The 70,445-nt window shown below is 39.3% G+C and overlaps 11 protein-coding genes across 17 annotated transcripts; 6 read left to right on the top strand and 5 right to left on the bottom strand.

Moving 5' to 3' along the window:
- Positions 1-3,673: 3,673 nt before the first annotated feature.
- On the top strand, positions 3,674-5,544 carry RB195_013789 (uncharacterized protein; the record flags this gene model as incomplete). 2 transcript variants are annotated; one of them, XM_013451102.1, is made up of 3 exons in its annotated part: positions 3,674-3,758; positions 3,904-4,056; positions 5,477-5,544. In XM_013451102.1, the coding sequence occupies 3 exons, from the start codon at positions 3,674-3,676 to the stop codon at positions 5,542-5,544; spliced, it is 306 nt and encodes a 101-aa protein (XP_013306556.1). The 2 variants fall into 2 exon arrangements, with proteins under 2 accessions (XP_013306556.1, XP_064059660.1); XM_064203779.1 differs by lacking the exon at positions 5,477-5,544 and adding an exon at positions 4,232-4,302.
- Positions 5,545-10,528: 4,984 nt separating this feature from the next.
- Positions 10,529-19,012, top strand: RB195_013788 (uncharacterized protein; the record flags this gene model as incomplete). Its single annotated transcript, XM_064203778.1, has 3 exons — positions 10,529-10,593; positions 17,615-17,668; positions 18,922-19,012. 3 exons carry the CDS (start codon positions 10,529-10,531, stop codon positions 19,010-19,012), a joined length of 210 nt encoding a protein of 69 aa, XP_064059659.1.
- A 458-nt stretch (positions 19,013-19,470) lies between these two features.
- RB195_013787 (uncharacterized protein) lies at positions 19,471-19,814 on the bottom strand (the record flags this gene model as incomplete). The annotated part of the gene is made up of 2 exons (XM_064203777.1): positions 19,471-19,664; positions 19,796-19,814. 2 exons carry the CDS (start codon positions 19,812-19,814, stop codon positions 19,471-19,473), a joined length of 213 nt encoding a protein of 70 aa, XP_064059658.1.
- A 1,825-nt stretch (positions 19,815-21,639) lies between these two features.
- Positions 21,640-29,880, bottom strand: RB195_013785 (uncharacterized protein; the record flags this gene model as incomplete). 3 transcript variants are annotated; one of them, XM_064203774.1, is made up of 10 exons in its annotated part: positions 21,640-21,717; positions 21,817-21,846; positions 21,920-21,971; positions 22,471-22,541; positions 24,472-24,590; positions 24,643-24,775; positions 24,856-24,953; positions 27,968-28,070; positions 29,248-29,330; positions 29,804-29,849. In XM_064203774.1, the coding sequence occupies 10 exons, from the start codon at positions 29,847-29,849 to the stop codon at positions 21,640-21,642; spliced, it is 813 nt and encodes a 270-aa protein (XP_064059655.1). The 3 variants fall into 3 exon arrangements, with proteins under 3 accessions (XP_064059655.1, XP_064059656.1, XP_064059654.1); XM_064203775.1 differs by lacking the exon at positions 29,804-29,849 and adding an exon at positions 29,434-29,482; XM_064203773.1 differs by lacking the exons at positions 24,472-24,590; positions 29,248-29,330 and adding an exon at positions 29,690-29,775 and having other exon boundaries at positions 24,629-24,775; positions 29,835-29,880.
- Positions 26,847-27,287, top strand: RB195_013786 (uncharacterized protein; the record flags this gene model as incomplete). Its single annotated transcript, XM_064203776.1, has 1 exon — positions 26,847-27,287. One exon carries the CDS (start codon positions 26,847-26,849, stop codon positions 27,285-27,287), a length of 441 nt encoding a protein of 146 aa, XP_064059657.1.
- Positions 29,881-30,117: 237 nt separating the features above from the next.
- Positions 30,118-33,745, bottom strand: RB195_013784 (uncharacterized protein; the record flags this gene model as incomplete). 2 transcript variants are annotated; one of them, XM_064203772.1, is made up of 16 exons in its annotated part: positions 30,321-30,415; positions 30,495-30,527; positions 30,559-30,607; positions 30,673-30,755; positions 30,922-31,038; positions 31,099-31,231; positions 31,401-31,499; positions 31,852-31,935; positions 32,027-32,092; positions 32,198-32,288; positions 32,360-32,477; positions 32,534-32,637; positions 32,736-32,845; positions 33,061-33,151; positions 33,455-33,520; positions 33,636-33,745. In XM_064203772.1, 16 exons carry the CDS (start codon positions 33,743-33,745, stop codon positions 30,321-30,323), a joined length of 1,449 nt encoding a protein of 482 aa, XP_064059653.1. The 2 variants fall into 2 exon arrangements, with proteins under 2 accessions (XP_064059652.1, XP_064059653.1); XM_064203771.1 differs by lacking the exon at positions 30,321-30,415 and adding an exon at positions 30,118-30,154 and having other exon boundaries at positions 30,495-30,607.
- A 932-nt stretch (positions 33,746-34,677) lies between these two features.
- Positions 34,678-42,500, bottom strand: RB195_013783 (uncharacterized protein; the record flags this gene model as incomplete). 2 transcript variants are annotated; one of them, XM_064203770.1, is made up of 16 exons in its annotated part: positions 34,678-34,706; positions 34,816-34,926; positions 34,986-35,136; positions 35,307-35,480; positions 35,551-35,622; positions 36,009-36,168; positions 36,278-36,363; positions 36,423-36,524; positions 36,785-36,856; positions 36,961-37,093; positions 37,209-37,328; positions 37,398-37,546; positions 38,412-38,546; positions 39,335-39,422; positions 40,870-40,937; positions 42,381-42,500. In XM_064203770.1, the coding sequence occupies 16 exons, from the start codon at positions 42,498-42,500 to the stop codon at positions 34,678-34,680; spliced, it is 1,770 nt and encodes a 589-aa protein (XP_064059651.1). The 2 variants fall into 2 exon arrangements, with proteins under 2 accessions (XP_064059651.1, XP_013306560.2); XM_013451106.2 differs by lacking the exon at positions 34,678-34,706 and having other exon boundaries at positions 34,763-34,926.
- Positions 42,501-43,599: 1,099 nt separating this feature from the next.
- Positions 43,600-48,536, top strand: RB195_013782 (uncharacterized protein; the record flags this gene model as incomplete). Its single annotated transcript, XM_064203769.1, has 13 exons — positions 43,600-43,677; positions 44,479-44,616; positions 44,687-44,816; positions 45,015-45,091; positions 45,420-45,482; positions 45,539-45,648; positions 45,762-45,852; positions 46,768-46,847; positions 46,914-46,974; positions 47,031-47,189; positions 47,952-48,024; positions 48,249-48,341; positions 48,517-48,536. 13 exons carry the CDS (start codon positions 43,600-43,602, stop codon positions 48,534-48,536), a joined length of 1,173 nt encoding a protein of 390 aa, XP_064059650.1.
- A 487-nt stretch (positions 48,537-49,023) lies between these two features.
- RB195_013781 (uncharacterized protein) lies at positions 49,024-54,074 on the bottom strand (the record flags this gene model as incomplete). Of its 2 annotated transcripts, XM_064203767.1 has the most annotated exons (7): positions 49,024-49,140; positions 49,197-49,311; positions 49,420-49,541; positions 50,184-50,284; positions 50,338-50,393; positions 50,450-50,594; positions 53,897-54,074. In XM_064203767.1, the coding sequence occupies 7 exons, from the start codon at positions 54,072-54,074 to the stop codon at positions 49,024-49,026; spliced, it is 834 nt and encodes a 277-aa protein (XP_064059648.1). The 2 variants fall into 2 exon arrangements, with proteins under 2 accessions (XP_064059648.1, XP_064059649.1); XM_064203768.1 differs by lacking the exons at positions 50,184-50,284; positions 50,338-50,393; positions 50,450-50,594; positions 53,897-54,074 and having other exon boundaries at positions 49,420-49,559.
- Positions 54,075-55,937: 1,863 nt separating this feature from the next.
- On the top strand, positions 55,938-57,532 carry RB195_013780 (uncharacterized protein; the record flags this gene model as incomplete). The annotated part of the gene is made up of 3 exons (XM_064203766.1): positions 55,938-56,012; positions 57,264-57,318; positions 57,375-57,532. The coding sequence occupies 3 exons, from the start codon at positions 55,938-55,940 to the stop codon at positions 57,530-57,532; spliced, it is 288 nt and encodes a 95-aa protein (XP_064059647.1).
- RB195_013779 (uncharacterized protein) lies at positions 57,295-57,554 on the top strand (the record flags this gene model as incomplete). The annotated part of the gene is made up of 2 exons (XM_064203765.1): positions 57,295-57,318; positions 57,375-57,554. 2 exons carry the CDS (start codon positions 57,295-57,297, stop codon positions 57,552-57,554), a joined length of 204 nt encoding a protein of 67 aa, XP_064059646.1.
- Positions 57,555-70,445: the final 12,891 nt, after the last annotated feature.

Genomic DNA, 70,445 nt, shown 5'->3' with positions numbered 1-70,445 from the left:
GTGTCCATTTTTTCCCCTTTTAAACTTTCTTGCGATTTCTTTTTTCATCTCATTTAATTCCACACAAATAAATCAAAAGTTTATTCCATACGCATTAAAAAGTACGAATTTAAGAAACTCACACTGACATAGTAAAGTCACGGTAAAACCTACGGCAATCTTATGTGCGACCTCGTACATCCATCGTTAATAGCGAAAGATTTTGAAAAAAAAATCGAACTGAAATTGAATCTTACGATAAAATTTGTAAAATATCAGATCTTCACAGCCTTTTGGAATATTGAAATTCTGAGCATTCCTTGGTTTTATCCCTGCAATTGGTAGTTTCGAAGGAAACTCACGGCATGCGACCGGCATGGGCTCGAGGAGCGTCTAACGTAACTTGCTGCAAAAAAAGTGCAACTTTCAGGTGCGATCCGGTGCTGAATGTTGCCAAATGCCGCATTGAGTGGCTTGATACTAATTCGTATCCTTAAAATAAGAGCGAAAAAGTGAACGAAGATGAGAATGTAATGAATAAAGACGAGAAGATAAAACTTTCATTTTTTTCTCTTCCTTGGTTGTTTGACGAGCTCTCAAATTGTTCTTGCCGCAATAAAACGTTTCTTTCAATTGAATTCTGGTTACGCATGCAATTCCGAACTCTGGAACACACTCAAAAACATCAAGTACGCCCTTGTCACTTTCACATGACCACCTCATGAAGCTGCCGGTTTTTCTTTTGAAAAAGTCGAAATACTATTGGTTTCATGAGGTCATTACGTGATGTTCGTCTCTATTTCACGTGAAATGCGGATTTAATTACGCGATAACTTTTTTTCGAACGGTCTTAAAAAACGAATAGTCGTGAAGTACATAAAGATATCGCCTTCTAGCAAAGGAAACTGTTTCCTTGGACTATTCTATTTGATTCGGCTTCACAGTTATCGTCCGTAGTCGAGGGCCTCACGAAATTCCCCTTTATAATTGCTTGCTGGCCAGCTCTTATTTCAGCACTACTACTGTAATGACCGATTTCTATCAATTTGATAATTATAATATTATAAACACGAACACATATCTATTAGGTTGAGGAATAAATTTTTCATTTTTCTTAAGTTTCAGTTGAACGTAGAAAACATAGAAAACGTTTCTAATAGACTTCTCATTCTACAAAATGATTCGTTTAATATAGCAGTAATAAATAAATAAACGAATAATTACAAGTTAATATAAAAAACTCTATTCACGTATTTACTTATAAAGCCACAAAATCTTTTCGTTTTTTTTAACTAAAAATTTCCGCTTCCCGTTGCGTTTCCGGTGAGCTCTCACTAGTTCCACATAGCGAGAATCTCCCCGAACTCCGCTTTACTTTGTACCTTTCATAATCAAAGAAATCTGTAAAATTGTGAAATATTTTTCTGTAATCGAGTTCCATTAATAGGCAGGCGACCACGTCACCGTCGATGTAGGGGTAAGTTGTTACGAGCGACAATCACGAGCACATAATTAATCAACAAATTCTTTTTGTCAGCATGGCCTTATTGAGAATTGAAGTTCGTTTCAGATAGACACATCCATCACCGTAAATTTAGTCTTTAGTCTTTAGTCTAAAATTCCCTTTCACAACGTTATAAAATGTTCTTGATCTTCGTTATTACTTGGAATAAAGAAGGAAGATTTCAAATGCTGAGCTTTTGTATAATTTAATGAATTTAAGAATAACGAAAATAAATGGTAGATAGGAAAATAAAACTACCAGAGCGAGGAAAAGTTAGGGATCTTTCTTCCCCCTTACAAGGAAATATTAGCTCTCAACTTTCGACGACAAGATCAAATGTGTAAAGTCCTACACAAATGACTATCACTGAGGTCACCGTACAGGAACAGGTTTTGAACAGTGTTTGTGAAGAAACCGATGCACTTTCATTGTCGAATCTCGACACAGTCACATGTCTACGGAAATTTTCTTCACATCACGTAGAGGTTTCTGTTACTTTTCTGATTCTTCTTGCCTTACTGACGCCCATTTTTCTCATAACTTCGACTATTCGACTATGCGATCTGTCATGAGTGAATTCACTCCCAACCGCGCTCTTCAAATCTGTTATTTTCATATTATCAAAAATACGACCGCTTATGCACTGTATCCAAAAGTCATGTTATTCGTCCTAAAATTTACGGGGCGAAATCTCTTGTCTTGTTTTTTTTTCGTCCAGACTGTGTTCGGATTGCAGGTATTGTTAGAAAAGAAGACAAATATTAGGGGAAAGCTACAAGAATTACTTTCAAGACTGTGATAAAAAGTAACTCGAGATTAAAGTCATAGTCATATTAAGTTATAATAAATATGCTTTGAATCGTCTACTTTAATTTCGACAGTTATCTAAAATTACCTGACCACTCTGATAGTATGTCCTGACAAGAAAGTTTGTTAGTGAACGAGCAGCAACGTTGAGTGGAAGCACCTCATGGACGTTCCACAACCTCACACCTCCTAGCCTCTCGCATTTAAAGGCATCACCCAACAAATCTGGGGTGGTGCGGATTTCATTTTTTCTGGAGAGTTCGCATATAGGGTGGTATGGAGAGAAGGGTGATTCCGTCCATTTCTTCCTAATTGCCGTAAAAAATGGCCCGGAAGATGCGGCGCGTGCGCAAGGCTGGCGCGCTCCAATCGAACTTGTTTTAGAAAATACCGCTCCGGAAAGCTCGAAGCCGTATTTTCCAGGCCGTTTTTTACGGCAATTAGGGGGAAATGGACGTAATCACCCCTCTCCATGATCTACGACTCCGTATACGAATACTCCACGTGAAATACGTGCAACCTCAGATTCATGGGGTGATGCCTTTAATGATCCGACATGGTCGCGGGTGAGATAACTCGAATTCGAAGGTTTTCAGAAAGTAGAAAGAATTTTCGGAAATGTTGTAAAAAAATGAATAATCTAGTAATAAACAGTGATGTTACTCATTTAACCGTAATTTGAGGGCATATAGTTGATCTTCAAAGACATTTAAGCATGGATGAGATGGAAAATGTAATGATGAATGTAATAAGTTAGTAATATAATTAAACAAATAATGGTACTACGCAGAAAACGTGTCAATCATTTCGTGCTTCTCATTTTCACGTGAAATGAACTAATCTGTAGTTTGCTTTTTTTTTCTTAGCAATTAGAAGAAGATTAACGAGTGATTAGTTGCTAATCATTGCCGCTTATATTTTTTTCTGCTTTTGATTATTGGCTCTGATCTGTTAAAACTGATCTGATCGGCATGTAGTTATTCTTAGAAAAGATACAGTCACAGCCATTCGTCCTACATATGTCTCAACATCACTTCATCAGAACAGATGGCTCTCGTCGTTAGTGAAAATTATTTGAAGTAACTCGATACGACAAATTCATTTCCTTTTACTTTCGGCCATAGAACCGATGTGTGTAATGAGTGTCATTTTTCATTACAATGCTCTTTTCTTTTACAAAAATAGGGTAAAAAAATCACTTTCTTATCCGCACGCCGTCCTTTTGTTTTAGCTGCGAGAACTCCTTAGAATCTTTCCTTCTTTTTTTGTTGGGAGTCTTCTGCTTCTACGCTCCATATCTTCCATCTGCCGCTGTTCATTCTCATTACGAACAACTCCTGTACATTCTCTTGATTTTTTTCTCACAAATTCCCGAATTTCCAGATGCCATTCGAATTTCTATTGAGCAATCACAACATCACACGTGATGACGTGATGAGATTCAGTGCAAAAGATGCGATAAGGAACGGTAGGAATTCCAAATTTCTGAAGTTTCTTTTGGAAAAACTTATGATATTATAGGACCTATTAGTAAACTGACCGCTACGTTTCCGAAAGCATAGAAAATTCCAGAGAAAGTCTCTGCAACCTTAGATATACTGATAAGATTTTAGGGTACTGGAGTCACGAAGAACTACAACTGATCGTGTTAGGCTCTTTGTTACTTTTTATAATCTTCACGTTTGTGATGGTGGCAACTATGGATTGCGTGAAACAACACTGCTGTAAATGTTTGTGGCGACAACGTGTTGGTGACAAGTGGAAAGGTGACTCTCATCACTTTTCTTTTTTCACAAACTTACACAATTCTCAAACGAACTGATGATTTTGGACGAAAATCCAAGTAATCATGGTCAAAATAATGAGCAGATAGCAAATAATCTTTAAATAAATTTGTAGTGTTCACTAAGTGATAAAATGGGACAAGATAGCCTTTACCAGGTTTACTGTCCCGTATTTCCAAGAACAGCAACCATATCGACGCGGTTGTGCCAATCGATAGGATTTGTTGAGCATGGAATTCGGAAGCGACAAAAGGTATGGATGTGACTAGATGTACAGTAAACCAGGTAAAGGCTATATTTTGATATAAAGCAGTTGACCTGAAACCAAACCGTAAACTAAATCAAAGTGACCTGAACAAGCGAGTATATTCACATACAGGCGGTGAAGAATGTGTTATAATTGGGCTCAAGCATCGCTCCAATGCATCCACCGCTCTGATGTCATCTGACCGTCTAACAATCCCAACATACGCAATTTTCTGCGTTGATAGGCTTCTAGAACAACAATTTCTGCATCTGGCGCAGACGCGTCGCGTTGGCGTGGACGAACACGCTTGACGTCGACTGCATGTCGCATGTTAGCGCTAACCACACCTTTGTTACCTCAGGTCGCTTTTTGCAAATATTCGTTTTAGGAGTTTTCACACAGCGGAATGTTCATCTGTTTATTAATTTAAAAACACCATAGGTCCACCATAAAATAGAAAAAAGAAAAAACAGAACTTTCTAGAATTTTGCGTAAGTTTTACACAGCAAAGTTTGCTCTTTTCTTAATATTGTGTGGTGGCTCAACAGGTCGTTCATCTACAAGAGAAAGTAAGAAATCCTCACGAAAGATCCTTTTTTCAAACCCAGAACGCTACAGCAGAACCAACAGTGATCACGGTTTGAGTGAGTAACTTAAAGGCATCGCCCCACGAATCTGGAGTGGTACGGACTTCCGGAGGAGTATTCGTATACGGGATCGTAGATTATTGAGAGAAGGGTGATTCCGTCCATTTTTCCTAATTGCTGTAGAAAACGGTCCGGAAGATATGACCTGGAGCGTTCCGGCGCACTATTTTCCACAAGGAGTTCGATTCGAGCGCGCCAGCCTTGAGCATGAGCCGCATCTTCCGGGGCGTTTTTTACGGCAATTAAGAAGAAATGGACGGAACCACACCCCTTTCCATAATCTACTATTCCTTATACGAATACTCCACTTGAAATCCGCACCACCTCAGATTCGTGGTATGCTGTCTTTAACCCAGAACCTGTGAGTCCGTCAGAAGCTCTGGGTTCTGGTGGAAGGGCTAACTATCTTATACAATTTCTTACACGAAAATACACAACAACTTTCCACGAAGTCTGTTTCAGCCATTGAAGAGAGGTTTTTGCGGATCGTCAACGCTTTACATTTCAGCTCCACCACTTTCATTGTTGGCACCACCACCATATTCGTCTACAGCGTCAATATCGACCATAGCATAATTTGAAGTGGTGGATCTAAAGTAGTCAATTAGATATTTAATATCATTTTTTTTTGTTTGTGAGAATAGAAATATGAATTCCGCAGCAATAGCCGGCTGCCTACGACTGTATATTCTTCTCCACAACGACTCACGCTGACCACTTACGACTCTTCCTTCATTAGGAAACGCTCAATTTTGTATATTGACATAACGAGTACATGAGAAATTCGCATTGCCTGTGAATGTTTTCTTTGCTTATCTACGTGATAACTATGTGATGTATTAATAAATTTTTAATTTAGATTTTGTGAACAAATTTCAAGCACTTAAAAAATCCTCTACACTTATACTTCAGAATGAAAACTCAAAAAACAGTAACTTTCACAAAAAAAGGTGCTAGAAAATGTTGGTGGCAGTTTCTCTTCATAGAAATTTTACTCACACGACGTTGCGAGCTCGTTCGGAAAATACATATATTTGAGGCCTGTCAATTAATATCACTTCAGTACTTTTCCGCTCGATATGGAAGTAAAAAGAAGTAATCCTAGTTTGCCTGATAAAAGTAAGTGAACGCTCGACTTAGCTGAGATAAGCCCTTATTCTTATTTCAAAAAAATGTACAAATTTAGACTATAGGATTCGACTAATGAGATCCTCTGAGCATAACAACGGAGAAAATCGCTTGTTGTTCATGCGGAAAGAAAGTGCAAACAGAAAACAACAATAGTGATGGCGCTGCCTGTACAGAATAACGGGAACACTGAAAATTTGAATTTCAACACATCACACCACTTTGTAATCCTATTACGAGACGTAATCCGGGACAAATATTGGTATGCTCCGTTCAACATCACCTAAACACACTTCTTTCAACATATACTGTTACATATTATCGGCATAATAGAAGCTATCATTTTAGCCACATCTTCTAAAATTCAGTCTCGACTTATTTTGCGGACTAATAATGAATTCTACCGATCAGCTGGCTGGTAATTTTAATTTGACGTGGTTACAAGAATTAGAAGCTACTACTGAAATAGCTCCTGCGAATGTAGCCGGTACGAGAAATGCTTTTCACTTCTACAAGTTAATGTTATATAGAGTGTTAATATAATGTAATATGTATTGTTCTTCAATTTGTCATTTTTTGAGCAAAGAAAATATAGAATTCGCCTGTTGCTAAAGCATGCATGAAGTTAACTTCCTGTACAGCAGCCATCTATTTGGAATTCGTCTAAAAGTGAGATCAGCAAAAAATTTCCTCTCAGATTTGAGTGCAATGAGAGGAATAAGTCACATAGTGAAATAGATGAAAAAAATACACGTAATCGTTGAGGTTTTGGAACGCGTGTTGGCCCTTACAGTGACTTGAGGGGTTCAACCGATGTGTCAAATCAGTGTTTTTATCCTCCCAGACAACTCTGGTACCAATTTATCGACCCCGGAGAGATGATAGGCTTGGTTTGCACTAGGGCACTTCCGAACCATCAACCGAAGGTCGAAGCGAACCTCTCACCGACTGCGCTACCCCGCCTAAGCCCAATTGTAAATGCTTTAGTAATTATGTTTTAGTGTTTATTAATGACTATTAGACGACCGAAAGTCCAAGGCAGTAGTAACCAGTATCGATCGATGACTCGATGCTGCTCATGAACAGTCGTGATCAGCATACCACACCAGAAGCTGTAATGCGATAGAACGCGGGTAATTCCGTCACCCTCCAACGTCTAAAGTCCCAAGTTCAGATAAACATCAGACTTACATCAGAATCGCAGACACGTTGCGTTGTTTTTCAGACGTAACAAGTTGCATCGTTGAAGAAACGGGTGCAACCACTACAGTTTCACAGGCCTTTTTTTGGATTAATTGGAGTGCTTAAAGGCATCACCACACGAATCTGAGGTGGTGCAGATTTCAGGTGGAGTATTCGTATACGGGATGGGAGACTACGGAGAGGGGGTTGATTCCGTCCATTTATTCCTAATTGTCGTAAAAAACGGCCCGGAAGATGCGGCGCAGCACAAGGCTGGCGCGCTCCAGTCGAACTCCTTGTAGAAAATAGTGCGCCAGAACGCCTGAAGCCGTATCTTCCGGGCCGTTTTTTACGGCAATTACGAAGAAATGGACGGAATCACTCCCTTCTCCATAGTCTCCCATCCCGTATACGAATACCCCACCTGAAATCCGTACCACCTCAGATTCGTGTGGTGATGCCTTTAAGTGCGGCCATATCCACATTCATGAATTGCACCCCCACCTCTTTCTCTTTGGTGAATTATCCCAACAATTCCCTGGTACGTGCCTTCAGAACTTGTTTAGAGCTGGTACACCACAAGGCGTTTATTGCTCATCGATTTTCAGTATGGAACTAGATAGTTTTGTAGAACAGTGACGAAAAAGGAAGGACACTTAGTTGGATTTCCAACCGCAGAAATATTTACTCTTATCTGAATTGATTTTGCGTTAGTTCTCCGTAATAGTTAATTATTAGGATAGGACATGCACTGAGGGGAGGGGGGGAGGGGGCATGGTACCCAAAATTTGTAGAACTTTGTAAGATGTCATTCATTTTACAGCTGTGAATAGGAGGTTTTTTTCACTCAGCACCAAAACACTTTGTAAAATTCGCCTCACACGCGAAAATCTATGAAATCACCTGATATTCAAAGTTTATTTTGGAATCTACAAAAATTTAGCCCTTAACTACTTGTGCCACATGCATTACTTAGTAAGTACGTAGTTCAGAAAATATTGTATTTCATTTTAGGTGCAAACAATCTATGTTGTTTATTTTTTTAGAATTGTAAGATACCCTCACCCGCTCTATTTACAAGCTAATGTTTTTCCTAATGTTATCAACGAATCTTCGTGAAATGTTTTCTGCAAATACTAGACTTCCCGCCCATCAAAATTACAGAGAAACTCCTCTATTATTATTTTTTTCCGCTAAGATGGAATTTCATAATCAAGGTCCCCTTAGCTCGATATACCGTGAGTTAAATACAGTTTAGAGTAAGCTGGAGGTATTTCTCTTTCTGAAACTAATACAAATCCTATAAAACTAATGTTACCGACTTGTATGCTTAAAAACAACATCACCCTACGTTATTTTGCCAGCTACAGTGCTGATCTGCGCTGCCTCTTCTCGAGAATCCTCATCGAAAGATGCTCTCAAGTCTTTTAATGTCTCAGGTGTCCTTCGTAAGTGATTTCGGCACGAATATGCTATATTTGGTAAATATATGATGCCTATAGCTGCAGTTTTTATGTACTGGTATTCGAAACTCCAAACATTCAACAGAATTTCATTTGTTCAGTGGGCGTTATTTTTCAAGTCTAAAAGGGACCATTGCCTCGCAAACAACACTCTCAAATCAGCTTAACAAGTAGTCGAAAACAGAAAATATGGATATTTTGAGGGAATGGTACAATTACCGCTCAAACGCCGTCTCTAAGCCATTGAACTGATAGCAAAAAAAAAGTCTAAACAAGGATTAAAAGTAGATCATAATCCTTATGATGTTACTACTCATTACTTTTTTCATTTTCCCGCATTTGTTTTCAGAATCATGGAACTGGGTTGTCGCCTTGATCATTATCCTCTTTTTCGTCTTCTGCTCTGGGTTTTGGATTTTGGTGCGAATACTTTTCGTTAAATACTGTAAGAGACCGAAATCTCAGCAGGATGCTGAAGAGGATAGTAAGGAAACTACTGAAGGTTGTTAACAATCTTTGTTTATGTCAATTTTTTAGAACATCATTTTATGTTTGTTCATTTTATGTATGTTTGCTGACTTTCCCCATCTTCAGACCTCCAATGCAATTGTCCAACTGAGTTGGACCTGCGCTCCCTTAGCCACGTCACTGTGTAGACGTAAATTTCTGCGAGTGCATATCTTTTCCTTTTTCCTCGGTATTTTTCTTCTCTGTATACAAAACATTTTCTACATTCCTATGTATTGTTATCATTTTTCTTCTTCTCCAAATATTGTAATTAGCTTATTCATGTGGTTTTTCTCATGCTCTCAATTAATTTTCATCCAAAATCGTCTGAAATCCCTTAATAATCTAAATCGTGTAAATATTGTTAGTATAAAAATAGAGCTTAATATAAAGTGTTGCAAATAAAAGATTTAACCGAACAGAGTCTGAGACTTTGGTTTAACGTATGGTCCCTCAATTTTACAACGCTAAATCGAATTTAATAAGGGCTAGAAGGTGTTTGTTCACTTACTCACGATAATGAAATTAACCTTTACCGACAAACAAAAACCTTTGATAATCCCAGGGAAAAATCGCTCGACGTGAGCACTACGCTTTTTTTCCTTCTTTTCTTGAAACTAATTACTTGACGCTTATGTTTTATTTTTGTACATCATAGGTACTATTGCAGTGATTAGTTCCTAATTCTAAAAGTTAGTTAATGATTGGTTCCTCAGTTACCCTAAGTAAGAACGAATTGCATATCGCTCAATTGCAATTCGCTTACAATCCAAGAAATAAGCGAATTCCCGTTATCCCTGGTTTCTGGAAAGAACGGTTCTAATTCAGCAGGTATTCGAGAGAAATCATGCGTGCGAGAGCATGCCAGTAATATTAATGGCTGCTCTTTTTATTGCTCCTAATCTCACTTATCCTTTTATTATAGTAGATTAATACTTACTTTAAGGAAAGACAAGTTCCGTATTTGTTAGGTACAAACAAAACAACTTCTTTTCAATTTTTCATAAATTGATCCTATAGCATCCACTCTACTAGAGTATGAGAGTAGTGGTTAATTTTTTAAGAACTTTCAGGAAACCCTAGAATTAAAAGAAATGAAATAGAGAAAAAGTGGAAGATCTTCACAGGGGATCTCTCTTAATTCTTCTTCAGTGTGGTTATCCACGCGCTTTACGTAACCCTCATCAACCACCGAATGAGATCAAAAAAAAGAGTGCTAGGGATCCTGCTGTTGTCAATAATAAGACCGCAAGCTCCGCCCATCCGTTCATATTTGCTAGATGCGTTGTCTACTGCTGCTCTTCGCTCTTCTAGCCACCGTATTTGCTTTACGGCTAAAAATCCAGTAAGTTTTTTTTAATTCGTTTATTGTCTGCAATAATCAATACTAAAATCAATTGGAATTTTTCCGTATTAATTTTCACTCTCGTCTAATTCCTTTAAATAATGGTGTTTTACTCGAAATTACACGGAGAAGTTATTGATATTTTAATTATATTGATTGATCAGTTATGTGAAGTTGGTACGGATCAAAGAACCAACATGTTAGATGGCATTCGAGAGATTCTGTAAAAGTAATGAGATCACTAGCACCAGCGCTCTCATCTTGTGAATACTCACTCATACAACTCGTGTATGTACATAGCTAAGTGATTGTAAGTTCGTCATGGAACTTAGCTGATGCCGACGCACGTAACGCACACATATGGAACGTTAGGTCTTTGGAACAGTAGAGAAGTTTCGAAAAACCAAACATTTAGTTAGTGGGAATGCAAATTTTAATTGTAACTGTAAGTTTTAAATTGACAAAATTTTTCACAAATGAAATTCCAAATGTAAGCGCGTTCCTCATATTAGCTAGGAGAAGTTTCAATAGGGTTTATGGTTCATTTATCAACTGAAAATATAACTACCTCAGCGAAAAAAGTATGCCCTCTGCTATTCTGAATTGACCGATCCGATCAAGGAGATTTTGGCCAGGAAAAAAGCTACATTAAAAAGTTGAGAAATCGAGATCACAGGTTTTGAAGAGAACATAACTCAGACCAGACTACATTTTGCCTTAACTCAGAAAAAAAAGCACTCAGCAGAACTTTATGGTCTTCGGGTGTTCGCATAAATATCTTGAAATGATAATGACTATAATACACAGATAATAATACGCAGATATACGGATTTATTTTGACGCAGCCATATATTGCTGCGTTTGTCAGCTTCAGAGAATTACGAGAGAATACGAGATTTGCTTCGTGGGGACATGACCATAAAATTAAAACGCTTTGGGATAGCTTCTTAAGAGATTATCCTCCGGATAATTATCTAACTGGAAGATGCTTGAGATTAATCGGTTAACGAACGTGTAACTGGTCTACACAACGACTTGCGGTGGCCAGCCGATGTGTCAAGTCAGTGTTTTTATCCCTCCCAGACAAGTCTGATACCAATTTATCGACCCTTGGGGGATGGAAGGCTCAGTGAGCACTAGAGCGGATTCGAACCTGCGATCGATAGTGCAGACAGCGGAACCTCTAACCGCTACACTACTCCTGCCCCTTTGGTCTTATGTATCATTATTAATAGCTTTTCTTTTGTTTCATTGAATTCTTCGTTTTTTTTCTTATGGGAACGCTGCTAATTGAAGAAAGAACATCAAGTTATTTCATGTTCTATTCAAGAATGCTGAGAAGTTCATAAACTCTCGCTGAGAGAATTCTTAGACCTAGAAAGATTGACTTTCCCAGAAGAAAGAGACGGCTAATTATGGAATGTGAGCTAACCAACACAATGCAAAGGTACACCCTTCACAACACATTTTCATGTTTTAGAAAAATTTTCTAATATAGCAAAAGAGAATCTTTTTGCTGAACATTTAGGCTTCTCTAAGTTCAATGGATTGCTTTTCTTCTTCAATAAATGAAAACTTTGTCCCTTCAAATAAAACTATACGAGACATAATGTCCCCTCAAAGAAATCCATCAGCATTCACCGACAGAAAATGAAAACAAAAAAAAAATTGGTGTAAACTTTTGGTGGAGTAGACTACGAATAACTACGTAGACGAAAGCTACCTAATCACATTGATGACCAATCGGTTTCGCCACATGCCCTCCGCTGCAACCGTGTTGATTTTTTCCGCGCGCTGATTGTCAGATTATGCTAGGGTCAAAAGGACTTGGAGCGCGGTGCAGTCGCGTAAGCGGCTGCGCTCCTAGCGGTGCGTTTAAGCTAGCGGTTAGGTTCGAATGAGGACCAGGGCTACCATCGTTCATCGCGTTCATTCGAGTGCAGCCGCTTGCGCAACTACATCGTGCTCCATGTCGTTTTGACCCGACTGTACATCGCTGGCCAATGTACTATGGCAATGTATCATTAGCGTATTACAGACCGAATTAAATTCTTGATAACTTCTCACAGAATATATTTATGCTGCCCGCACAAAATTATCGAACATTGTCCCACGCGGAAGGAAAATGTCCGATGAGACCATCAGAGATTGTTGCTACTGTGTTAAATAAATTATCCCCAGAAGGCTAGGCGTTATTTTTTTAAATCGTTTTATAGATGTGAGTGCTTTCAGGAGAAGATGGAAAGAAGAACAACAAACACCTTAAAACATAGCCTTCAAAGAAAAGTTGTGCTTTCTCTTTGAGCTTCATCCACAATGAAAAAAATGTGATCTGTGGCATTTGTCTGGATAGGAAAGACCGTGACGACGTAAAGCGACGGGAACGTGTGTCAGGATGAGATATTGTGGGAGTCGTGAGTTCATAGTTCGGCTCCACGACAAAAGCCACAGCAGTCTCTGCTGTGATCGGTCAATGCAAGCACAGGAGCGGGACGTTGTAACCTGCCACAACAAGAAGGAGAAGTTTGGCACGCATGCTTCGGCGCTCCAACATAGCTTTAGCCATTCTGCTTTGGTCGCTGTGTTGGGACAAGCCGGAAGAAGCACGCACTGCAAGCGCGCGCGTCGGTCCCAACTCTTGTCTCCCCGCCCTCTCACCTTCACCCATCCCATCCATGTTCATCCATTCATCCATTGATCCATCCATGTTTATCTACTCCAAGTACTAGACGTCTCATACGACCGGAAAAACTAAAGTGTAGCCAGATTCTTTCAGAGCAAAATATAGGGTCAAAACGACATGAAGAGTAACGGTTGGTCGCGGTAGAACCTTAGTTACCACCATACCTTACTGCAGTTCATGATGGTCCCGATTCCAACCGCCATTTCCACCGCACCAGTGCGAGCGCAGCCATTTACGCAACTGCACCGCACGCTTCATGTTGTTTTGACCCGATTATTTTAATGTGTGCATCTCTTTGCTAGCTAATAAAAAATTGCTGTGTTTACGAATGCACTTTGTTCTTCTCAATTAGACATTTTTACGAAATCAGTCTAAAAAAACATCCTCACATCATACCATGAGTTTAACGAATACAAATTTTTGCGCTTCTGCCGTGCAAACTGTGCATATATCATAATGGTAATTAATGCATGTATAATAATTGAATTGGCTGTTAATTGTGCAATTAATGTCTTGCAAAAAAAAAAAAACATCAACTATTCATTGTTAATTCATCCGCTCTATTACATGTACAATAGAATTAGAGGCGTCCTATAAGCGCCGTAGTCATGTTACCAGCTTTATGGTGAACCCCTCACAGTAAAAAAAAATTCACAACCTAAATCAATGAAGAGCTAAATTTGAATGAACCAAATTGCATTTTTTTTTCATTTTTGGAAAGTGTGCCCTTTTAAAGAAACCAAGGAGCCCTCAGTAACCATAGCTACAGTTAGAATCTGGCAGATTTCTGTCTGCTTTTGCAATATGTTTTAGAGGGGATATAAAACGATGAATTATTTACATTATGGCTGTTCTATTAGGTTGTTCGGATATAAACGAGACTTTCGACTCAAACTTTCAAACATCGCAAAATTTATTATAACAAATCTTTATTCCAAAAAATATTCTCCACAACTATCAACAACGCTTCGCCATCGATCATGCAGGTTGTGGATGCCGTCCTCAAAGAATTTGGTTGGCGGTGAGTCGAAGTATGATGCGACCCAAGATCGGACTTCGTCGATATTGTTGAACTTTTTCTCCGACAATCCGTGATGCATCGATCGAAATAGATGGTAGTCCGAAGGAGCCAAGTCCGGACTATACGGCGGATGCGACAAAACTTTCCAGCCCAACTCTTCGATTTTTTTTTCGATTTACAGACAGCTTTATTTCCAACACTCAGCTTATGAGGAACCCATTTGCCGCACCGATTTGTCTTCCCGATTGTATGTAAATGCTCGCCAATTGTCGAATTCGAACATCCGAACCCTAGGGCAAGTTTTCTTGTAGTTTGTGTCGGATCAGACTCGATCGCCTTCTTCAGTAATTCGTCGTTCACCACTTGAGGACGACGTCGGTGTTCTTCGTCTTCTAAGCTCTCATTTCCATTTTCAAAGCGTTGAAACCGTTTGTAGCATTGACTTCGCGAAATCACATCTTCAATAAAATAAAAATAAAATAAATAAAAAAATAAATAAATAAATAAAATTTTGTTTTTATGAAATAAGAAAATTTTATGAAATAAAAAAATATTGCAGAAATCAAAAATAAACAAAAAAGAAAGTAAAATATACAGGAAAACGCCAGGAACAAAATGGAACCAAAACTGTCCAAATTGCTGTTCGAAATTCGTAAAGTTTCGAAAGTCTCGTTTATATCCGAACAACTTAATAGATGTTAACAGCAATGCGAGGAATCAAAGGAATTAAATTCCCGTCTGATTAAATGAATCATTCTAGAAACGCAGAGGACCAACATTGGCAAGCTAAAGTATTTAATGTGGGTTCAAAAAAATGCAAATTTGCGTAAAATAAGTTACTTTCGGGTGAAATATGATGTGGGTGGATTTTTTCTAACACAAATCACATTTCCTCACATGGTTAGCAAGGATTTGATCTATCGACTGTGTAGCAGGAACGGAATCTCCTACCAACTGCACTACACCCACCTAGAAGCAATCAATGCTTGTTGAAAATTGAGTCACAATCGTCAATTCTTGTCGTTATGGCAAGGGAAGGTGCAGCGGCAGCACATCCTGTATCCATCAACAATGAACCGTCCATATAGTGGGGTCAAAGCGACATGAATCGCGAGTGTAATAGTAATAGTAATAGGTGTATTTGCGTACGCGCTCGAAATGGCGCGATGGAGACAGCAGTTAGAACCGAGTTGGGACCGTTGCAAACAGCAGCGATGGGTTTGGCCAACAAAGGTTTCACCACGCTTCACCGAGGCGACAGAAGCCGCGTACGTGCTTCATGTCGCTTTGACCCTACTATTGTTTCCAGGACATAAGCACTACCAGACTACCGCGAGGCATTTGCAGCAATCCACACCCTCTGCTGTTGGCTGGCATAGTCGAACTTAGTTGTCCGAATAGATATAAGTGTCACGGTTCTTAAATAGGTCTTATATGATGGAAATGTTGCGCAATAGATATTGATAGACGTTCTATTTTTCTTTTTTGTCGTCAGCGACAGATTTTTAAGCTTGTCTGGGTCCAAGCGGTGAGAAATAAGTTTACTCGTATGAATGATAGTAATTTGTGCGTTAATTTTCGAAATGTAGAACGGTTGCAGCGGTAAACAGGTAATGAATACGCCTTTATTCGTTCTTGGACAGATATCAATTAGACAGCGGGTAGAGTCGCGAGCATACAAACAATGGGTACAAGTATGTAGAACATCTAGGAAACTACAAAATTGGGTTGTTTTTTTTTCGTATAAAACCAACAGATATAAATTTAAAAAGCGATGCTAGCTATCAGTTATCAACTACTTTCTCAGCGCCTTTAATTCCTAATAAATATCATTGTATCAGTAACATCATAGAATGTTCATCGATGTGCACCTAATATTACTAAATCATTTTATTTATTTTTTCATTCACTACTAAAAGTGCTACTAATAGATTTAAGTTTTCTTGTCCAGCTAACGAGGTTATAGTGAAACGTTATGGTCTGACGCTTCGACAACCTCGTCCTTATCAAAACCCTAAAAATTGTTCGGAGATTTTGATGTTATTTCATTAATCTCATCCTCTCTCCTTGGCAACCCTCAATATTGTTCTAAGTACATCGCGCAAGCACTCCAAGCACTAAGGCAAATTGACCAGTCTCACCGCCTGAGGGACTGGTAAACCGCCTCGTTATCATAGTTTGTCACCCTAGGCGAATGGGATCTACGCACCGTGCAGTATCCTTAAATAATGATGTATGGGCAGTGCTAGAGAACGCTGTGTCGAATAATCTTATAGCTCACAGAGTATTACGAAAGGCAGTCAAAAGTCAAAAGTCGTTAGTGTTAGATAAAGACTCATTATTGTATACATGGATGGATCCGTGACGGAAATCAAGAATGGTTCCAATGTCTTCCTACCGGACATTTCTTTTTCAAGGCCTAATACCCTGCACCTCATTTGAAATTCACTTCCATCCTCCTTCTCATTCTTGTGTCACCCTCATGGTGTCAAACTTCTACGTCTTTTGCTACCCAAGCATTCTTCGTTACGCGAGCTCAGTATCCTTCCAGTTTCTTTAATATAAATGGCATTGCAAACCAGGCATTCCACGTACCTGCTAAAGGCTTCCGACTCCACGTGGAGTCCTCACTGTTCTATTCGCAGTTGGAGACTGGGTGTTAGATTTCTATCTCGTGTAACTGTTCGAAAAAGCTATGCTCATAGCTAATTTGTGTGATTTCTCCTGCTCCCTATCTCCTGTGCATATTGTTATAGTTGTTTCGAGCACAAATTGTTTTTTCTTTCATGCCAATAGGAAGTTACGTCGGAGCTGAAGTTACGATCATCAGCATGTTTTTCGAGCTTTCTTTGCGGTACCATTTCGGACTTGCAGTATGACTGGACGGTTTTATTTGACCACTGAAATTAGGCACTCAACCATCGTTTGTTTGCTGTCGAATACGTTTGATGTATTGCGACCATCAATTTCAAGGCATCACTCCACGAATCTGAGGTGGTACGGATTTCAGGAGGAGTATTCGTATAGGGGATAGTAGATTATGGAAAAGGAAGTGATTCCGTCCATTTCTTCCTAATTGCCATAAAAAACGGCCCGGAAGATATGGCTTCGAGCGTTCCGGCACAGTATTTTCTACAAGGACTTCGACTGGAGCGCGCCAGCCTTGTACTACTTCTACTACTTACTTCCTCGAATTCTTATTTTTACATTCGATTGAGTTTGAATAGCACCCCAGAGAATAATACGTTTTTCTTGATTTATTCAAACAAAAAGCACTAGCGTTGATCAATTCGTCTATTAAAAGTTTTTTATTGCAGAGATCGCCTTGCGTTTCCATATCTCAACGGCATGATTAGACCTAGTATTAGCGAGTGAGTTCAATTTCACTAGTTCTAAAGATTCGGAAATTTTTGTAAAATATTGTTTGGACTAAAATGTTTGGTTTGACTGCTGAAAGATTTTTTTTTGACATTTTATTGGTGACTGATTAGGTACTCATCTTCGTAAATCCCATGCAGTAAAATAGAACAACTCCTGAAAAGTTCACAAAAGTACCATTACTAGTATAAACAACTTGTTTAAAAGGAAAGGGACAGGAAGAAGTGCTATCAAACGCTGGCTTTCACTTTTCTTCTTTCTTTGTACTTTGCAGTCTATATTCGTAAATGTAGGGGCTCTCTGAGGCTAAGCAAGCACTTTCTTCCAAATTTATGTACTCATGTTTTCCCGAACATTTACGATAGGGGATCGATAGAGGCAGGGAAGATGAATGAGAGAACGTGTATAAAGAAGAGAAGTTTGCGTTTGCATCAGCGCCCTGGTCACCTGGGCGATGATAAGTGCTAGTGGATATGTCCAGAATAAAGGAGTGCAGTCATTCCTAATATGTAAATGCGTTGTTTTTGGGCAACAACGGAAATATGAGTGCGAAGAGTTCTTTTTTCAATTCAAATTTCAAAAACAACGTTAACTTCTTATTTAGTGATTTTTTAATTGTGGTTTAGAGATTCTGCCAATGTTCCCTCTAATTAGAAAAATGAGCTTTATTTCCAGAGAAAAAAAAACCAGAAAATCATCCTATCCTTCTCGATTATTAACGACTTTCTTCTAGTCGTCAGTTAAGTGCTTCGCAATTTGAAGAAACATTATTTTACATATATCATATGAACCTTTGAATGTTTTCACCTCGTTTGTTGTAAAATTTTGTTCCCAGCAATGTTCCAATGCAAACTTGATCCATACAATAGTTCAGATTTTTTAAATACATAGGCGAGAACAATTACTATTTTTGTGATCCGAACATTGTTTTCTTTTCAAATGCACTTTAACAACTTAACCTCACGTGTGTTAAGAATGCATCCCACGTCTATGTACTAATCCTATGATTAAAATGAGCAGTGGCAAAGAAAAGTAGAAGCTTTCATGTTCTTTTTTACAAAACATTCATTTCTCCAGTGCGATGAAGAGGCACAGATCAAAGATCATTTCAAAAAAAAAAACCCTTCACTCCTCCTAAGCGAACAGTCTACTTAAAAAAAAATCAGGAAAACATAAACGGTGACTTATACTTTCACTTATACTTATAGACTTATACTATATTTATGCTAAAGTGTGCACATTTCAGTGATGACTATGATCGATATCTATCAGAGCTTGGCTCACAACTCTTCAAACGTTCTTCGGACTACAACCAATTTATGAGGTCAAAAGATTGAAAGGAAGAATTCGTCACGTTGTTTCTGTTTTGCCAAAGGATGATGTAGACTTAAATAGAACGAGGCGAGAGTGATCAACTAATAAATAATTGTTCATTTGCCCAAGATTCAAGAAAATTATGCGTTCTATACATATTATTACGTTTGTTCTGTATGGAAACCCAATGATTTTTTTCACACAGTCAAAAGCATACCAGATTTTTATTTTAAATTTTAGAGGGTGGAGGCAAATGAGCTAGCAAAATTGGATAGCAAAAAAAAAACTCGACGTGAGATTTATGATTGTAGCGCAAAAATATTTGAACACTATAATATCTCTTGTGAGAGAAAAAATGAAAAGAAAAAGTAAATATAGATAAAAAGAGAATGATAAAGGGTAATAATTCTGATAATTACCTAACATTATTTTGCCCTTCTCTGAACAATACGTAATAAGAATACAAAGAAGGGAATAATTGTCAAAAACAGATGAAACACAAGCGAATTACGGCCGAATGAGCATAAATGACAAGGGACGATTTTAATAATAATAATAATAATAATAATAATAATAATAGTAATAATAATAATAATAATAATAATAATAATAATAATAATAATAATAATAATAATAATAATAATAATAATAATAATAATAATGTGATAACTAGGGCTGACAAACAAATCAACAAGTAATAACGAATTAGAGATAATAAAAAAAATTAAAGTTAACAAGCGCTTCATGGCCCCCTGTTCACTCTAACGTATTCCCCCACATTAGCGGAATAAGCGCGAAAGCCCGACCTTCCTTGAATCTTGGCATAGAGATTGCCCCTTGTCGATTGTCGAATTGAAGTAAGAGCCAAGATTGTTAACAAACTTTATTACGGCTAACGTTTCGGCGTCGTTGCATTCGTCAAAGCCTGGAAAGTCAGATCATTTGTAATATATCCTCTCAAATGCCTCATCCAGATCCAGAACGTTCAAACGCAGCAAACTCTCACAGAACTCATCGCGGAAAATTTCATGAAAGTGCTCCTTTCTGCACAGCTGCCACGATCCTATCGAACCCGAACTTGTGGCTCGCAGAACTTTGGAGGCGGTTAGGATAAACGTTGAAAGTCCAAAAATGAATAGAAAGGAAGAGTGCATAGCCGTGACCAATGAGCTGGCTCTGTATCAAGACCATTGCGGGTTTTGATCTACGGGCATGCGGGTCGCGGATCGCATCCAAATTAGTATTAGCGGAGCGCGGCCACTTAGGTAAGCACAACGATTTGAACTCTTTTGGTTTCGGTTTTGGATGTACCATTCTAGGGATAGAGGACTTGTTTTGGATGAGGCATTTGAGAGGATATATTACAAATGACTTGACTTTCCAGGCTCCGATGAAGGTGACGTTGGCCGTAATAAAGTTTGTTAACAATCTTGGCTCTCGCTTCAATTCGACAATCGACGCATTGTCGGCATACTTATACAAAAAAAAATCAATATCAACGCGTGAACCCTAAATAAACGTTTGTCGGTGTGTCATTGTTCTGATAATGTAGAACACTCGGTGATATTCAGCTCAAACATTGCGCGATTTACTATGCACTGTTCTACTGAAGGCATCGCCCCATCTGGGGTTGCACAGGTTTCAGGTGAGTTATGTCTATACGGAGTCTTAGATTGTGGGAAAGAGGATGATTCCGTCCACTTCTTCCTAATTGCCGTAAAAAAACGGCTCGGAAGATGCGGCGCGTGCACAAGGCTGGCGCGCTCCAATAGAACTCATTGTAGAAAATAGCACCCCGGAACGCTCGAAGCCGCATCTTCCGGTCTGCTTTTACGGCGATTAGGAAGAAATGAGCGGGATCCCATCTGTTTCTGCAATCTACGATCCCGTGTAGTCTTTGACCATCGGAAATCCATATCATGTCGGATTTGTGGGGTGATGCCTTTAACGTTACGAGCAGCTATGGACAGGGATAATGTAGCCATCAGCCCATTCTAATCGCTATCGATTTAATCGAACTATGAAACTCTTGAAGAAAGAATGCGAAAAATTGAAGATCGTCATGCAGTGTCAAGGCGTTTAGGTCCGAATGTCTAGACGACCAAAGACCCCTATCGTCTGATTTAGGCTCTCACTTATTCTTCGTTTCGACTCGCAATTTGCCGAAACTTCCGCAAATTTTTCCAACTCACAGAAATAACATTAACAGGAACGCGCTAACGTTTTATTTTCGCCTATTCTAGAAGAGAACTGTTCCTGCACTGCAATTTGATACAAGAAAGGCATGTTTATAAGAAATAGGAAAAGGATGGGGATAAAGTGGAATGGATGTGGCACTTGGATAATGTTGTGGAATGCAGACAACTGTGTCATTTCCAATTTGGCCAAATAGTCAAGCATGCATAATGGTAAAAATCCAAGAGTCTGAGAAGTGGTTCTGTACCTGCCTTCTACTTTAGCACTCGAGAAATTTCAAACTTAGATTCTAGCTGCTGCTGTTATTCACTTAAACATGCTTTAGTTACCGTGTGCAGATTAGTCCATCTCGATTTCTCTCTTCGAAAAAGTCAAAGGAAGATAGAGCAGTGATAATATACAATTTATTAAGGGTCGTTCATAAATTTGAAGTTTGAAACCAGAAAAGTTTCTACTAATTCTTTTCTTTCATATGTTTTATAGTTTCGCGAAGAACAGCACGATTACGCCGGTTGAGAATAGGTTGCATTTGCTGAAATTGAAAACTTCTATGTCTTTCAAAAGTGTTGGGACCTCATTGTTGTAAATCCAAATCAAGCAAAATAAAATACGGTGTGGGAATTCAACTTACTCCAGCAGTCCCTTTAATATCGACCACTGCCTGAATGATTGTGAATAATTTATAAGTGAACCGGAGATAAAAAGAAATCCTGGTTCACTACTGTGAAACTGACCTCACTGAAGGTCTTCGTAGGGTTTTTCTTTTGATAATCTTCCACGAGGTATCTTAAATTTGAATGAGCGATTCGATTTGCTCTTTCGCATAAATTTAACAAGCCTTATCAACTTTCCAAAAATTCGCTTTTTTAAATTATAAATGAACAATACAATGGTGCGAAAACTTGTCGTAATAAGCTCCGCAAGAAAATAGATGTAGAAGTATGTACTCGTCAGTATAAACGTGACTGTTCCCCCGCAAAATCAACTATAGACGGCTCAATAAGCCCTGAACCTCATTTTAGTTGGGGACTGCAACCTAAGCAGATTTAAAGGTTGCGATCGAGTTCGGACATTTTTACCTCTGTAGTCTGATTACACTAAGCGAGGGTCCCACCTCGACCACAACCGCTAACATCACCTCACCTCTTCAAGTGCACCTGTTTGCGCAATTCGAGATTTCAGATTGTTTCAAACAAATTATAACAGGGACTATTAGATCGAAGAAGCATAGGTGCCAAGATTTTCGTCAATAAACCGGTATAGAAAAAAATGAAGGTTGACATACCGACTTGTCTTAGCATTTATGCTGATACTTCTCACTTCTAACATCCCTTTTGTCATGATTACTTCTTGTCTCTTAAGTAAAAACAGTACATAGAACTTCAATCTTGGCAGGAATTCATACGATACATGTAAATATGTATATATATATATTTATTTATTTATATATAAATATATATTTGTATGTCACATAATGCATCTTAGAGAACTTATACTTAGATATAGATGAAAACGGAAAGAATAAAGTCTCTGGCGTATCAATCCACTGGGAAATCGCCAATGCGAATTACTGGAAACCGTGGTCGTTGAGGTTTTGGAACTGTGAGGATTAGCTGATGATCAAGTCTGTGTTTTTGTCCTTTCAGACTAGTCTGCTATCAATTTATCGACCACAGGGGGATGAGAGGCTTGGTCGGAAAAGTTTCCAACCATCGATCGCGAGTCTACAGCGGACCTCTTGCCTAGTATGCTATACTGCTATACAGTCATATATATATATATATATATATATATATATATATATATATATATATATATATATATATATATATATATAAGGGATAAAGTGGTATCTGGCGTTAAAGACATCACCCCACGAATCTGGGGTTGTACGGATTTCCAGTGGAGTATTCGTATACGGGATCGTAGATTATTGAGAGAAGGGTGATTCCATTCGTTTCTTCCTAATCGCCGTAGAAAACGGCCCAGAAGATACAGCTTTGAGCGTTCCGGCGCACTATTTTCTACAAGGAGTTTGATTGGAGTGCGCCAGCCTTCTGCACGCGCCGTATCTTCCGGGCCGTTTTTTACGGCAATTAAGAAGAAATGGACGGAATCACCCCCCTCTCCATATTCTACTATTCTGTATACGAATACTCCACCTGAAATCCGTACCACCTCAGATTCGTGGGGTGATGCCTTTAATGAATCCGCTTGGGATGCGCCCCCACGTTCACTTCAATTCAGAATCGTTTGAGATTTACGAACGGTGGCTAGCCGATGTGTCAAGTCAGTGTTTTTACCTTCCCAAACAAGAATGGTATCAATTTATCGACCTCTGAGCGATGAAATGCTTGGCGAGCACTAGGGATTCAAACCTCCGATCGATCGTGCAGGCAGTGGAATCTCTAACCACTACCCCTTATATATACAAATATATGTAAGGGATTGTTCAAGCTGGTACATATACCAGTCTGAACGTACGGCTAAAGCCGGACTTTCGACTTTCTCTGGTGTTCCCCTCGCCATCATTGATCTATGGAAATTACGGTGGCATTTTCTGCAAAAAATTCCTTTTTTTTTGTAAATTGAGGGCAAAGATTTCATAGCTCTGCTTCATAGTTCTGCTTTCTCCCAAACAGTTATCACAGAATGATGTTTTAACATAAAATGACATGAACGACATCATCGTACTGATAAAAACAACATCCCACGTCAGATCATGGTAAACTGTTCGCTACTATTTAAGCAGCCGTTCGCATGAGTGCTTCCATCTTTTAAATGGACGTGTTACCAAGATGAGGCGGACCTGCTACGAAATAAATACGCGGAGGAGTAACAGAGGTGAAAAGCAATGCAAACAGTGGCCACGGCTATGAAACATCCTATTTGCCTTTTGCGACATGCACACGAAGTTATTGCGCACCTGACTGGACCCGTCTCACCCCCTTCTATATGTATCTGGCGCCGGCGCACTAACCCGACGCCGGTGGACCCGTCGCACCCCCCTTTTCGAATTTCGTGACACACACACACACACACACACACACACACACACACACACACACACACACACACACACACACACACACACACACACACACACACACACACACACACACACACACACACACACACACACACACACACACACACACACGCACGCACGCACGCACGCACGCACGCACGCGCGCGTGACAATAGACTAAGCCCGTCATTATATAGCATGATCATGATCATGATTTTTTTTACCAATAGTAGACGAATAAATTAATTTTGCCCTTACCTTAAGCCACAGTCCTCTTGAAAGGAATACAATTGAAACTAGTACTTGGAAAATAACAAATAGAACTAATCCACAACATAAAATGAGAAGCACTGTATCCACATGTAAAAATTCAGGAGCTAAAAGATAAGATGGACTAACGAATATACCAAAAAACCGCATCAATTCCACGTTTCTCAAATTTGTATTTGTTTGTATCCACAACAACTTCGTGTTCAATAGTTAGATGGCCTCCAGTGAGAGTTTTCAATGTTTTAACATCATCTTTTGTAATCGCAAGAGCATCTCCTTGAAGTAAAACCACCTAAATGGACAAATTAACGGGCGAAAGATATTGGAGTCCCACTTTTGTAGCTGGTATCAAATTTATTTGTAAAAACTCACCGGCTCATCAGCAGGCTGTTCTTTGTAGATAATCTCGTTCAGCTCAGGAAGGTCAATGGAGATTAATTGCGAGTTGTTCCGAATTACGACACAGGGTCCTTGAAGTGAAATTTTTCGAGAGAAGTTCAAGGTAGGTACAAGAAAAATAAAATCAAGAACAAGTTAAAAAAAATTGTTGCGATGATTTAGACTAGATCTGATATAAAAGTAATGATCGTTATCAGGACCTCAGCTAGGTGCCCATTCAAAATTGATTTTTCAAGATAAGTGCGAGGGATCTTTGTCTAATTTATATTTACAGTAAAAATGGGTCTAGCAAAAAGTGTTGGTTACCTTTGCTCGCTCTCCCTTTCTCTCTCTTTTCTTCGCTCTAACAATGTTTCTTCTCTCTCTTTCTCTCTCTTTTCTTCGCTCTAACAATGTTTCTTCACATCTGAATGACGCTCTTGCACTAGCACATCAACGTTGATCATTCAAAGGCTCTGCTAGTCCTTAGTATGCACAAATTTCTCGTGGACGCCCACATCACAGCCATTGCAAGCAGTCGTTGCCTGTGAGAATTCTCACTCGGTCGTATGGGGGATCAGTGCTAAGTTTTACATTGGACCCACCCTCCACTTCTTCACGGCAGAAAACTCGAAAAGAAAATAAAAGTTGTGAGTCACTGACAGCGCTACATTTCTCACTTTCTTCAAACAATTATAACTTATTGTTAATAGATATCAATCAGAAAAATAATGGCAATCATGATAGATTACGTATGCCCAACGCTTCACAGACTATAAACTCCAAAAGTCCAGAACTCTGGTGGCTGCGGGTCGAAGAAGAGCGGAATCTCACATTCCAGCTTTTCCTTATCATCTAGCTCTTCCTCTCGAGCATCAGTGCCCGATACAAATGGTAGTCAGATGGCGCCAGGTCCAGAGAATAATTGGGTGCGGTAGTACGTTTTTACGAAGCTCGACAATTTTCTGGCGAGTAAGTTCTGCCACGTGAGATCTTGTAGTATCATAATGTAGAGCAACATAGCCAATTCCCTTCCGCTTCGAAGTGCGCCTGCCAATTTCTGTAGTTGAGAGGAGTAGACTTGAGCGATCACGGTGTATCCAGATGAGAGCAGTTCATAGTACAGTATTGCCTTGGAATCCCATCAACAACACGGAAAAATCTTCTTTTCGTGTGAATCTATTTTCGACTCTTTTGGAGTTGATTCGCCACGCGGGAGCCAGCTTTTCTGCTGTGTATGAATAATATACAACACCCGACTCTAATCTCCTGTAAAATTGGCGATTTCGCAGGAAAGTTCTTCGTGTTGGACCCATATCGACATCACTTTACTGAAAACCAGAGCTTGAAGACGTCTGACGATCGCTGAACGGCCGGACCCAACTGTCGTTGGCAGTTCATGAGTTGAGGTAACGAGCTTGTCTCTGAGACCGTCACGCAAAGCTTCATCATTCCAGTCAGTCGGGCGACCAAAGCGAGGTCGATCTTCAAGAGAAATATTTCCTGACTCAAATAGTTGGAACAAACTAACAGTTCAGCGGGATATCACGTCTCTCTTGAACGCAGCGCAGATATAAGCGGTGTTCGTAGTAATAGGAATTCGTAGTACACGATGATTCAAATTTGACTTTGGTTCATTGAAGTCATGGTTGAATACCGGTAAAATGAGCGCCCTTATATACCCCTGTGGTATAATCCTCAAGAACATTCTATTAGGTTGAGTCGAATGTTCTCGGACAATGCGGTGGTGATGACTTCTAAAGATCGTCACTCAGCAAAGAGGTAACAAAAATGGACGAGTTAGCCACCACTTGATAGAGTATAAAAGGCTCTTCAAAGGGTACGTTAACAATTACACCGAACTAGTTCCTTTCTCCATCTATCTGGCCGAGAACCCGCCGATATCGACAGACGTCTGAGGGAAGTTCACAAGGAGCACGCCTCCGCTAGAAGTACGGTCTACAAGTGGCTCTCGAAGTTCGAAGATGAAGACCGTTCGGGACGTTGGATTTGGACCTGCTGCGGAGATAGGTGGAAGCCGATCCCCATCAAACAACATGCGAACTGGCATTCGCTCCTGGGTGAGCCAAACCACAGATGTTCGCGGATTAAAGTCAATCGAGAAGACGCGAAAACTCGGTCGATGGGTACCTCATGTTAAAACGCAGTATGACATGGACCGCTGCCCTGACATGGCACTTCCTCTCAAGTCTCTCACCCACACGTGGCTTGAGCACCTAGGCACCGGGGTTGAGAAGCGGATACCCTATTCAAACATACACCGGCGTGCTCAATGGGTTGACAAAGGTGCGGATGCAGAAGACGTGCCTAAACTCAAGTACACGGCGAAAACGTTATGCTCTGCATATGGTAGAGCGTACCTGGCGTTGAATACTGGAAGCTGCCTGCTTAGGGATGCACGGTAATCTACAACTGAGGTATTTAAAGGCAAATCTCAAAAATGCACGTCCGCAGCAGCACGAAGTCTACTTCCAACACGACAACGCTCAGTCGCACATCGCAAGAACGACCAAGTTCGGCTGGACCACTTTACCGCAATCACCGCGTTCCCCAGACCTGGCTCCCTCGGATGACCACCTTTTCTCCTATCTTCAACGTCACTTCAATGGTCAAGACTTCAAAACCTGCGACGACATCAAAAAGGCACTCGAGCAGTTCTTCAAAGAGCACTCCCCAGCGTTCAGGAGCAAGGGCATACGCGATCTGTCTAAATGTTGGCAGGAGACCATCGATGCCAATGGAGCATACTTCAAATGATTTATAGTTATCGCTTAAAAATTGTAGAATTGTAATCGTTGTATTGTAAAAATATTGTCAATTTGTCCGAGAACTTTCGACTCAACCTAATATTTTATTGGATTGCAAACGAAAAATCCAATTCAAAACCTCAAAATTCTGAATCGAAAAATAAACTTTTGTCCGAAACTTTCGGACCAACCTACTACCTTTTTCACAATCATAATTTTAAAAAATTGGAGAGATTTTTGTAGAGCAGGAGCTATGCCTGGTCGAATAAATCGTTCTAGAATTTTTCTTCGCTCAGTAGACAGAACCGCCACCTCGTTTACCTAGTTGTAAGACTTACTGGTTGTGCATTCAATCTTCGCTAGGTTAGGTAGACGAAATATTCTCAGAAAGGTATTTTCAATAATAATTGAACCGTTCAAGAAAAGTGTGTTCTCGTATTCCTGAATTAAAGTTACAATTAATTAAAATTACAAATTTATTATGTGATACAAATGGAGTAGTTTATTATCTTCGGTTGTTGTAAACAAGTTAACGTAAGAAACCCTATACACTAGGAGAATATAGTGATAAGTTTTCACTGGAAATTCAAATTCCCTATGAAAAATTTGCTCTTCACTATTTTCTTTTTCATAACATAAGAATTCATAACAATTTTTGCTTTTCTAGTCAATTATTCTCAATCATTCCATTTTCTCTTGATTTCTACTACTATTTTATTTCATTTCTCCATTTTCATTAGTACGCGTCTTCCTCGCCATTTCTCTTCTCCTCTGTGCTCCTCTTCTCATATCAAAGTTGAAGGGAAAGTTCATTGAAAAACATTCAATTTTCCTTGTTGATAGTCGAATTTAAGCAACAGCCAAGATTGTTAACTTGCTGAACTTTAGAAGCGTTTTGGATAAGTGCAAAAGGTCCAAAAAAGAATAGAAAGGAAGAGTGCTTAGCAGTGACCAACGAGCTGGCTCTGTATGAAGACTTTTGCGGGTTTGATCTACGGGGTCATATGCGGGTCGCATCCTAATTAGTATCAGCGGAGCGATAGCACCACGCGGATATCCGTTAACATCACGGCAACGCGGCTACTGAGGTGGGCACAACCATTTGGGCTTTTTTGGTTTTTGTTTCCGGGTGTAATATCCTAGGGGATGATGACTTGTTCTGGATGAGGCATTTGAGAGGATATATTGCAAATGTTCTTACTTTCCAGGCTCTGACGAAGGCGACAACGCCGAAACGTTAGCCGTAATAAATTTTGTTAACAATCTTGGCTGTTGCTTAAATTCGACTATCAACAAGTTGCAATCTCTATGCCAAGATTCAAGCAAAGTCGAACTTTCGCACATTCAATTTTCCAGTTTTAAATCTTTTTTTGAGAACTTTTGCAGTATTTTTCTTTATTAAAACCCACTTAATTTCCGTGAAGTTGTATCATAAGCCTACCTAATATTTTTAAGTTATCCGAAAGTAGCTTTAATGGACTTTGAACTCTATATACGCCTAATTATCAAAAAAAAAAGAAGTCTTATGCGTATGTCGTTAAAATGAAATACGAATTGGTACCATGTGGGAAAATATGATTTTTCCTAAGAGGTAAACGAACAACATTGTTAAAATCACCTTTAACTGGCCATCTGTTGCACCTGCTTCCAAATTAATATCACCATGAATCGCCACGCATGTTGTACAATGAGGTGAACCAACTGAGCAAGAAGGTAATCAACTTGATACATTAGGACTTGCTTTGTTGACTTGTTTTGCTTTTGGTGTTCAGGGCATTGGTTCATAGAGAGAAATAAGTTAGACCTTCCACAGAACAGTAAAAATGACGTGCAGTAGTGCGGAACAACCACATGTTCCTACTGTATTTGAGCGGTAGACGTCAATGTTCTACTGACGTGACGATGACCAAGAATAACCGCCAAGTCTTGCACATAACTAGACATTGAGCACTGGTATCGGAACAACATAAAGCTCGGTGCAGCTTCGTAGGCAGCTGCACACGAAGCGGCCAGAATCGAGTAGGGATCCCTACTCGTCTCTGGTCTCTCGATGGTCCTACCTCGATCCCAATCTCTAGCTTCACCGCAGCGCTTCGAGCGCAACCGCATACACAACTGCACCGAACTTCACGGCGTTTTGACCCGACTATAAATGATAAATCCAATGAACTAACCACTGAATAAGCTGGTCAAAACAAAAACCACCTCTGTAACTAGCATTGAGATGAAACTGCAGGGGATCTACGTTCATTATCAACTTGTAAAAACAAATATGTTTAATTGTGATAATGATTCGGAATAGGAACAAAACAATCAAGAACAACAAGCGTACAAAATCACTGAAATGAGGAATACATCCAGAAGAGCAGCAACTGAGTATCATAACAGGACAGTTAACGCTGGACGTTCGCAAGTTTAGCTTAACAGTTCTATGTAATGCCTATTTCATGAGGTGTAAATTCTAGAAAATTGTCAAAAATTGTCGAGGTTAGCCGAGAAAATCTGCAAGATATGCTGCCACACGCCTAAAACAAGGTCGCAGGAACTGCCGAATTAGTGTAGTCATCGGACCCTATGCCACGTCAGCTATTTTAATGCATCCCTTTCTTTGACGTTCTCAAAGCTACTCGATTAATTCGCAAAACATGGTAAAACTTCCCATAAGAAGACGCTATTAACTGGTTGACTTATTTACTGTAAGTCAACCAGTGCACCTCCCTTGTAAGCATTCATTGAACAAACAAGAAGTGATCTTCTATCTTGCACTTCGAACGAGGTTGAATCGTCTGAAAAGTACAGACGTTTCCATAAGAGTAAGAATATCACTGTTTATAGTGCTACCCTTCACTGTTCTATGAAAATTACCAGCTCTCCTCGCGACGTCTCTTTTTCGGTAGTCTTGTTGGAGACTGTGGATTTGGTATGCAACTATCGTGGGCATGAGTTAATAGTTCTTCCTTGCTCATCTCGTATCGACTCTAAACGTTAGCACTGATTTGGTTCTAGTGTAATCATGAAACTTTTTTTACGGGGTATGACTGACCTTTTGCCAAAGTTCGAACAAATATGTTAAAGTTAATTTCATTTTGGGACCTCGTTCAACACCGACTGCCATTAAGTCCAACCCTGAAAAAAGTCCTACAGGTAAAATTTTCAGTTTCGTAAAAATTTTTCTAGACTTCCACTGGAACTAATCAACCAAATATAAATATTTACAGGCAACTAAAAATGCACTTTAGAAATCGAGCTTCTTTTTCAAATTGTCCTTGATTTCAAACATACATCACCGTACCTTTCACAGGAAAAATTGGTATCGTCCACGATTCGAGCTCTTTGATCAACTTTTCATCAGCACAAACAGCCCTGGCAAGTTGAACAACCTGATAGAGGCCTGATACTTTCTGTTTATCTAAAACCGGTCATGTGACGCCTCTCATGAATAATAATCCCCTTAGCGAAAACCGATCACCATGCCCAGGGGTGACTTCCAATTGCACTATTACATCCTTCCACCAATCTAACGCTCCTGTCGACAGGGCATGTTCGGCGCTCTTTCGATAGCCCACGATGAATTCACCGAGAATGCGTTCGACGTTTGAAAGCTACAAGAGCCATCATGCAACACACAAATTCACTAGCTTGTAGAGCAAGATAGAGACAGTTAAGTATCGGCATCTGCTCACTGGCAGTATAAAGTCATGACTAAGTATTATCTTCTACGACATCTTGTACGTCACTGTGAAAATTACTCTCAATTACGTGATGTTGAACCTTGGCCTTCTTGTGAAAACGATCAATGTCTTCTGGAGTCTCGCACAATGAAGCTATCATTGTCATTGGTTCCAAGTGCATTTCATACTTACGGAAGACCTGTAAACCAGAATTGAACTAGAGAAACATAGCAAATTGTGTCAGTCAGAGGTTACGAAAGAATAGAGCTTTCTGACACGTTTGTCAGCACATATTCCTTCTGTTTTGCAGGATTGTTTAGATTTCATCGAATTACGGCGCCATTTCTCCAAATCTTTAGGTCTTATTAATAGAATAAGCACAAATACAAAGACTTGTGCGCCTCCAACTATCATAATTTGAGAGTGAAGGTGAACAGAAACCGTAGAGAAGTACAACCAACACTTTATGGATTAGGAATATTTGTTAAACGAACTAATTAACAAAACTAATTAGAACACAAAGAGTGCAATATAGAATTTATTCCACTTACTCGAGCGAACCTATCCACATTGGTGTCTTCAGGAAGACCAAGATATTTCTGGAGTTTGCATTCATCCAACATGCACCGTATAACCTATGCAAACAAAACCGATTTCAAATCAACTTTATTCTTAACAAGAAAGTTGTAACAACCAGTATTTGGACGTCAAGAAAACAACACCTACATGATCAGCCATGCGGCCAATTACTAGTCTTTTCATTTCTGTCCATATACGCTCTGCACTGACACCCTGCAATGTGCACGGTATATTTACTTGCTACTTTATCGTGCAAAAATGTAATGTGATGAAAGTTACACGCTGAAGGTTTTCTAACTAATGAACACTAGAACATACCGCTAATCCTTCACTATTCTCTTTAATAGCCTTTATTGTCTCGCACTCGTGCTCGGCCGACGATGAAATACGGCCAAAGAAGCGGAAATATCTAGAAGCGTTGAATATACTATTTTCACGGAAATTTGAACCAGCGCTAAGATCGAATATGTTGAGTTCGACCTCAAAATTCGAAGGTAATCTTCTTGGATCCGTTGTGTGGGGTCACCAACGAAGGCAACCCTTCTTTTCTGAATGTCTTCAATGCCTCCGAAGTAGTCTATGACATTACCATCCAGATCTGAAACTTGCATGGCAAACAAGAATGCCAGGTAATTATATTTGAAAAAATCTTGCCCAGAAAAAGAGAGTTAATCGTAAGATCTCTTCTATTAGCGTCCAACTGCCAGTCGGTGGTGTACTTTACTTCGGCGCGACGCCCATCGCATACTAAATCCACTCTGCAACAACCACTTATCAGATTAAAGTTCTCCAATATCACATTCTGAAGAACGGCCAACAATTACTATCACATCGCAAGAAAGAGCAGCTACAGTACCTCAACGTAGTAATTTCGAAATTTTCCTTGTCATCCATTCGACATGTTATAGTTCCGTGTTCCTCGCCACGCTTGTGGAGCATTCGTATCTGTTCCTTGTCGAAGAGCTCCTAGAAGGCTACCCATTTGTCAGAATGGAAAAATGTATGGCCAAATAGCAAGGAAGCGTGAGAAATGGACAAACAAACATTCCACCTGTACATAGCTTGGATGCAGATACGAGAAGGAGATATATTACCAAACTGACAACAATTGATGGGACAAAAATACTAAAGCTTTCCACAACTGCACTCAAACCGCAACTGTTTAATCATTTGTATCATACTTTCATCTGCGTAGGAGTTGCAGTGGTCGCAAAGTCTACATCTGCTGGACGTATCCCCATCAACAGATCACGAACCGCACCACCAGCTATCCTAAACCCATAACGAAGTCTTCAAAGCAACAAAAAAAGATCTACAGTTTGCCCAGTGCCAACCATGAAGAATACTAAATACTAATAGAATACTAAATGAACGTGAACCATCCAACTTCAACTAACATTAAAGCGATTCCCATAAAACAAGAAATAGTTTTCTGTTGACCGAGAACGCATTAAGAATAGTTGTAAAAACCAACTAATGTTAACAAGAAGGAAAATATTAACAAAAGAACTACGGATGTAGCAAGCCCTATGGGTAAAGGTAAGTCAACTCATATCTATCAACAACTGCGCCTACCTCAAGTCATAGTTGTTTTCCTTGAACAACTCGGATAGTTTGTTCAACTGTGGCGTGAATAACGATCTGAACATGTTGGCTGCTTATGTTGATCTATCTAACCTTGGTTAATTTGCCATCAACGAAGTCATCCGTTCCCAAACGTTCTAATGCAGCTATGGTCATCAGCTAGGACAAGTACCTGAATTCCGGTGTATCGATCTTCATCTTTCTTGGATTTATCCTGTTCTTAGCTAGCACAGGACGAATGAACGAACTACTGAACTTTTGGACGAGACTCTTCACTATCATTAAATGTGTTCATAGGTAAACCCGCAAAACTGAAAGCAGGAGGAAGTGCCCATCCGTAGGTTAAAAAAATCAGGGACTTGGACTCGACAGAAAATCTTGAGGAAATGCCAAGAAGCCAAGAGACGTTTTCAAAGAACTACCAAGTTTATTTTGATCACTGGTAATGACATAGAATTGCTAATAATTACAGGAAATCATTCGGCACATCCGACAGCAAGAGCATAAATGAAAGACAACACACCAGCAAAACGTAAATAACACACCATAGGAGGAGACCTACTCCTGACAAGAACGTGATGCACCAACGAAACACAAAGAAACCCCAAACACCCAAATATTGGAATAAAATTAGAAGAATAGTTTTAACTCGATAAAAATATCAACATTTTCGAACGCTTAAAGCTTCAAATAATCAAGTGTTTTCGAATTAGAGTGAAATGTAGTTGGAACACAGAACATTTGGAAAGGGGATTGGTTAAAACTTTGACTAGAACACTGCCAAATACAAGTTAGTAGATAAAAATAAATAAAAGAACAAGAAATAATGGAATCTACAGAAGCACTCTACACCGTACAACATCCGGAAAAAGGAAAGCAACAAAAAAGAATGGCTACTCTCACGTCAGTTGGCAGTTGAATAAACGTCACTTAAGAAGCGATGTAAAGTGCACCTAGCGAAACGAATAGATAAATATCACCTACGCTTTATGAAACTACCACAAGGATTAAAAAACAAGAAATAAGCATCCGTAGGAGCAAAAGTGATTTCAGCGATGAGAATTAAACGACTCAACTGGTTGTCACAGGAACGGTCATAGCCTTAACGCAAATTTAGTGACGAAGCAAGCAGAATCAAAGCAAGATCATCTACATAGAAATGATATCAACCTTGCCCTACATGGAAAAATGATGCACAAGATCAGAGCCCAGATCTATAATAACCAGAAATTCAAACCCATTCCTAGAAAAAATATAAAAGCAAACACAATTGTGCAGCAAAAGCTGGTTGCGGTGATTTTACGGATATCCGGCGTCAAAATCCAGAAGAATGACTTTGGTGTCTTCTGTACCATTTCTAGAACCTGCTGCACAAGCTAGAAGATTGTTTGTGGCTTTCAAACGCCATATACAACCTCCGCTTCCTCCAGAAGATAGTCGTACAAGATCACGAATGAATTCACCTAGAAGACAGAGCCGATAACGAGACATAGTACAAGAAACAGCAGCAACATATACTGACCTTTCATAACATCCCACAGTTTCACTGCTCCGTCATCTCCGCTTGTTACCACAACACCATTGTCGAGAAATTGGAGCGAAGTGATGGCTGATGTGTGACCATTTGGACCATGCAGACGGTACATGCAAGAGCCATCGCGGATGTTCCACACCTACGGATTCAAGCAAATATACTCTCAAACAAAGGGTGAAATGTAAAAGAAATGACAGGGCCAAGTATACAAAGAACGAGCTAAAAGGTGCTTTCTGCATTTGCAAAAGCATAAGTCACTCGAATACTGGAGTCTAAATAACAAAAGAAAAATTTTACAAATACACTCACCCTAACATCACTATCGGCATTGCAAGATACCAACACATCACCTCTGAGCTGCATACCCGATGTAAGCGAATGGTGTCCGGAGAGGACACATATACACGTGCCCTTGGCAATGTCCCATACTCTTATTGTCGTGTCTAGACTACCGCTAACAACAATACTACGTGCAGCGTCAAGCTGAAAACGAAATCAGTTACATAACTACGTTATCCAAGATATTTTTCAAAAGCTTCCTAACACGACTCACTAATAAAGAATAGACGCGATTTGTATGTCCAGTCAATGTGTACGTACAAGAACCTGTTTCATAATCCCATACCTAGAAAGAAAATGAACAAAATGGACGAAATGATGAATGGTCGAGATTAAGAATTATTTATGAACAATTACACTGCACTCTGTTCATTAATGTTGTGTAAGATAATTATATGAATTTCATACCCAATCTCGACACTGGAAAATGGTTGCGAAAGTGAAATATGGCACATTACAACAATTCGCAACAATTTCAGAATTAGAATGGTTCACTTCTTTGCCGATGTGAGCAGAAAATTCATTTCTCAAATAAAACGAAATAATGAAACGACTGTTCGTGTGCACATATCCACTGAAGACCACCACCCTTTGAAATCAACTCAAAGAAGAAGAATAATCTTTGTCGAAAACAAACCAACAAAGGTAGTAGATAAGAAGCTAAGTCTGTACCTTAATCGTGAAATCGTATGCTCCAGAAATGACTCGCCCTCCTTCAAGATCCAATTGCACACAACGCACTGCAGCTACGTGACCTGTTAGATACTGCTCGCACATACCAGTTTCAATATTCCACGCTCTAACGGTCGTGTCACGTGAACCAGAAACCAATCTGCACACACAAATACACTGAGCATAATTACTATGCCTCTCAGGTGAAACAAGTGAGAACGAAAAAAAAAAACAGAAAAAAAAGGAAAATGTAACGAATGGGACCCTACATGTTTTGGCAAAGACTCATGCAGCGTACAGTACTCGTATGACCATGAAGAGTGTGAATCAGTGAACCATCTTTTGCGGACCACACCTTCAAATGGGGCATTATGCGCATCAAATTATATGGTTCGTAGATGTTCACTTCGATACCTTTACAGTTCGATCAGTTGAACCACTAATGATATATTTGCCATCTGTGGATAGTTGCGACGTCCATACTCCTCCAGAATGTCCCACGAGTGTAAAAAGTAGCTAGAAGCAAATGACTTGTAATAACCTCAAGTAAAAATTGAGGAAACTCTTGCAGGAGAATGAAAAAAACTGAAAAGCTTGCTTTCATCAAGTCGATTTCAGGTAAAAACACGTTAATTGAAAAGCAACGCAAATAAAACAGATTTTAAAAGAGGAGATAAGTACAAAAAAAAACGTTCAAAAAAGAACCCTAACAAAAGAGTTGCCGATCGAACAGAGTCCACACAAAAACTGAACGAAACATTAGATGAAAACACTACCTTCCCTTGTTCGATACTCCACACCCTCAGCGTATTATCATCCGACCCGGTAACCAGCATGTCACCTTGTATCTAAAGAGAAAAATTTGAGTTTTCCTATCCTTTAACTGCCTATCTTCACACAGAGAACATAGGTACCATGACCTCGCACAGCACCGGTTTGAAAAAGTGGATACCTGCAGGCACGTGATAACATGTTCCTCGTGTCCTCGCAGAACCATGCTACCCCCAATAGGTAGACGTCTCCAATTAGCTGCTATTCTGCATCGCCTCAGATATGTGGCTTTCCATACTGATCGTGAATAAACACTGAAATATGTTTCGCTGTGACTTGATAAAAGAAATGAGAAAAACCTTTTCGAACACAACTATCCCTGCTAACTGTAAATGGAATGAAAAAAAAATTGAAAATAGTATATAATACCTTCCATAGCTTTGCTCTCTGGCTTTTCTATGCTGTTCTAATTCGGCTCCTTTATAATGGTCCACAATTGTGACACCGTTGCCCATGGCAGTTTGTTCCCATGCACCAGCAGCACGTCTACTAAAAACATGATTATAATTACGTGCATTTGAGAACTATCCAGGAGGTTTATCTAAGTATTCAACAAACCTTGGCACAGGAAGCGGCTCAAGTCCTTCTCGCTCACATTTCAGTCTCCACATACGATCGTCTTCACATATGTCACGCCAGAAACGCGAAACTTGAGCGGCACGCACAATGTCGGCCATCGGCAGATTCGCAACTATTTGTACTGCTAACTAAACGGATTTATATTGTAAAAAGGTGAAACAGAACCACTAGTATTCTCCTTACGATGAGTACGTAATTAAAAAATACACGGCAACCGAATGTACCACTCTTCAACTGATTAAAGGCAGCGTTTCACAAAATTAAACATGATGGGGTCTCTGTGGGCAAATATACAGTTCAGGTGTAGATTACATGAATGAGAATGGTCCCCGCTTAATCACTCCTAATCGTTCAAATCGACCTGAAAAACGGTGCTTGTTCCTACGATGCACGTAAAAACGTGTCACCCTTGTGTGCGTGCCGAATCTATGAGCGAACGACCGAGAATCAATGGGGTCAGTGCTACTGAATGGAGTGGACAATGCACAAAGGGGTTCGTTCTAACACTTCTCTTATCAAGAAGCGTCGTTTCACCGCCGTTTTTGAGGACAATTATAGGGAATCGAGCGTGGCCACCACGTATACACCTAATCTCTACATTTGCCCACAGTAACACCAACATCATCAGTTTTGTGACATGCTGTAATTGACTTGATTTTTCAATCACTCTTAGTTTCTTTCGTAGTATAGTCATTAGAAAATTTAAGTTCATATCGCAAGCTAAAGTGATAACTTCAGGTGGAAAACGTGGTTTTTCTGTACATGCACGTACGGAAAGTCCCTACAAATCTCAAACAGAGAATTTTGCATTGCATTTGTTGTGTTAATACTTTCCTCACCACGATTCTATCATACAATTATCTTACAGACCAAAGAAATATCACCACAAACCACGTGATATCCTGAAAGAGCCAAATCGCTCGACAGAAGTTGTTCGTGCTTATCTCTGAGTGAATCAATGGGGAACTATCTAATTTGTAGGAAACTGCTAACCTCCACTGGTAAGCACGATAGGAAATCCTTCTGAAAATGTGGCTCGATAAGCTGGCGTACATGTCTTACATGTTGTAGACCACAGGTACTAATTAGTTGAAGGAGAGCATTGCGCTGACAACGACGGGACATCGCCTAAAAGAAAAGAAATGCGCAGGATCAACTAAGACAGTTCCTGTGAATACACTTTCTCGGAAAACTCAGGAAAACGTTAAAGAATGATCGACAATGGAAAAACTACAATAAAGCGCTGTGGAAATCTGTTTCGAAGATACAGGAGAACTATAACGTTAGATATCACCAAAAATGACTGCATTGTCAATGGTAGCAGCAAATTCTCTAAGCCGAATGATATCGATTTCGAGAACAGGTATTTCTCTAGTTTCCGTACGAAAAGTAGTTGGATGAAATGATCGCAGAAACGAAAGAAACGTGTCCAAAGCTGTGTGAAGTGTGGCTAGGGAGAAGTAAACTTTCCAACAATTGCTAGCTAGTGAATGGATGGGCACCAAACGGTATAGATAAAAAGCAGTAAAAAAAAGAACGAGGTTCTAGATCTCACTTCATAGAAATAGTGCGAGCAGGGAATTGAAGAAAAATGCGGTGAGCAGTGATTCCATTTCTACGGCTTCAAAAATCGCATAAAGAAACAACCGCATCGAAACTCTTATGCTACTTATGCGAGTACCATAAACAACTCTACATAGCAAGGAAGCTGACATCATACATTCTCACCACGCTCGGTCCATGATCGTTTACTTCGTCTTGTAACTGACGAAGAAAAGCTTGCAATCTTTGGCGATAATGAAGATTTGCTTAGTGGGTTATTCGCATATAGATATATGAATTAGTCTCAGAAGCATATAAAATACTGTTTTCCGCGCCTTCAGAGAGAGAGAGAGAAAGAAACAGAGAAAAAATACCTGGAACTGGTCTACCCATGGGCGGATTACATGTGCGTCTTCGACGGCAGCATAGGTGGACGATTCATCATCCGAATCCATTGAAAAACTTAAAAGACACGTAGATCATATGCATTACAATATTCACTGCACAAATATAACCTCAAAGAGGAAGACAGATATCTGTTGAGTCTAAAATCATTCCAAAAAAGTTCATGTGATTAAGTCGCGAATGAAGATGAGCTCAGCAACTGTGAGGAAAGCAGAAAGGAAAACATCACTGACAATAGCAACCACATTCGCAACGCAAATAATGTGCCACGGTGTTTATGCAGTGTGTGCAATCATACACGTAAAAACTGAGATCACATGTTATTTCGGGGAGTTTGAAACGATTTCACAAAGAAGAGTTTGTCTAAGATAACATAGACACAAAACCGTGAGATAAGAGGTTTTGGAACTCTCGTAGAAAGGGTACCTTGTAAATGAAGAGGTGCAAAAAAAAAACGAAAATAAGTGAAAAAATATGACGAAACATCCGATCGACATCCTACAGGTTCAATTTCAAAAGTACGAATGGTCTTGAATTTAATGTTTTGATTGTTGGTATTCAGTATTCAGTTCAGTCCATCCTTTTCCTCAGAGGTGGAAAACGTCGAAATACATTGTACACTTGCGGAAAAAGTACATTCTAATTTGGTGAATATAGGTGGAGACGGAATTTCGCCTGTTGTGAACTCAGTAGCTATAGGAGACAGAAGACCACACATTATTGTTCTTTTGTCTTTTGTTCATATCATTCCAGCAAATGACCGACTAACATGGACTGTAACAGTTATTTCACGCAATCCAAAATTTTGCTACTGGCCAAACGGTCCTCTCTTTGCAGGGGAAAGTTGAACAGGTTACGCACTTTATTAGAATAGTGCAAACACGGCCAGAGGTTTCCCAGTCTTTGAGTCCAGTTTTTTATCTCTGAAAACCAGAGAGAGAAATGCCTCAAAAATATAAACTTCAAAACAAACTCCTTTCTTGTCTCTTCATCCAATCACTACTTCCTCCAGAACCCTTTAAGATTGATTGTGAGGTGGTAAAGATGACGGAAAAGCATTTGAACGAAGTTTCAGTAAACCACAAATTTACAACTGCAGTAATTGTTGTCCATAAGAAGAAGGAAGGATCATCGTCAGGTAAAAGTGGAAGAAATAACAAGAGGATTTGTCCACCTAGATTTATATGATTGCGGTAGTGAATTTAGGAACTTTGCAGCAACGAAATCTCCTGACCAGTTTGGATACAAAACACGGTTGCACTTAGTTGTTACAACGTCAATAGAAACCCCCTATGAATCAAATCACTAGCAAACTGTAACTGCTTCAGACAAGAGCAAACTGTGCATGGAGAATAAGACACTCAGTCACGGAACCAGTAATAAGTAGACAAACGCGGTGAAATAAATAACAATGATGTACACTAACAGAATGGAAGAAACGACAACTTCAAACAAACAAACAAAAAAAAACAGCCATGTGCAGTGAGAAACCTGCCCCGCTTACCTTGGGCTCCTAGCGTAACGTTTTCCCTGAGATGCTACATCCATTGGAGACTTGCGTTTAGAGGAATTCTGGAAAATAATCTTCTTATATAAACGCTTTTTCCAGTTTTTTTTTTTTCGGAGAAATCTTCGAATACGTAGTGAAATAATACGGAGTCCCCTTTTTAAGTTTTAAGAGAGCTCATATCACTAACGATGATCTTGAAATTAGTAGATTTTTCGGTTCCGCAGCAGTTCCGATCAATGTTATTTTTTTCAATTAAGTAAACTTGGAGTACCTCATTGACTTGATCACACTGACCTTTTTTGAAGACACATGTGGTGCCATAAACATTTCGAGAAGTTGCTGTCGGATGCATTTTCAAAATAAAGGTTTTTCTGAGCAGTGGAGGAGGGGCGAAATATTATTTCTATTTTTGCTACAGCGGCTGCGATTAACCACAATGGAAATGATAGCATGACGAAATGCAGACTCTAATGCTGACAGCGTTCTTTCAAACCTCCTCAATAATTGCTACTCATTCTGAACTTTTTTTTAATGTTATATTGTAGACTTATACTTTAAAATAGACTGAAAGCGAAGAAGAGACGCTTAGAACCTTAGAGGCATCACCCCACGAATCTGGGATGGTGGGAATTTCAGGTGGGTTATGCCTATACGGGATCCTAGATTATGGGAGGAGGGTGATTCCGTCCATTTCTTCTTGATTGCCGTAAAAAACGGCCCGGAAGATGCAGCATGTGCACAAGGTTGGCGCGCTCCAATCGGACTCGTTGTAGAGAATAGTGCACCGAAACGCTCGAAACCGCGTCTTCCGGGCCGTTTTTTACGGCAATTAGGAAGAAATGGAGGGAATCACCCTCCTCTCCATAATCTACGACCCCGTATAGGCATAACCCACCGAAACGCGCACCACCCCATATTCGTGGTGTGATGTCTTTCACCATCCTTTACAAAATCTATTCTACATTGCAAGGACGTTTAGTGGTACTGCAATACATGACACAACAATAACACTGTAAATCTCGGACAAATTTTAAGCTTAGATACTACTTCGTTAGTTTCGATATATTCACGTCAAAACAACTTGAAACTCGGTGCAGTTTCGTAGGCAGCCGCGATTCGAACGGTGTGGATAATCTAGCGCTTATGATCGAGATGGGACTCGCTAGCTCCGCTCACCTCTGCAACTCCGTGTCGTTCGCAACCGCCGCTTCAGGCGCTGCAGCTTACGCAAATGCACCAAGCTTCAGGTCATTTCAACCCGACCATATATTTGTAATCTTCGGAAGGAAGTTCTAGTGTATCTGATGAGAACGACTTTGTACTTATTTAGTTCTGAAATTAATCTATATCTAGCATCACCTATACCTCTGTTTTTTCATTAATGAATACTATCAGCAAAATAGTAAACCAGGGCTGAACAAATGAGTCACGGGTAATGTGCAATACTTTGTTTTCCTTAATTTCACGTAGACACGTATTTATCATAAAAGGAAAAGCCAGCTCACCTGTTTTTCTTCCGTTGACTCATGGAAAGAGCCAACCTCTTCAGCGACGTCTTCCACAGAACTGAGGGACGTTGGGGGAGATTTACATGAGGTTGAGCGCTCTCCCACAGTACTATCCATCACCTATTGCTAGAAAATAGGATTTAATATGTGGATCTTATTTCATTTGAGCAAAGTGGTAGAACTCTGTGCACAGAACATCGTGAAAATTGAAAATAATGCACTTAGCAAATGACGAGGACGATCGATAGCGGTTATGAGACAACGACGGCAACGTTACTGGATCATTAAAAAGTAGAATAATGTTTCGCATATGGGAGAATGCGTTTGTTAGAAGGATATTTGACGACGTACACAATTCTTATGCTCAACATAGAATTGATGATATGACACAAAAGACATAGAATTTTGTTCCCTAACTAACAATCCATGCCGTTGAAAAGAAAAGCCAGCAGGCAGGGATTCCAGGAGTAGAGGGATTGTAGCTTTGCATGAGGATCGATCAGATATATGGTCCATGGCACGAAAATGTTGACTCAAAGCGTTCGCAATTTCGCCAGAAAAAAGTATGAAGTGGCATAGTGGTTGGTTTCGCTATTTTAAACAGGGTGTGAACAGTTTGTCCTATATATGTACACAGTAATTAAAGAGCTTAGCAAAACAGACAGATCAATAAATGAGTAATCGTTTTGCACCCATGATTTGTATAGATTTGGTGGTTAGAAGTGCAGAACACTGACATAACAGGAAATGAAACCACTCGAAATAGTGATTGCTATTGGAGAACACAAATCTGGAGATTTTTTGGATCGATAGTTGCGTAAGAAATCTACTGTTAATCTGAAATCCCCAACATTATTCGCTCTTTGCGTACGCTCTTTGTGCAGGACGTCCAGTACGCCCATTTTAAATAACGAGGTTGAGAAGGAGAACCAACGGGAGTTCACTGCGAGTACATTTCTAATCTGGCTGCGCGGAATTCATCGTATAAAGAAGGCAAATGCATCGGATGGATCGACAGCTATAATTGTCGGCGATGGATTGATGATGTCACGAGTGCAAATCGCGTCGCGCGTCGCCGCGACGTCGCCCGCCGTCCGCGAGCACCGATCCACGCGCTGATCGTTTGTTGTTTCTGGCGCACATCACACTATCCAAGCGGCCGGGAGTTTTTAGCAGCATCAGTCCCGAAAATACGCGCACCACCAAACATCAGCGCATGTACTCTTCTGACCTGTACTTACAAAACGACATCAACTCGATACTTCCACCATACGAAATTGAACCGCATGGAATTGTAAGTTGCTAGAACTACCATCATTTCCGTGTTCTGTTCTGCCCAGCTGTAAAATTTATTGTACGCCGCACAAAGCTGTACGTGCAAATAAATCAATGAAATAGGTTGTATTGGGCACTCTTTATCCGACTGGAGCGCGATTAGTTTCCTCTTGACACTGCTCAAACTTCAAGACGAATACTGATGCATTTCTCTTGCAAGAAGAATGTGGACACCCATCAACTTTGATTTCGTTTCTAACAACTAATCTAAATTTGTGATTCTGGCTCTTGCCTAGGTATGGATGGGAATTCTAACTAAAAAGTCCATTGGTGGATTTTTTCCCGTTTCATAATGCTTACCTATAGAAAGGGAGAGCGTCGCCATTTTCCCCTTTGCCCTCGGGCTGTGGAGGAGAAGTGCTGGGAATGGATGAGGGTGTGCGGTGGAACAAGGACTTAGGAGATCGCAAATGTAAGTGGGTAGGAGTGTGTGAAGTTGCTACTTTTAGTGTTGCTCAACGACAATACTGTTTTGCACATATGCGGCTCAAATATTGTGCTTCGAATATTCGACTTTTAGGAAATATTCAGCGAAAGATGCTGCAGTTGTGAATTAATGAAGTGAATTGTAATGAACTCCAAAGGACGATTCCTTTCGAGTTTTTCTTCTCAAAGTGTTCAGGGTTGAATGCAAATTTCATATTCGTTGTGTCTTCATCAGGATCCAGTCATCACTCTCACCCTTTAACTACATAATCAACACTCTCTTCTTTCACAGCTAGCGGACCCATTAATTGGTACTGAGTGAATAATCTTACAGATAGTTGCCGGCGAAGAAGTTGTGCAAAGTTCTGTCGACAAGAAGTGGAATGAGTTCAGTAGAATCACTAGGAACTATTCCGTCATTGAAGAAGGTGATAGTGAACCGGATCGAAATGGTTTGTTGTCATCACGTATGGTGAGTGTTCAACTTTCGGTGCTAGGAATAAAAAAGTCCATGGCGTGTCAATTGAAATTTAACGTTGAAGGGTCTAAATGTAGCTGTAATTCGGAAGGTAGGATCGGACTCAACAAATACCGGTATGTGGTTCCCGAAGAAGGTTGTTGTCATGACGGATAAGCGTCGAATAGAAACGATGGCTTGGGCTCACAGTTCCAGTATGTTGTTTTTTTCTTTCGCACTTCTCTGAATTTCCGTGCTTTGCTTCGTGGTTTTGAGTCCAAAATATAGTAGAGACGCGCAGTAACATAGAAGTAGGATTATTTTTAAATTTGTGTATTTTGGATTTACCAGGTGAATTTGTTGTCCATTTGTCAGAAACAAATAAATTCCTTTGCACAAGTATTTCATTTCAGGCGGCGTGTTGACTCGGCCAAATTCAACGAGCATGGGGTGTCATGTTGTGGACGGATCTCAAGATAGCCTAGCTATGGTAAGTTCTTAATCATTTGAATTATCATTACGGAAGAAAAACCAGCTTCACTCTCACATGTTACTATATTCTCCAAAATTTGTTGTACCAACTTGCTAGAACATTTCGCAAAACCAGTGATTGTATAGTGAAATCAAGACGACTAGAAGCGCGGTGCAGTTGCGTCAGCGCGGTGCGGTAGAGCGTAGCGGTTAGAATCGAGAGAGGACCCTTGCTGCCACTATTCTTCGTTGCTTATGGTCCCATCTCGATTCCGACCGTTTTCTCCATTCCGTTTTGACTCTTCAGTATTTCGACTTTAATTGTATACTATCGAACCCTTTTTAAGGGTGTATCAGCAAATTCAGCTTCATTTGACGATCTCGACTGCTCTCCCTGTACTTCATCACAGGTTCTCTTTCCTTTCTTATTCATGTTCACTATGGAATCCTTAAAACACTTTCCCAGGACTCTGATCCATCGTTGTCCTCCGTTAATGTGCCTTCGTGGTACGCTTCTCAAGACTCTTCGTTGGCTTCTACGTCGTCGGCCGATTCAACGGGTAGCTTTCAGCTAAGGTCGTGCAATCTAATCTTTTTTTAAAACGTTTATATATTTTATGTATGTTATCTTATGTATTAGAATCTTTTTCCTTTAAATTCCCTTAAGTTTTCAACTGTCACTTTGTTAGTGCAATTTCCATCGAGCCGGATATTGGTGGCACTTCCTTGAGCAGACCGGATCAGTCTTTGAACTGTGCAGGCAGTTGTGATAATTATAAGGTAATTCACTCAGTAAAATGTGACAAAAACTAAAATTGATCAGCTACTGCTACGAAATAACCTTACCGCAAGTGTTTCGGATATATACAAAGTGTCGAGGGTCAAACTGGGCGTAGTTGCACGAGAGGTTTGCTGGGCAATCTACCAAATCCTGCCTAGTGACGTCACCCGGATCGATATTGACCGGAATTTTTCTATCATTTTCATTATTTTGCTTTTCTTTCTGTTTTTTTTATCCTTTATATTTCTGTTTTCGTATTTTTGTTATGCCATTTGCTTCTGTAATATAATTCTATGTTGTATCTGTATTGTTCTTAAGTTGTTGTATTGTATTTGTTCACGTATTTATTTTCATGCTAATGTTCTTTTCTCGTTTGTAAGGGAGGGAGGGTAGGCGAAGCAACCAAAAAAGAACATTAATATAGAAATAAATACAATTTCGAACCAAATTTCAGGATCAAAACTTGAAAAAAAGCAATACAATAGCTTAATAACAGTACAGGTGCAATATAGATCCTTGTAGCAGAAGGATATACAGCAAACACAACAAAAGTGCGAAAAAGGAACATAATGAACGAAAAAAATCAGAAAAAAATGATGGAAACAAAGAAAAACTACAGCCAATATCGATCCAGATGACGCCACTCGGCAAAATTTGACAAATTGCCAAGCAGTCCGTTCGCAGGCCGTCTGCGAGCGCTTGGAAACCGCATTGCTCCAGCGCGATTGCTCGTGCAACTACACCGTTCTTCATGTTGTTTTGACCCGACTATAGCTCCTCACAGATGCATGAGTTAGAGCTCACAAATCAACTAAAGTTTTTTTTTTCTTTATTTATGCAAAACAGTGTGCCGTTACGATGCATATTATACTAGATGACCACAGCGAAGCATTTATACTGAACTATTTCTTCAGCAGTCAACAGTTGAACCAAATTTTGGGATTGAGATCCAACGTTTCAACGTTCCGTTGAAGGTCTACCCGGGTAATAGGAGGTTTGCGTTAATCTTCGTCTTTGTAAACGATGTCATTTGCTTATTCTGATTAAAGTATCAATCTAGCTATCAAATGCTCCCGTTAAACGAGAGAGTCCAGCTCACAGAGTTTCCTTGCCCAGAAAAGGTAGATTCATGGGAAGTAGAATTGATGTTTTACTTGCATTTCAAAGGCTATCTTAGGGATGTAGTTCAATATTGCGAACGCGGACCGCGCTGCGGAAGCACGCTTTGGTTCATGCTGAACGAAGATTTTCCTGTAATAATTGTGGGAGGAGTTTTGCTGAAAGAACGAAACTGAATCGGCATATGCTCACGCATACCGGAGAAAGGGCATTCAAGGTATAGTCTGTTGCTTTCCAGTCACTAATGTGTCCTTCATACTTTTTATTTCTTCGGTGCTATACACGCACCAATATTTTTGTCGCCGGCCACTTGCTCACTCAACGTTGGTTTAATTGAACTGTGCTTTCGAGCGCAGAAATGAACATAGAGCCCAAAGATCATTCTTAAGTGACAAATATCTTTTCTTTTTGGGAAGGCAGTAGTTCGTCACTGGAAGTGAATAGCTAAGTTAGTCGGGCCCATAGAACCTAAGCGTTAGTCTTCGAGGATCCACGACATGTAGGGTAAAGCTGCTAAGAGCTAGAACATTTTCAGTTCCAGTTCCATCTTCCCTTTTTATCTTAGTATCTCTAGCTTACATGTCGTTGATCCTCTAAGACGAACACTCAAGTTTTAGGCCTTCTACTGAATCTGCTATTCTCTTCGATAATTACCTTCTTAAATGCTTTTCACATGGAAAAGCCGTTCATCACTTAGTAAGGATTTTTGTGCTCTATGAAAGTGTTCGCGCTTGAAAGTACAGTTCGATTAGAGCAGCGTTAAGTGGCCCTCCTCTACCTCCCTATCATGGCAACCTTTGGACAACTTGCATCTGCCAAGGGGCAGTCATGACGCATTCGCTGCAATTCTGTCACTCTAACAACTCCTTTCTCCAAAAGCGCCACTTAGCTGTGCTGCTAGAAGAACGCGCATCGCGGCGATAATGTGCAGTGGCAACAAGTCTACATGATGGTTGTTTTTCACTTCACATAAATTTAGTGCACGCATGAAGGTTGCAACAAGGCCTTTTCTTTGGAAGCAAATCTGAGATCGCACATCAAAACGCATACAGGTACATTTATAGAATTCTTTCCTTGTGTTTCTCCATATCAATCTTTGTTCTTTCAAAACCATTTGTAGCGGACTGACAAATGAATCCTTAAGTTACTTTTTACAACAACAGGAAGAACTTAAATCAGTTCCAGTTCTAGTTTCTTCAAGAACGAATACAGTCACGTACAGTGCGATGGCATTGCTGATAACAATAATTTAATTTAGTTGTGTTTCTCACTTCAGGTGAGAAGTCGTACAAATGCTCATACTGCACCCATGCATTCACTCATCCATATAATCTACGGATTCATATATCACGGAGACATAACGACAGAGGTTAATGTAAATCTTCATTCAAAATGCTTTCACATTATCATTTATGTTTGGGTTATTTGCATAAAATTTATACACTTGAATGCATTTCTGGGATCATTAAAGTCATTGTCGCAATGTGATTTGTTGCGTTTACAAAACTATGGAATGAAGAGCACCCGAAGGCATTTTTTTGCAGGGCAAAAAGAAGATAACTAGATTTCAATCTAAGCCAAAACAGCGAACAACAGATACCAAAAGAAAACCAAGAGGAAAATATTTGCGAATGTAATTATGGTGGACCCCTTTCTACAATACGAGAAGACAAAGCAGCGACTAGAAGCACTATTTGTAGGACTGTGGATTAATAATTAGACCCATTGTAGACGAATATTTTGTTCCTGTTTCTTTTTTAGAAATCTGATTAAGCAAGAACTTATTTTGGCAAGGAAATGATGCGGAAAAGTGGTCCGATTATCTCAGCAAAGGGATGCAGCATACACGGGGATTGCAATCTGCGAGATAGATCAATGTTGCACACTGTGCTTTTCGAGCAGAGAAATCTTAATGAGAATAGGTTAGTAAAAACACAACTTCAAAAACAGAATTTGGTTATCCACTTAGGCAACGCCAGTTGTTATTTCACAAAGGATAGTTTGAAAACGTCGTAGGATTGATTTGAGATCAAATCAGTGATCCGAGAAGATCACCAGCCTACTCCTCGAATCTGATTATAGTAAGCTGACTGAGCGGCCGAGTAAGATTGAGACCCGAACGGGAAAGCAAATGCGGCCGGTTGAGGAGGATATACAGAGGAAGACACCTAAAAACCAGCAATATTTAATATCAGTCAATACGATGAAGAAACACTCCACTTACTGCTGCAAACATGCCATTTTTGATGTCAGGCAATGGTTCGGAAGTTGGCTGGTTAGGCTCCGCCTCGGAGCATGACGGCTCCTCTTTTGAGGTGCTCAACTCCGGTGAACATTTCCTAAACATCAACAGAGTTGTTTTCGTCTTCTATTCAAAAGTCCTGCTATCTGATTCATCGGTTGTGTTGGGGACAAATTTACATTAAAAGCAAATGTTCACCACAAACCCATCCCCATCCACTGATTGTGGGCTGGCCGAATCGTCTCGATGACTTAATCCGCCCGTCATTGCTTTCTCTTTCTCCTGTCTTTTACATTTGTAGCGATGATTCTGGAACCATATTTTGACCTGGAAAATCATGATCATGCTAAATAACAACGGGCTTATTCTGTGATATGTATCTGTGTGTGTGTATGTTTGTGTAAGTCAGGAAGTTCCAAAAAGAGCGGTAGACTGCTTCCACCAAGTCGAATCGCTGCGCTGGCGCCAGAAAGCTATAAGATGGGCTGCGCCGGAGCCAGAAAGCTGTAAGATGGGCTGCGCCGGGTATCACGCTGCGAAATCTTTCGTTTGTGCATAAATTTCTGAGGAAAAAAGTAGAGAAAGCATTGCTTGAAAAACAAAGATTTAATTTTACAGTAAATGCCGCTACTATTAATTTTTATTGTTCGGCAAATGCGAGCGAAGCGAACACCACGAAAAGTCTGAAGTCTGGCTTTAGCTGGATGCTCAGAATTGTACTCTATATTCTATGTTAGTATAACATGCACTATGGACACCCTACGCATTTTCTGTTTGTGTAGCTGTAGTTGACTGAAGTGTTACGGTAGTAATCCACTTGCCTGCGTAGGAGTGAGATGAATCGAGTTCGCTAACTGTTCACGTTCCGGTGCTGTCAGATACTTGGCTTGTTTGAAACGCCGTTCTAGCTCATATACCTGTGAATAGATTTACGTTTGCATGGGTTACGGTGGTGCTAGCGCCACTCACTTGTGCTTGACTGAAAAGCACTCGTCGTTTTCGACGCTGTGACATCGGTAGTTGTATACCGTGCACCGCCGCTCTGGATGGATCAATACCGCATGGGAGTACTGAAAATGATGATTTTATGACTATACTGCATTCTTGTTGCTTAAACGCCTACATGCTGCAAATCGTGGATCGCCACCTCCATACCATGTGCCCGGATTGGCCATGTAGCTGAAAGTGTTACAGTAACCCGAAGAGCTAAGCGGAGCTGAGTTTCGAGCTCCCACCTGGTGAAATCGCCTTGGTAGCCCTGGAATGGTGCAGCACCAAAGTAGGATGCTGGCAGAGCGCCAGCCGGTCGGTAGCCGAAAGCTAACGAGTGCTCGTTTAAAGGAGATGAGGTCATCTTTAGGAGTTGTTGCTGGACCCGAGCTGAAATTTTCCCGACCATTTTTATTGAATTTTCAAACGAAATTGAACACTATGGATGGAAATGAGAACTGAACAGTGGAGCTTAAAAAAAGGCCGGAGGAAGCTACAGTAAGCCGGCTGTTTCAGTTCTTGTCAGTACAGAGGCACTACAGTCAAATTCGCTCCTACGTTATTACGCGAAGAAACGCCTTTTTGATAGTTATTCTTCAACCAAAAACAACTGAGGATTTTGGGAACGAGTCATTTTTCATGGTCATTTTTACTCTGCAGTTACCTTCTCAAATGCTGTGAACTTCCAGCAAAATTTTACACAGTTTCTTGGATTCTAGTTTTTAAGCGGGGTCCTTTATACGCCTAATTCATCATTTCACTTATTTCTTCTATTTAAATAGTATCTTCTCCAGCATTCTCTGGATTACTGTTAAATGTTATGAATAGGCAGTTGTTACACTTTATCGAAGAGTGCCTACTAGACAAATTTTATATCGGCAAAATTAGACGGAAACTGCACTAGTTATTAATTGATTACTTTTAAAACAGTTTTTTCTTAGCTGTTCAAATGAGAAAACAGCTTCCAGAAAATTTTTGCTGTATTTCTCTTTTTGAGGGGTAGAAGAATAAAGCGAAACAAAGATAAATACATATAGGAAAACCAATAAACGAGATTTAAAACAGAAACAGGAATAGGTTCGAGAGACGGAGAGTTCAGTTCGTGCGATTCAGAATTTCTTGACAGTTTTGATTCTTTGTGGGGTTATCGGGCACCAATGATAATAGTTTCCCACATTTTAAATCTTAAAATTGTCTTCTTAAAACAAAAGGCTTCAAAGCAGTAGAGAATAATTGGAAATTTGCATTTAAAATATTCCAGGCCATGAAGACGCTTGGTCCAAATGCTAAAATTTCGAGGATAGAGTACGAGTAGAGTGCAAAGTAGTCCAAGATAGCCATTGTTGTTTTTCTCTCCGCTTTTATCTTCTTCATGCATTGATTTTCTATCTTAAAACAAGATTTTATTCATAGAGATTTTCGTAGAGAACTAGTCCGCGACTGTTTACGGTCGCTAGTATTTGTTGAACTACCGTAACTCAGTTGATCTTGAAAAAATATCCTTATAAAAACAATAAGCTGAGTTGTGTAGCGAAAAAGAAAATATGCGAACTTGATTATTTTATGGGAATGGTTGAAAAGTCAGTCATTTAGGTCCCATTTACATGTGGCTGCAAGATGTTCATAGTTTGAGATTGCAAAAGCTTTATTAATTTTTAAGCAAAGGTGGATTTATGGTTAAGGAAGAGAACGTTAGAATTCATAAGAACCCGTCTTTTTAGGATTATGAATGAGCTTATTTTGAAGCTAGCGTGAGCTCAGCCGTTACTCGCCCTCACACGATGAAAAAGTGACTCGATTATAATGATCGCAGCATGTAGTGTATTTCCAAATTATTTTAAGTAATTTTCGTGGGTGGCCGTGGAGAGACTAACGAACTCATCCAACAACTGTAAGTTCGCGCTTGAAGTCAATCTTTGCATGTCAGCTGAAAGAGATGCTCGCTGATATGCAGAAGATGCTCATCATGCCTAGCACCAACTTTCAGTCGTCGTCGTGAAGTGTCATTTCAGTTGTTCAAGGATTCTCGGCGCTACATACAGAAGAGAGGATCTCTTGTGATGCAGGAAGAGGCCTACTCCACGTTAAGGGTGCTACAGAAGAGGGTTTGCAGAGTAGAGTGGGGCGGTGATAACTTGAACGATGTCGGCGACAACGACCCCACGTATGTATGTGGATCGCGATGCTCTGGAGGTGGTGGAGTGAGCACTGAGGAGCGTGGAATGAACGCTTGTGTGGTGCTCGAGAGCGTCGAATATGGGCACCGCTTCGGTTCTCATGAAAAGCCGCTCTAGCACCCACTTGAAGCCGCTTTTCGCGATTGCTCAGCCACGCACAAGTGCCTCGGCGCTCAAACGCCTCGACGGGCGACGACCCACGTCTCAGTCCTGTACACTCTCGTCTCAACGACTACGGTAGGGTGGAATGAAAATAACAAGCAATGTAGGTGATTCACAATTCGTACCATTTAAAAAAGGAAACTTTTATGTATTGGAAATCTCCCTGTGATTATACAATAAGGAGCCGTCAGATCAAACTGTAACTCTATTATGCCGACAAAAAACGAATGTAAGTCTCCGACTGGGAGACTTTTGAGGTTTGAACGAGGCGAATAATTCTGCTGAAAAAAGGTCGATTGGCATAAAACATCTGATTAAGGAGGGAATAGTTGCAAAAGTAGCAAAGTAAAGTAGCAAAACAAAAAATTGATCAAAAAATTGCTTGTTTTTTCTTCTCTTCCTTTTACTTGCGACGACAAGTGTTCGTAGTTAGTCTTGACATCAGTATTGCTGTCGAAAAAGAGCTGATGCTCTATGAAAAAGCTATAATGGTAATGCTAATGTATAAAATGAAAGTACAATGAGCAGCATTACAACATCCTACAAAGTAGGATGTTGTAATGCTGCTCATTCAAAATTCATCTAGTGCAAATACTCAAGAAATGAGCTAGGAACACTCTGAAGTTCCAATATGATTCAACCAGCTACATAAGTTTTTCACTAGGCAGCACTGGTATTCTCTCTTCTGGCTGCTGCACTACGGTGATTATTCTCTCCTGTACTCAGATTTTTTGCGTATATGGACCACTTCCTAACTTTTCTTAAAATAATCATCATTTCTCATTTCCCTTTTTCCATATTACGGAGCGAAAGAAATTGTTCGGTTACTAAAGATTTCTCCTCTAGGAACAGCCGGATTTTTTGTGAAGAGTTACTAATTGTTTCTCAAACTTAAGCTCTTTCTGTCGATGAAATGCTCACTTTTGCGCTGCGATGGTATTCACACGGCATTTCTCTTTTTTAAAGAATACGACAGTTTAGAACATAGCGGTGGACGAAATTAAAGTCCATAAGTCCATTAAACAGGCAAGGCTGTTCCTAGGTTTCAGGCAAGGCTTGGAAAGGATTTTCTCTGTTTTTTTCTTGGTACAAGCATGAATGAACAAATTGATTGAACCTGCACGATATTATATGTAAAAGTTCCAATGTTAATAACAGGTGGCCTCTTTCTACCTTGTGGGCAGATTCACTTGCTAGAAACGAGAAAGAACAGCGCCGATTCTCTCACTTCTGCTTTCTTATTCTTTACTAGTTGTCAAAATGTGTAATAACCATGAAACGATGAGTAGTTTTTTTTTTTAATTACAGTATCCTTGATATTTTTTCTCTTCTGAAAAGATTCTGAAATCCTACCTAGATTATTCAGCGGCGACAATATATTAGTGACAGAAAATCGTGGTAGTTGCGCCTTGTCATTGTTTTTAGGCTTCTCTGTCGTAGTCGCTTCACGCTCATCGTCGGAGTCGCAGTCCACCACAGTGACATCTTCATCGTCTGCCTTCTCGCGTTTAGAAGACGATGATTCTTTCATGGCCTGAAAAAATACCATGGAAACGAGAGATTCTATTAGATTTAACCTCCGCACGAATTTTGCGACGGTATTTCTTTGAGTAAGTTTGGTAGAAGTTACTGATTGATTTCTTCCTTATTTCCGATTCTTTCACAATCGACGCTCACTGCCCTTTCGAATCCAGAATCCATCCCATATAGGATGTAGAGTGCCACTCGACAACATCGCCTACACTTTGATATGCGAAATTTCATTTGCTCGGCTCGCACAATCGTGTGCTCTCGCCGGCAGCTGATTGGTTGACGCACCAGTGGGCGTGGCCTATGAGGACTACGGTGCGTTTAATTAGGCGCCTTTGTTATGGAAGATGCTTCAACGGTTCTGGAGTGTTTGAATGGCGTGACGAGGTTTCATAAAATATTCGTTAGCTTATTATATAGGGTATATGAGTTTAACTTCAACTGATGCTGCTCGAATATGAAACAATAATAGCGCTAGAAAAGTTATAAGTTTCTCTAATACGGTGACATTGTTTAGTACAATTTTCTATACTACGTGAGGATCATACTTGAAAGAAAAAGGCGAATTTTCGTTTTCTTAGAGATTTTTACCTAAGAAATTATAGGTGCTGCTTTCCATTGCAAAAGAGAAGTTGTTATGTACCGACATTTCAGACGACATATTCCAGATTTTACTTGTTAACTTTGTTCCTCAGAAATTTTGGTTAAATATCGTTTTAAACATCGTCAATAGGACTCCTGAGAAACGATGATGAGAAATCGCACCGACAATGAATAAATATTGCCAAACAGAACAGAAACCACTTCAGCTTTTGGAAAGGTGCAGGAAAAGGAGGAAAACAATTGAAGTGTTTGCCTGGGAAAGTCAACGAACAAGGAGGTATGGGGCGTAAAGTGAAAAAGATGCTCACTTGAAAGTGTTACATAAAACTAAGAACAGTAACAATTCTTCCACTTGTTTCACGCTCATTTAAGGAGATGAGTCCTCCTTCCAGACATGTCCTCGATTCCGGATCCTAACTACAAGCCATGAATAAGTAATAATGAGGAATAGTTGTGTCCGTCAAGTGCGCTCATGGGTACTTGAACGATGGGCAATCCCGGCGAGGTCAAAGAGTCACACAGCTGCCGTCGCCGACTGCCTGGTATCGGTCCCAAAATGCACCAGCGAGCTAGATTGGTGTTTGTTTTTCTTCACTTGTTGAGAAGAACTTGAAAGATGTGGCGAGACTAGCGTGATGGTGCTGGATAATTTGTTCGGATGAGATGGGTGAAAATCCAGTTTGGATGGGTGCCACACAAGGTTGGAAAACACCAAAGTTATTATTTAAAAGATAATCGCAAAGTGTTCTTGATCTAGATGAGCCTTACGTTTTTTAATTGGACAAGCTAGAACCGTTCTGGCCTTTAAGGATTACGAAAGAAAGATTGCAAGTAGACTTTACCGATTCAAGAATTGTCTTTTCATTCTGCTGGAGCACTTGTAAAAGTTTACCATAGAAACTATTTAACAGTAGGTCTGTCGCCGTTCTCATTAAGGCAAAAAAATTTTCACTTCAAAATTTTGCAAATGTCTAGATGAGTGATAGTTTCCGGGCTTGCAAAATAGATCAAAGATCTTCCAAAAGTCCCAGTGTAGCCGAAACTTCGGTCTAATTCCATCTTTTTAGCGTATTGTTCGGTGGTGAACAAGAACTTTAAAACTTCCTTCATTTTGCGTTTCCTTCACAATGTCTTCTTATACGAAGCGTTTAGTTGGAGATAGATGCTGTCGATCTTTGAGAAAGCAATAAAAATGAAGAATATGGAGAGGTGAAGATCCCGGAGCAACCGGTTGATCAACAGATGGAAAAGCCGACTGGCTATGGGGGACTGCAATCAGTATCAGGGCGTACAGCCGCTGAGGATGCTAGATTGGCGGCTAAACAAGCCGATTAGGGTGCGTCATTGTCTCTATTGCATTACGATCCTTTCCGCGGGCGCTCGTCACATCCAAACTGAGCCGACGGCAAACGCTTAAATTTGCCGAAACCGAAACTGCTCGTCGAGCGCCCGAGACGAATGAGGATACGGTGTCTAAATTACATTCTCCAGGTTGTGGAGAGAAAACGAGGGCCTTCTTCTGGTTGACACATTGGAAGCGAGACTTATCCCTTTTCCAGAGATTTGACAACAAGCTGAAAGTATCACAAATGTATTACGAATGAAAATGTTCATTTACAACAAAAAGAGCAACAAAAGAGTATCAATGAGAACTTTGATACACCACCATAAATTTATAAATATAAACATAAATCTAGTATCCGATATCAAAAATGAAATTCCTAGGATTTTGCTGAGGTTATGTACGTACGTTTTTTATGTACGTTTTTCTTCAAAGACTACCATTCACATAACTACACTAACTAACTAATAAACTAAACTAATAAAAACTCAAAAACGTGCACAATTTACGCAATCGCCAAAAACTACTTAGAAATCTGTTTGACTCTTTTTTTTCAAAACTACAAAAAACTGTAACTGTTACCATTCTCGGGTGAAGTTGAAAAGAATGCCAATTTCTGGGGTTCAGAGGCTGTTAGAGGCACAAGCAAGCTTATAATAAACTAGTGAAGCGCTCTGTCCACCAGCACTGAAAAATTGTTTTTCAGAAAATATTTACGGAAGTAACAGAATGGTTTAATCATAATGTTAATAGCTTGTGGAAAAATCCTAAATTGTTTGCAATACATTCATCTTAATCTGACTTCAATTTTTAAATTTGATCAAATTAAAGTTGAATAAGGCTGATCCAAATTACGTGTGAAGCAAGTTATGTGATCATGGATAATTGCTGGTCGAGGATTTTTAATGAAAACCTTGAACTTTTACTTTACAAAGACATAAAATGATTTCAGAAAAATCTAGCGTTGATCTGAATTATATCAGCACTTCTGACACACATGTGAATCGTAAAGTACTTGGAGTAATTTGGAAATGTTTGAATAAATATGCATCAAATTCGCTGAAAGTGCAGACTACTTTGAGAACTGGTGCGTTTCTCGCCCAATTGCGGATTACCTTTTCTGCTCAAAAACTACTATCATAATAAACTAAAGGAATAACGAGCACAACAGAGCGTTGTTTGAATTGATAACAAGAGCATCAATGAGAATCGTCGCATTCAACAGCATCGTCGCCTCGATCCCAGTGCCCTGCCTGCAATCAGCAGCCCTTTCATCATGACCCACTCTTCACACACAATGGTGAGTCTGAGTGTCACAAGCAGTCAAGCACTTCAACAAGTATCCGTCGATTTCAGTGCAAAAAGCTCTCATGGCTACCGTACACCATCGGTTGCAGCCTGCAACGAACTTCGCAGCCACTTGGTTTCTTGAGTACTTCCAGGACGCAGGTGGAGAGGAGGTGGATGGTCGCAATGTCGAGAAGACTCCGAGTAGTTCGAATTACTGGATTTGAACCTGTGACGAGCACATTCTGATCAAAACTAGTATGGAAAATTTCTAACCAAAAATAGATTATCAAAGAAGTAATTCGAGAGTTGTTATCTCTTTTGCAGCGCTGTCAGAGGCGTTTTTTTTTCGTTCACCATTGTGGTACACGAATAAATAAGTAATTAGGTAAATAGAAAACTTTAGAGATATTTATTTTAAGGTGTAGCAGGACTGTTGAATTAAAAATCATCATCGTTGCTAAGCATTAACCTGCAAGTGTAATTTGACATCAAAATTTTAAGGAAAAAACTTCCATCAGTCAGTTCGAAAACACTGTGTTCAACGTTTAGGGGGAGCGAGTGATACATAATCAGCGAATCTTCATTCACTGCTAATCCTCTGAAGGAGAGAATTCAACATTTTGTGTGATTTGCAAAGGGAGCACTGAAGTGGAACAGCGGAATTCAGCAACCGGAAAACTTTCTGTCTTTCAATTCTGATGTGAATGCCTTTAAATTGAAGAATAATACCGAAAGTAGTCTGAAGAATGTTTCTTCTCTTATTTTTGCAGGAGATGGTTCATTAGTCAGTACATACACTGTACATATATTATTTAGCTTTTGTTTTGATATTCGTAAATGACTGGAAATAGCTAATGGATTTGTCGTTGTATCGATGAAAAAAATTGAGGAGCACAGTTTATACCGCATAAAGCTACTGATTTCATGAAAATCCTCACATTCCCTTGTTTTCCACTCATAGTTGTATCAGTTGAGAATCCAGTTGAGAACAAAAAAAAAACTCGTGAGATATTACAACAGAAAACTTCGATTTGTTTTCATTGCACAACTACATATCGTATTCTACTTAGAAACAAATAAATCAACAATACGCAGTGATCTTTAAAGGTATAAGGGATTGAGTGCGATAAATGGAGTTCAAATGTAATACGCTGACTATCTCGTGATCGATTTCTAACTTTCCATCTTATAGTTTCAGTTGCACTCCGATAAGTACTTGTGGGGTGGGATTTGTAGTTATCGAAGTGTTCAGGATGTCTACCGGCACACATCCGAAATAATTTGTCAGCTGAGAAATTTTTGCAGTACCGTCTCAGTTCTGTGCTGAACTTCCACGATTATGAGCCACTGCAAATCCTACGGAAGGTGAGATCGGTTTTGAGCGTCATTTTGCGAATATATTCTAGGATAATTTACAGGTTTTCTTCAGCATCAGCCAACTCTTTTTTAAAGGAAATAGTCTGTTACGAGATTTTGAATGAGTTTCCTTCTGAAAATGTTTTCTTAAATCTTTTTATACCTCTAAAAATCCTGTTGCTAGTCCTTTACAAAAAGAGACATATCAATTGATATTTCAGGGTTCAATTGGTGCTATTTAGTTACTCTAGGCTAAAAAAAGACTTTTTTCCAAAACTCTGAATTCATCTGTACATAAAAAAGATTTCTTCAGGTGAAGGTGTTATAGCATAGTGTAAGATGCCAACCAATTTATTCATTCACAACACATACATTGGACATAGAAACCGGAGATAAAAGGACCAGAGAAGGGGTAACAAAGCAAAAATATTTTCACCTTGGTGCGGGCGCTATGTTCCCATGGTGGATGGTGCTCGACTTTTCTCTAGAGCAGCAATTAGTGGCCCATCAAGAACGACGCTCGTTGTGCGGCTGTGTCTCGTCGCCGTAAACCAGCAGCAATGGTGGTACTACTCAGGACGTCCGAACTGCTTCGACGTTTTCCTAGGAGTGTGAAGATTCATAGAAGTTTAATTGCAGCAAATACAATCCGAAGAGTAGCCTACTATGTGAAAGGGCGAAAAGTTTTGCACAAAGTACTCCTTTCTTAAAGTCTAATTAATCTTTCCATCACTAATAAAACAAATGGGATATATCCACAAATTCTGGAATAACGTAAGCACTCTCCTGCTTTCATACTTACCTCCTAGTGTCTTCGTTCCGTCTTCCTTTCTTCACCCGCCTCCGTCGAACTGGCTCATTAGCCTTTAGATTAGGCTCCATCGCGCTTTGAAGTGTTTTGACAGGGCCAGTTTGTACCCAGGAACGGATTTAGCGGAGATGACTTCAGATGAAAATAGCACAAAGATAAATTCCCTTTGTTTTAAGCTTATTATAAAAGTAACAATTTTATTCTTTCCCAGTTTTCTTTCTTCCTTTTTATCTATTCGCTCAGCTCTTACTTAAATTAATTGATCGATTTGAAGAACATTTGCTATTGATGCTTTTATGAAATTTTTATGGTTATTATCCTAAAACGAGTAATGTGTACAAACTTTTTATTTCGATGAATAAATCACTTGAAAATCTGACATACATTGAAAGCGAGCATCAAACGTCAACTGTAAACATCAAGCCGACCGAGATCGGGAAACTTTTGTAAGCTCTGAGTTAAATTTATGTACTGATCTGATAAAAACATTGAAAAAGATGGCTTTTAAAGCAAAAAAAGCAATAACTTAGAAGAGGTCTTCAGGATTACACCTTCCATTCTCGTAGCATCAGATTTAATTTTGATTTTGTCGGTGATCTGAAGTGGAGGCCAGGTTTCATTAGCAGATCGGCCAGCGCCGCCTGAGTTTGGTAGGTTCCCTGCTTTCAGCTGTTTTTTCAGTCTTTTTAAAGAATTACCTGACTACTTTTCTTCCACACGATAAGAACATTTTCTACTGCACATCTCATTGGATTCACGAAGATCAGCCAACGGTTTTTTAAAAAGAATTGGAAGAGATTAAAAATCATAATATGTAATGTTTATCCAAACCAACCAATATCACACTCTTCCATGTGTGAGACGACCCCATTCGAGGTCAGAATTGTGAAGGTGATACAACTGACGAGAGATGGATTAAGGAAAACAACCAAATCCAGACGAATTCTACTGCCTAGAAGAACACATACATGGTGAGGGGTCATTTAACAAGAAGTAGTAAGTGTCATTTCAATGTAAAACTTGAAGAAAGAAGCCGAATAGATGAATCAGTGGTGTGATTCTACGAAACGTGTTATAGATCGCTACACAATTTAAATTCAGGCCGTTCATATCTGAATTCAGAATCTGAAATAACCTCAAAACCAAAAAATACACCCCCTGAAAAGCAGCTTGAATCAATTTTTTTTTCAAATGATTTTGCAAACTATTAGAGCATGTGATTCTTAAATTCAAAGTAGGCCAATTTTAAATAACATTAGGAAAAATTAAACTTAACTAGGACTGGAGAATGCAGGTAAATAAAATCCGATTGTGAAGATTTAAGTCGGTAGTGGAGGGCGGCAGGCAGAGTAGTGATATGGGATATGACACAAAGGCTCTCGCAGCTTTGATTTTGTTCTTTTTTTTGCTTACTCCTATGTATGTAAGTTCACAGCTTTTCCCTTTTCAAGCCGGAAAACTAGCAATATGGTTACATCATTTTCTCATTCAGAACCTATTGAATTTATGGATATTTTCGGAAACATTCACTAGCTGTTGTCTATCTAACTACTGGATGACTCATTTGTACAGTACAGCTCCCATTCATTTACACTTAGTTAAAACTGTTCTCTGGGTACACATATGGCATATCGCGATTATTCCTAGTAAATGTTTTGTAACGGATCTTGGTAACGGTCACCCAGTGAATTAGGAGCTCAAAAAAAAGAACAAAACTTTGTTGAGGCATGAAAAACTACTAAAGGTCTACCAGGACTCTTTAGTTCTTCTCTGAAGTTGACTGACCACATTGATAACATCGCAAAGAACACAATCCTACGCAATATCTGCTATAATGATCCAAACTTGACCTTGTGTTATGAAAGTTTTGTTTTGCAACACTTAGAGTATTTCACACAAATCTGGTGTCCTCATACCAAAGCACAAATTGCTAAGATTGGGAAAATCCAGAAAAAACCTTAATAAGACCGGTTTCCTTAAAGGCAGCGTACCAACGAATCTGAGGTGGTGCGGATTTCAGGTGGATTATTTGTACACGGGATAATAGATTATGGAGAGGGGTGTGGTTCTGTCCATTTCTTCCTAATTGCCGAAAAAAGCGGCTCAGAAGATGCGCGTGCACAAGGCTGGCGCGCTCCAATCCAACTCTTTGTAGAAAATAGTGCGCCGAAACGCTCGAAGCCGTATCTTCCTATCGTTTTCTATGGCAATTAGGAAGAAATGGACGGAATCACTCTTCTCTCAGTAACCTACGGTCCCGTATACGAATACTCCACCGGAAATCCGCACCACTCCAGATTCGTGGGCTGACGCCTTTAAGATTGGATATGCGTACCGTAAAGGATAAAAGACAAAGTGTCTGGCGTTAATTAATCCGCTTGGGATGCGCCACCACGTTCACTTCAATTCAGAATCGTTCAGGTTTACGGACGAGTAACTGGCCTATACAGTGACTTGCGGGGGTAGTAGATGTATCAAGTCGATGCTTTTATCCTCACAGACAAGCCTGATATCCAATTTACCGACCCAGAGGAATGAAAGGCTTGGTGAGCACTAGGGCGGATTCGAACCTCCGATCGATCGTGCAGGCAGTGGAGCCTCTAACTGCTACACCATACCCGCTATTGGATTAAAGACATCATCATTAAATTCCTTGTTTTATGGAGGAACTGTTTTAGATTTCCCTTTTTCTTTCCGTACACTTAAAAAAAAAACACCAAGCTAGTGTCCAGGAAGTATGGGGTGTTCAGCCTGAGCATTCTTAGAATAGGAAGATTTGGATTATATAGCAATGATACGAACAAAAGGTACCCACACCCAGTACCCTCTGCAGTACTTTTCTCAACCAAAGTGTTAGATGGCATCGCATTCTTTCTACGCATGTGCTTATAATAGCTGAAAACAGTAAAACTTCCAAGCGCGGACAGAAGAACTTGATTCATTCCACCTTTTTGACTTTGGAGCTCCGTGAATGGTACTAAGTAGCGTAAGCTTCCTTTCTTAATTTCGACACTTCAAATTGCAAAGTTCATCTTTCACGATTAGCGAACACCGGTATCAAACCTTCGCGGTGCCAAGATGAACCGCCTTTCCCTCCTACCTTAAAAATCTTCTGAGCCTCTGTCTTTTCTGTTAACTCTTCTTCAAAAAATCCTCTGAATTTATCTTTCTTTCTTGCCATCTTTCTTATTTTTCAACGTTTTAAGCGTGTAATTCGATTTTTTTACGGTTTCGCTTGTTTGCTGTTTTTCTTTGTTTCATTACAAATGCTTTCGCCAGGTAGATTTCATTGAGTTTCACTAATTGAAAGAAACTATCTACTCTCTTTTTAGCGATTTTACTAGCAATGTTATTATTTATTATTGTTATTTTTATTTATTTTTTATTATTTTTTATTATTTGTTATTATTTATTTTATTATTATTAGCGGGAATTAGACAAGTACAATATTATCCTAAAGCTTTACCCTTTGCCTTTTAAAATTTTGGTTCAGCCGGCATACTACTTTTTTGCTTCATCTTCTTTTAGTAAGCCATAAAAGTCATAGCCTAAAATATTATTGTTTCCATCTCCACACACCGGCTTACTTGAGTGAGACAGTACCCCCGTTAGCTGAACCTCCGGCGATTTAACTATATGGTGCAGTCGATGGAGCTGGACAACTTAATGACTGATGTGAACGAATATCACTTACCTAAAAACCGCAAATACTCTGATAGCTCCACATCTGTTAGATACCTAACCTTTCTTTCTGCGACTCGGTGGTTTTGAGTGCTGAGTTACCCAAGCCGGAATCGTACAGGGAACTGATCTCTGCCGATTCTGCATTCTTTTTCTGTCTTTTTACCATGTGTTAGCTGTATTTGTTTTGTATTTGTCCTTTTAGCTGCATCCTTTTTTTTAGCACGTCATTGAGCCATTTTGTAATAAGTAAACAAATAAATAACACTTACACTTGTAGTTTCAATCCTTTAATAAATACAGCTCCACCTTCGATGAAGAATACGTTATGTTTAAACGAATAACGTTTGAAATGAGAGATTCCTTTTGATGTTTTTATGCCGTTCGTTTCATAACAATAACCTAGTTGGAATTTCCTTTAAAAGAGGAAAAAGTCCTTTTCGTAACAGAAAATTCGTTTAGGTGAACTTCCACCATATCTAGCGATGTTTTAGCAATTTTTGTTCGTAAAATATGCTTTTTTTTGGGTTTCATATCAAATACGAACGTTCCCCCGCTTTGCGTAAGCCTTTATTTAACCCAATCTTCCCGTCTAGGAAAAATAGATGAGAAATCTCCCTCATAGGCGAAAATGTTTCGTACAGAGACACAGATGAGCTAAACTCAATTCTAGCCACATCCATGTGAATTTCCATCTGGCACTAACACTACGAACTGTTTAATCCTCATACAAGAAAAAAAAACCCTTGGAACTTCGCGCTTGAAAAACTCCCTTTTGAAGATATTGCAGCAGTCTGGGCATGCGTTTAACAATTTCCTCGATGGTTAGAGCCGCCGAAGTTGTCGCCCGTAAAAGGAATGTCTCATTTTTTCCCCAAAAATACAAAGATTTCGCTTATTTGTCTTACTCTGTTCATTAAACATTTATTCACAGATCTATTTGTCTGACGCTCCAGTTCACAACAAAATCAGTGGTTAAAAATGAAAGAAAAACTGTAATAAGTGTCTCCCTGAACTCGCGATTATTTCCACACTTCAGCTATTCTCAATTTCGCTGAGACAATTAACATATGGTTTATATCGATACAGTAGAGCTTTCTTTCATCTCCAGGAAGTGTTTCCTCATCAGTACTTACTTCTAGAACTGTTTCCGCCTTTTCCACGAGAGAAAGGTTACCAAAGTAGTGGTAAAAATTAGAAAATTAAGACTACTTAATTTTTCGCGCTGGTTTCACTTCTAAGCTGGAAAGAGGCTAAGATCCTAGTACTCAAACATTCACGGAAACTGGTATGGTCACCGAAAAAGATGGAATTTATCGATCGTGCACTAAGAGTGATGGTGTTCGATGACTGGTAAAGATGAGAAGATTTTTTTTAGCTTTTTACGTGGATTGAATTGTACTTTAAGAAATATTCGCATGTATATAGATGTGTAGGATTTATGCTTCATTCCACGATTATGAATGTGCTGTTCCTGTTATCTTCAATCGCGGAGGCGTGGATGAGGCCTCACCGCCTGATTTGTCTCCATTTCCACAAATACGTAAAGTTTACCCGTAGCGAATGTAATTGTTTTGGCATTCAGTTCTTTTTTTCGTCCAGACCTAAAACTCTATTCATCCCGTCAAAATAATGGATTTTATTTTTAGGCTGCGATAAATAGCACGTGTGCGTGCATTAATGGTAGCTTTACTGCCTCGTAACTAATTAAAAACGGAAATTTGATAGGAAATTTATTCGCACGATGTTGTCATAAAAAAGAGCATCAGGATCTAACTGACCTCATGAAATAGTAACAAGCGGTTTCCAGGAAGAGTCAACGTTTTCACTTAAGCAATCGTTCACAGCTTTTATTGTGAATATCTCTATTGATTTCCTCTACATCACTGATTCTGTTGATCCTCGAAAGGAAAAGTAAAATGATACTTTCCTTATTGTTCATGGTCCTCATCTGAATTTATGATAAACAGTGAGTAAAATCCAACCTACCTATCGATTTATAATGTTCAACCTAGGTTTATGTTCTCATCATTCACCTTATTGCAATGCCGATCCTCACCAAATTTCTGTGAAAATATCTAAAAGCTAAATTGATCTAAGTCTAATTGATTTGTCGAACGTTGTTTTCATAGACAGCACACAAATTAGATTTCTTATGTGGTCAATTTTATTCCTGTTATTTGCGCTATCTTTTTTGAGTCCTGTTTTTACGTGAGCGCAAACAGACGCAGAGAACAAAATTGGGGATCAATACATTTGTACATGTCTTGTTTGTTCTTTGAGTACTGTTTTTTTTTTGTGAGTCGAGCAATTTAACAGGTATCCGTCGCTAAATATAGCTATATAGTCGCTAAATAGCTATCATGGCTGCAATAAAATGTCTTTCAATGTGGAGGATTTCCATAAGTAGCTAGAGTGGAGCTGCCGGTGACCAGTATCTGGTTGTATTTTTCCTTTTCAATTAGCTCTTTAAACGATGAAGGATAAAATTTCTGGCGTTAATCAATTCGCACAGGGGTGGAACCCAACGTTCACATCAATTCAGAATCGTTTGAGGTTAACGAACGGCCTATACAATGACTTGCGGTGGCTAGTCGATGTGTCAAGCCAGTGTTTTTATCCTCCCAGACAAGTCTGGTACCAATTTATCGACCCCGGAGGGAGGAAGGGATTAGTGAGGACTGCGGCGGATTTGAACGTCCGATCGATCGTGCAGGAAGCGGAACCTCTAACCGCTACACTACACCCGCCCCAACTAGCTGTTAAAAGGATTTAATAAAATCGACAATGACTTGAATAGGCTTTCACTTCTACAATGTCTCTGCGCTGTATCGTAACTACACGTAACGAAACGGTATCAAGTTCTACCCCGAGTCATTTCAAGAAAAATCTTCATATCCTTTCATCAGAAGCTCCACCAATGTCCTACTTTCTCACTACTTTCTCAGCAAGAACTAGGTTAGGGCTATTGATTATTATTAGTTTGAGGAGGGCAAGGGCGGTTTCTGTTTGAAGGCAGTGTATCACAAAATTGCCCTCATGTGGAAATCTTGTAGAAAACATAGAGTTCAGGGTGTAGTTTACAAATATGAGCATGTTCTTCCTTAATGTTGCTGAGAAAGAAGTGAGAAACGACATGGAAACCGCTTCAGTTCTTATGAGGTACGGTACGATGTGCTTCCTTGCACTCGATCCGATCACCTCATTCCTGCTTTTAGATGAATCTCAAGAGACGTCATTGATCGCTCGTGGATGCGGTGCGTGCACAAGAGTGAGGTCTTTTCACGTATCTCGTAGGAACAAACAACGTTTATTAACTTCTTTTGAGAGGAAATTGAGGTCATACTCGTAACCCACACTCATCCCCGTGGTTTTCTTTTAGGTACGTTACCTTCCTGATATCCAGAACTAAGAATAGATTGAGTATACTGCAGTATACAGATGGAACAACCATCTTGACCAACATTGTAGTAACAACGGACAAACTTATTTTTATTTTTAACATTTTGACTCTTCAAAATTTCATTTATTTTAACTAATAATCATCTCTTTATCTAATTGGTTCGACAATACACTTTCTCTTCGGAGTGTTCTTTGTTGTTCTACTCGAATTTTCTTCGATAATCTCCTCATCTTTTCCAGAGTCCTTGAAGACATGGTCATTCATCGGAAATTGTCTTCATTGATGCTTCTAAAGACCACTTCAGTGTACTAGAGGAGTTCCAACAAAGCTGTGCCTCAAAGAAACCTTCTCCGCGGCGTATTTTGTAGTGTTTCATGAGCGTTTGGAGGATTTCCTCGTTTTGAAGGGGTACATAGCTTGTAAGTTGGTTTGTAACCATAAAAACAATCTCTATAAATGTCGAAAGACATCTATTAGTTGCCGAGAAGTCCCATATTTATATTTTAGGCGGCCTATTTGTGTGCCTATAAAATCTCCTCAAAGTCAGTCAGGATTCCCTTAAGAGCTCACCATTTTTTTTCAGGACAACTTTGCATGCCACAAACACAACAATGGTTTTGCTCAGTCTTATTAGAAGTAATTGCGGTGTTTTGCCGTGGTTCTATTCGTTTACTTTGGAATAATGTCGCCATGTATGTACACATGGTATTATTCCTTTTGAACCTGTGAAGAAAAAAAACATAGTGTGTATTTTCTTCGGCCGTTATTATGGGGTGCCTGTGTGTTTCTAGTAATTTTACGAGTTCATTCTAGTAATTGGGGAATATACACATAAATACATAAAAATCCAGAAAATTTTGTTATTTTTCAGAGAGAAAAACAACTTTACAGTACAGCTTAGTTTTTAGAAGAAGGTAGATAAGTTCTGGGCTTAAAAGTTTATAAGTAAAATAGCAGGTTAAAATTTATTAAAATATATTAAATGTTTATTCAGCTGTCGAAAACCCCTCATCGAGTTGAAAAGAGAGCCGAGAGTCTCGGAATTGGCCTTTAACTTTTCAATTTTCCTAATTTTTTTCGTCCTAATATAATTTTGGTACATTAGTATGTTATGCACTCGAATTCTTGTTAACTTTCATGATTCGATGGCAATTATATTTTTTTTTAAATTAATTCTTAGAGTGTCCACCTAAATCACAACAGAGCGGAAATAACTAGTAATCAACAAAATAATAGCTTATGGATCTTATTACGGTGTTTTTGAATATTTGTTATGTCGTAGAAGAAATTACAGAGTGGATGCGAAATTGTGGTTTTTAAAAGGATGAATAATGAATAGTTCCATCTCGGGCTGAAATTTCACAGAATCAGACGACGAAGTTTCTCACATAAGTCTATCCCTAGGATCCGTTTTTTGGCACAATGGAAAATATCATATTATTCCCGTAATTTTAACCCCAATAACCACAACTAGGGGATTAACCAATGATTTGAAGGACATGGTAAATAGTTGACTTTTTTGTGGAACTGTTTCTAGGTCACCGGAACCTGGAACTTCCATGCATATGCATCAGTGAACTCGTAACTTGTACAGGCTGGTTATTTACGTCTACTACCACATTTATTTATTTTATGTGGATAATTTTTATTATATGTGGCCTTTTGTCTAATTAACGCAATAAATTTCTGAACCATGTACTTGAAAACAAAGAAAAATCTGGGGTTTAAAATTTATACCAAGGATCTTGGAGACCAAATGTTATTTCATTGGAAAAACGTTCTATTTTAATATATGTGACAGTTCCCTTGGGTTTGCGGGGCGTTCGTAGGGTCGCTGCTCGATAAATAATGCCCTCGGCAAAACATCCCGACACATACATAGATCGCGCCGAGGAGCTTGCGAAGTCGTTTATCTTTACTTCATTGTCTCATTAAACCATCGTTATCCTTGAGATTATCCTTGAGCCAACCGGATTCTTCTCAAGGTATTTTTTTGAAGACTTGAACAATTTTCCTTTCTTCTTTTTTCTTTGCTTTTCTTTGTTGTTTTCATTATTTCCTCCCACTAGAATGAATACTACCATTTCATTTGCTGTTTTAATAAAATTATACTCTTGCTTTGGTTTTTGAAATTTCTGAGAGTTTCTACCTGAACAACCATTTAACTGAAATACTAAGTGTGCTTCTCTCTTGTTAGGAATATTCAAATGAAAGCACTGTTAATTAATTTGTTAATAATAATAATAATTTGTTAATAATAATTAATTTGTTTAATAATTTTTAATATTTTAATATTATAGCAGATATTTCAATCGAAGAGTTTGCAGTGGTGCACATAGTCCCTTTTTTGAATCCTTTCTCTGAATTTGCTATTGAAGTGCGTGTGAATTTAGAGTCAATATCAAAAACTGGAATTCATAACCTCGAACCCTACCACGTCGTTATTTGCCCACTGTCTTATCTCATAAAAGGCAAATTTCGAAGTTGTTGTATCTCGCTTCTTCCATATTTGTTATTTGCAGAAGAAGTGGGATCTCGCGAAAAGTTTTCCCATCACGGTTTTTAAAATTTGCTCAAATCGGTGCTTGACAGGTCTGAATCAGGAGCTGAATAGCAATCTCTGTAAGAAATTTAGTAGAGATTGAAACATATCTATTACACTTAGATTTTCATGAAATTTTCGAGGCCGAGGTAGGATAACTGGTTTTTTTCATCTTCTACGGTAAATCCCATTGATTAGATTCGCAGGGAGAAACGGCTAGAGATGAGCGATGAAAATTTCCCAAACTTTTGCACTCGAGGTAACCGACAGCCGGGATAAAAACGGTGAAGTACTATCGTTTAATTTTTTTTTGTCAGACAGAACGAAGGAAATGGTGATCGTAAAGCAATGACAGAGAAAAATTCGAAAAACTGGCCGCATTCATAGTTTAAAAAAAGTGCTGCAGTTAAGTCGTCACTGAAGCCATAACCCTTCAAATGTATTCTGGAGAAACCTGGAACAGGGGGATCAGTTGTTTTTTTTTCTAGGATTTGGTGCTTGGTTTTTGAATAAGGAATTCTTTCATTTCTGAAATCTTTTGTGTCCTCTTCAGAATAAAATAGCGCGAAGTGAAAATTTTATCAAAGTCGAAGCATAAACACGTCGCAAAGCCAGAGAATTGTGATGTTTAGTATTTCGAATTCGCATAATTTGTTTGATTTGGTTATAATTGCGGAAAAAAACAATCTCTTCTTTTTAAAATTTGTTATTCAACCGTCGACTTATGATTTTTCTCATTATTTCTACATAATTTTGTGGTGTAAGCTAATACAGATGTTCAAGCTCGAAATTCTCACATACCACCTACACCTACGATGTTGACCTACGTTATATACACTGTACGAACACTGTTTCGTTCCTCACCAATAATTATTATGCCAGTATCAGTACAACAGATTTAAAAAACGGTTTATGAGTTTTTGAGTGCTTGCAAATATAACTTTATTTCATTTTTTTCTTTGGAAATTATTTTTTCAACTTTTGTTTATTGCTGCTCATTTTATCATGATATTTTTATAGCGTTTATTTTTTCCTCAACATTGGAGTGTTTTCTTTTACGCATCTTTCAAATACAACCTACTAAAACCTTGTGTTTGTGAAAAGATTTTTTTGAAATCAGATCCAGTGTCGCGGACCCCACCACCTTTTTATAACACCTTGCAGACCCGCTAGCCCGCTGTCCGTGAAGCGAGAAGTGGTCCCTGCAATAAAAGTTTCGATTTCAAACAGAATTGCGATGTGCTATAGTAGCCGTTTTCCTACCGCCATATCCACGAATATGATTTATTGATGTGGTCTGACTGGCGCTCAAAAGTGTAGCTTATTAAAAATTGGCCTCACGTA

The sequence above is a fragment of the Necator americanus genome, chromosome V, assembly GCF_031761385.1.
Source record: "Necator americanus strain Aroian chromosome V, whole genome shotgun sequence".
In the NCBI taxonomy this organism is placed as follows: Eukaryota; Metazoa; Nematoda; class Chromadorea; order Rhabditida; family Ancylostomatidae; genus Necator; species Necator americanus.
The sequence above is the reverse complement of the archived record's forward strand: the minus strand, read 5'-3'. Positions and strand labels throughout refer to the sequence as shown.